The sequence below is a fragment of the Miscanthus floridulus genome, chromosome 1 (genome assembly GCF_019320115.1).
Source record: "Miscanthus floridulus cultivar M001 chromosome 1, ASM1932011v1, whole genome shotgun sequence".
NCBI lineage: Eukaryota > Viridiplantae > Streptophyta > Magnoliopsida > Poales > Poaceae > Miscanthus > Miscanthus floridulus.
This window is the reverse complement of record NC_089580.1, coordinates 192733525-192803136: the sequence shown is the minus strand read 5'-3', so window position 1 is coordinate 192803136 and position 69612 is coordinate 192733525. Positions and strand designations below refer to the sequence as shown.

General features: G+C 50.0%; 4 protein-coding genes, 1 long non-coding RNA gene and 1 pseudogene across 8 annotated transcripts; 5 read left to right on the top strand and 1 right to left on the bottom strand.

Annotated features, from left to right (window-relative positions):
* The first annotated feature begins 14915 nt into the window (after positions 1–14915).
* Positions 14916–18152, top strand: LOC136507194 (probable 3-ketoacyl-CoA synthase 20). The gene is made up of 2 exons (XM_066501997.1): positions 14916–15827; positions 17184–18152. Exons 1-2 carry the CDS (start codon positions 15051–15053, stop codon positions 18018–18020), a joined length of 1614 nt encoding a protein of 537 aa, XP_066358094.1. The 5' UTR covers positions 14916–15050; the 3' UTR covers positions 18021–18152.
* Positions 18153–38394: 20242 nt separating this feature from the next.
* LOC136469112 (uncharacterized) lies at positions 38395–41635 on the bottom strand (annotated as a pseudogene).
* A 777-nt stretch (positions 41636–42412) lies between these two features.
* LOC136507175 (pentatricopeptide repeat-containing protein At3g23020-like) lies at positions 42413–48953 on the top strand. Of its 3 annotated transcripts, none has more exons than XM_066501989.1 (4): positions 42413–42702; positions 42863–45542; positions 47905–48043; positions 48303–48953. In XM_066501989.1, exon 2 carries the CDS (start codon positions 42884–42886, stop codon positions 45260–45262), a length of 2379 nt encoding a protein of 792 aa, XP_066358086.1. In that variant the 5' UTR covers positions 42413–42702; positions 42863–42883; the 3' UTR covers positions 45263–45542; positions 47905–48043; positions 48303–48953. The 3 variants fall into 3 exon arrangements, with proteins under 3 accessions (XP_066358086.1, XP_066358081.1, XP_066358076.1); XM_066501984.1 differs by having other exon boundaries at positions 47792–48043; XM_066501979.1 differs by having other exon boundaries at positions 42863–48043.
* A 2492-nt stretch (positions 48954–51445) lies between these two features.
* LOC136469104 (uncharacterized) lies at positions 51446–52808 on the top strand. The gene is made up of 2 exons (XM_066467429.1): positions 51446–52280; positions 52357–52808. Exons 1-2 carry the CDS (start codon positions 51539–51541, stop codon positions 52806–52808), a joined length of 1194 nt encoding a protein of 397 aa, XP_066323526.1. The 5' UTR covers positions 51446–51538.
* A 1779-nt stretch (positions 52809–54587) lies between these two features.
* LOC136507170 (uncharacterized) lies at positions 54588–58210 on the top strand. Its single transcript, XR_010771735.1, has 2 exons — positions 54588–54960; positions 57672–58210. It is a non-coding gene; the product is annotated as an uncharacterized lncRNA (long non-coding RNA).
* A 994-nt stretch (positions 58211–59204) lies between these two features.
* Positions 59205–67816, top strand: LOC136552499 (putative ion channel POLLUX-like 2). 2 transcript variants are annotated; one of them, XM_066544077.1, is made up of 24 exons: positions 59205–59490; positions 59606–59706; positions 59802–59920; positions 60414–60679; positions 60826–60897; positions 61023–61098; positions 61244–61342; positions 61432–61586; positions 61716–61820; positions 62001–62087; positions 62583–62667; positions 62746–62893; positions 63939–64015; positions 64100–64180; positions 65129–65323; positions 65406–65519; positions 65652–65744; positions 65832–65955; positions 66069–66148; positions 66674–66721; positions 66810–66879; positions 66945–67018; positions 67105–67215; positions 67423–67816. In XM_066544077.1, exons 1-24 carry the CDS (start codon positions 59405–59407, stop codon positions 67540–67542), a joined length of 2586 nt encoding a protein of 861 aa, XP_066400174.1. In that variant the 5' UTR covers positions 59205–59404; the 3' UTR covers positions 67543–67816. The 2 variants fall into 2 exon arrangements, with proteins under 2 accessions (XP_066400174.1, XP_066400179.1); XM_066544082.1 differs by having other exon boundaries at positions 59206–59490; positions 66072–66148.
* Positions 67817–69612: the final 1796 nt, after the last annotated feature.

Genomic DNA, 69612 nt, shown 5'->3' with positions numbered 1-69612 from the left:
ATTTGCACCTATACTAGAGTAAACATGTGATTAAGCAGATAATGATAACCAATGATCATTAAGCAACTTCCATACTGTTATATTCATTATAACTGTCCCAGTGTTCCATAACATTTACTATGATGAAGTAACTCAAGTCAAGTGCTCACTATCCAGGAGCGATGGCGATTCGAATCGATTCCTAACCAGCTGGTGATTTATTCCTTACACAAACCTCACTCACCCGCTAAAGTGAGATATTGATCACCGAGTCAACTTTCCAGGAATCTCGAGTTTGCCAGGAACCACATGTACCCGGGGGCCGACCGACTGCACTTTGGCCTTATCATCCCGCCCCCGTGTCCTACCACACCTGCTCCTGCACAGTGCGTTGCGGGCAATCTGCTCGGCCCGAAAAATCTCCCAGCTTCGCGGTCGGAAGGTACTTTATCCGGCCAGCTAAATGTAAGGCATGCGTTCAACATGACTCGAGGCCCAACAACGGTCTATCCTTAATCGACACAGACGGAAACACTACAGTCCAAAACTCTGCAAGTCTCCGTCCGGTCTCAACTTCATTTAACACTTAGTTATACCATGACTTCATAGTCATCCAAGCAGATCCAGGTAACCACCTATAGCTCGCAGGTGACAGGAAATCACCTGACTTCTACCGGTCTAAGCCAGCTAAGCATTGACTCGACTACGGATACCAGGGTAACAAGGATATAGTATAACAAAGGTAAGCAAGGTATAATGCAGCAACGGTTGCAAACAACTCCTGAACGTAATGCATCAATTAAAGTAAAGCATTTAATTGAATCCTTGCAAACCGGGAGAAAAATGCTCCGGGGCTTGCCTCTCTCGAAGGAGCTCGGACGGTGATCGGGGCACTCCGGAAGTTCCTCAACGTCCTCCTCGTCGGCTTCTGGCACTTCCTGCTGCCGCACCTCGAACTGCTCCTCTGGCTCCTTGGTTATGACGACGGGGTTCTCGGTTTGCGATCCTGTATGATGCAATGCGCATAAGTGATTATGCAAACGGTGCATCGAAGGAGATGAATGCAATGGATATGTTGAAATGCAAGGTAGTTAACATCATCCAAGAAACTATACTATAAGCACATGTCATCTACTGCATTCTCTTCTACTACTAATATGTTAAGTTAACCTATCTTATGAAATGCTTCAAAGATACACCAAAGCTTTACTAATTTCTTAATCACACTTAAAGCAACACTTGCTTAAACCCTAATTAATAATAGGTTTGAATAGCAACCTATATTTCTGATGCTCCTAAAAATCTGAGAAAATTACAGTAGCATACTACTACCCTAAACAGACTACCATAAAAATTTCATGGCATTTGGATAAGTAAACGATCCTACACAAAAATGACAAGCTATAGCATAAAAATGAGCATGAAATTACTTTGCACTATGAAAAGTGTCAAACAACAGAATTAATATTTTTCCTAGGTTCTTCATAGCCTATAATGACTGTACAAAAATTACCACATGCATGTTTTATACAAAGTTTGCTCTCTAGCAAAAATAACAAAATTCAGCCATTAAAGGCACTTGAACTACACCTCCAAAGTTTTCCACAGCACATGCATGAAACATATTTTTCCTAGGAAGTACATGACCTAAGAAGATTAACAAACTTGAAATCATATTTTTCTGCAGACTATGGATTTTTCTACATATTTTTCAAGTTATCAGCAATATCCATGATTAAATAAAATCCTACAGAAAAGTATCCCAAACATGACATGCAATAATTTTCCCAAGTAGATCTGGTGATAAGGAACCTAGCAAATTTTGTTTCAACAAATTTGGAGCAAGTTTGACCATCCAAATATTTTTCAAACCATTTTAGATTTCAAATAATAAAGAATAATGAAAATCAATTCACTTAAGCGTTACTGGGCCGGCCCGAAGGGACCCGACGGCCCACGACACAGCGCAGCCCAAGCCTGGCTCCCCCTTCGGCTCAGCGACTGATGCGCGGGACCCCCGTGTCAATGACACAAAACAGGGGAGACGGCACACGTCGGCGCGGCGATGATCGAGCTCGCCGATGGTGATCTCCCCGGCGAAACCGACGGCACCAACGTGCCCTACGTGAAGAACCACGTCTATTGGTACTCTAACCATGCTCCCTACTGACCCCTAAGCACCCCAGCCACAGAGCTTGGTGGCTCGGCCATGGCGCACGGCGGTGCGCGGCCGCGTTCTGGCCAGATGGGGCCGGCGAGGACGGTGACACCATCACCCGAGTAACAGTGCGCGACGGAGAAGACAAAACGGGAGGTAGGGAAGGAAGAGAGGAGCTGTGCCATGCTAGCCACGGTGAGCTCCAACTCCGGCGAGTTGCGGTGGCGGCGGAAACTCAATTGGGCCACTACCTTGGGTTATCCGGCTCGACGGTGAGATGGAGTAGCTAGGGGAGGTGAAGACGGAGCTGAGCGCTAACTGGAGGTGGCGATTTCGCGGCGGTGAGCGCGCTGGGCGACGGCGCTTGCTCGGCGTCGATGGAGGAGCCAGCGCGCTGTTGCTGCGAGAGAGCGCTGCGGCGAAGGAAATGAAAATGGGCGGGCGAGTTGGTCAGGCAGGCGCGCGGGGTTCTCAAGACTCGGCCAGCAGCGTCAGGAAGCCTGTGGCACGTGGCCAGCTCGAGCAGAAGGCCGGCGATGCACGGCATCCACGCGGCGGTGATCTTCTGAACCGGTCGGGCACTATAGCAGCGATTCAGAGAACGAAAGGCTGACTGACAGCGCCAAAAGACGAGACTCGATCTCCTAATCCGTTGAGTGTTAGCGAAAGAAATCAAAACGAAAGTTGTACACCTACATGCCAGCTACAAAACTCATTTAAAGATCACTGTCTAATTCGCAAAGGATAGAGAGAAAAATCATGCCAAAGTCGTGTTTAAGAAACTGAAAACTTGGAATTTATACTTAGAAATTTTTAAGTGTTGAAATCAACCCAAACTCTGACTTGTGGGACCATTTAGAGCATGTTGTGCACATTTTCATGAATTGGTCACAAAATACTTTTTGTTCCTCATATAATTTGCTACAACTTTGTTTTAGGTTGCTCAGACATGCAAACATGCTAAGTGGCACTTTTTGAACAGTCAAACCAAAAAGTCCTAGGGTCAAAACAAGTCAAACCATGATTTGAAATCTTAATCAGGCAAAATGATCAACATAAACATTGTTCCTAATGACTTTCTAAGCATAGCTAAGATGTTTAACAATATATTTAGCTATACCACACCTTGGTCATACAATAATCAAACACTAAAGGTACTGAAACGATGAAAAACACTTGAAATGGTACTCTTGTTTCAAAGTCATGTTTCCCATGTTTCAAGTGATATATGCTCATGAATATGAAATGCAAGTGCAATTAGGCAAGAATAACACCAGGGGTGTTACAGCCTTCCCCCCTTATAAAAATCTCGTCCCGAGATTTGGGTTACGAACCATTTGTTATAAAATTCTTCATAAGCTTTTTGCAGATACTCTCCTGTTTCCCAAGTTGCATCTCCCTCATCATGATGATCCCATTGTATCTTGTATGTTTTCACCACACTATTCCGAGTAGCACGTTCCTTAGTGTCTAACACTCGGACTGGTTGTTCGCGATACACCAAATCTGATTTGAGTTGGATACCTCGAGGTTCTATTCTTTCTTCCGGAACACGCAAACATTTCTTGAGGTGTGAGACATGGAAAACTGGGAAAACTGTACTCATTGTCTCAGGTAACTCTAACTTGTAGGCTACCGGACCTCTTTGCTCCAAGATCTTGTATGGTCCTACGATTCTGGTTGAGCAAATGCGATCTAACTTAGAGACCATCAATTGTATGCTAAGTTTAGCAAATGCGAATTCTGGTTGAAGGAAGTTCCTTTCCTTGGTCACATTCTGTCAGAGAATGGAGTTTCAGTCGATCCAAGTAAGGTGCAAGAAGTTATGAATTGGAAAGCACCGACCACAGTTCCTGAGATTAGAAGTTTCTTAGGACTAGCGGGTTATTATCGTCGCTTTATACCAGATTTCTCCAAGATCGCCAAACCGATGACAAGCCTCCTTCAGAAGGATCATAAGTTTGTGTGGACAGAAGAGTGTGAAGCAGCTTTCGATGTAACACCCCGGCCCAGGGCTTAACAGGATTAATAGGATACTCATACCAATAAGTTGCAACTTCTTTTCCGGAAGCCCATCTACAAATAACTCTGAGGTTAAGCGTGCTTGGCCTAGAGCGATGGGTGACCGACCGGGAAGTTCTTCCCGGGTGCACACGAGTGAGGACAAAGTGCGCAGAAAAGACATGTGTTGGTCTGTGTGGGCAGTCTATATCCTAGAGAAGCTGTCAGATGTAAGCGGGCCCGGCCTCGGAGAGGCGGGACGTTACAGAATGGTATCAGAGCCGACTCTCGCGGTTTCACGGGCGCGTGTGTCGTAGTTGCGCAGGCATGGTGCGCATAGCTGGTGTGGATCCGTCGTGGTCACACAGCATGGCACATGCGCTGGCTCTGGACACACGGACGTGGCCAAGAGATGACGCTCCTGGCTTGGGATTGATCGACGAGGACGTCGATCTCTTAAGGGGGTGAGGATGTAACACCCCGGCCCAGGGCTTAACAGGATTAATAGGATACTCATACCAATAAGTTGCAACTTCTTTTCCGGAAGCCCATCTGCAAATAACTCTGAGGTTAAGCGTGCTTGGCCTAGAGCGATGGGTGACCGACCGGGAAGTTCTTCCCGGGTGCACACGAGTGAGGATAAAGTGCGCAGAAAAGACATGTGTTGGTCTGTGAGGGCAGTCTATATCCTAGAGAAGCTGTCAGATGTAAGCGGGCCCGGCCTCGGAGAGGCGGGACGTTACAAGTTGCTTCTTCTTCCTCCTACCATTGCCTACCTTCATTAGATCCGGATGCAGCACGTAGTCATAACCATGATAAGGTGGCCACTATGTCGGGTCAAGGTATGGCTCGAAGCTCCTCTCCCAAATACTAATGGTGTTCGAACGGAGATACAAGGGTGGCATATATGGCAGATCCTCATAGTTATACCCACGAACCCTGTAGGCCGTGATCATATGAGAGCAAGGGGCATGCATGATCTGAGGGACATTGCAACTGCACTCTACTTTTTCAAGATCAACTCGGTAGTTTCGTCCACCATAACGTTCGCCACCCAAGCTTGTGCCTCCCTTGCCCCGTAAACTAAAGATATGGCAGCGGGGTCCATATGGTTCGGCGGTGTGCTGCTTGGCCAATTCCTCGGCCTCCTTCAAATGTTCTACTCTAGCCTTTCCAAAACGCCCCTGCCCACCTATTGACAAAATATTCGTTGCACTTATTGAAACATCCTCAATTTTCCGCGAAGGGAAAATCCACAGAATGAATTATAATATGATGAAACCAATAGTTTATTCCATCATATTATCTTATATCAGTCGATATCACAGTCATACATCGTAAGATTACAAGAATGCAAGATATTACATCACTGGAGAACACACCTATTACAGAGTTAATCTAGCGGAAGACTGTCGAGTGAAGGCTCCTCCTTCACGGGTCATCATTAGAGTTGGCGTAGTGCAGCGTAGATTCCATCTCCGAACCAAACTTGAGCGTAGGCACGAGACCTCCTAATCCTTCTAAAGTCAGCATCTCTGAGAAGCAGGAAAATCTACACACCGCCAGAGGTGTGCAGGCCATGGTCAGCACCGATGAGCTTTAGTGGAAAAGATAAAACAGGGGATCTGGCGATCCTAACATTTGGCTGTGGTTTGCATCCTTAGCGCATGAGAAGTAGGTAACAGTAGTATTGTAATAATAATATCCAGTTTTTAACACATTCCCGGCCACACACATCCACATCCATCCATATCCACCCACCAACCCATCCCAACCATAACCACTCCACCATCACCACATCTCATCTCACACACTCTGGTCGACAGGCCGACTCCCTCTCGGCACTTGTCTCAACGGCCCGCAGCCCCTGGCTCACGGCCGGAAAATACCCCAAACCCTGGAGGGAGAAAGAAGGACTCATCTCCTATCTAGTTTAAGCGAAACCCAGGAAAGGTCCATAGCCGACAAGTCGGCATATGTATTGATCGATCAACCATACACTCTGCAGAGGTTTTACATACCCACAAGATAGCCATCCTCGACGGTCCCCCGTCTAGGCAGATTCTGGCCGCTTGCTAGCCTAGAACGATGCCACCCTACTTCTCAGCCCTGGTACATCCCAAGTCTAGTCTGGGTTGGCTGATACTGTGAGTCGTAGACAGAGCCGGGGCCCTTCGGATGTCAAGAGCCATGTCCACAAGGCCTCCTAAAGTCTCGGAAGGGTGTGGGGGCAACCGCGCACCCCGTACCTCCTTGCACACGTTCGCCTAGCAGTAGTGGCATTGTTCTACCAAGTAGTCCGACCGTCCCGCACCATATAGGGCGAGTGGGATGTAAAGGATTCCCGGTGAGTCTGAGTACTAGTAAGTCCTTAGGGATTGACCAAGCCAGAATGTCTTCATCAGGGTTTCCAATTACCGTGCCACCACAGCACCTCTACCCCGGGCTCCACCTCTCCGAGGTTCACACCCAAGGCCACCTCCAATTACTATTTACCCGCCACAGGTATTCCCTATCCAAGTGCCCAGGTAGCACCACATGGCAAGACTCGCCCTAGGCTCGTCATTATTCTAGCTCGGTCGACACAACCCTCACTCTCCACGCACCCAAGACACACACAGCATGCTCACACACCACCAAGTCCGGCACCCATAGCCAAACCATCCCCAGGGTTCACCACCAGCATCACATCCCAGATATAATGCGGAGTGGAGTTAATAATAAGTATAGTGGTGTAATATGCAAGCAAGCAGGTAATAAGCATATATAAGTGAGCGAATGCGCAAAGCAGGGTGACATAGTAAAGTGGGTTGCATCAGGGTAATAAGGGCTCAGGTAGTAGCATGCATCAAAGTACTAGCAAATGATCTAATATAAAGCGCTAGCAGATCTAGATATTATGCAATGTCTAATAGGATTCTCTAAAAGAGGGTGCTGCCATGACACCTGCGATGTAGAGGTAGTAGTGGTACAATTCTCCATCTGTTGGTGTTCAATCAGCGGGGTCGTCTCCTCTTGAGTCGACTCTAGTCCACAGTCCTTGTCGTCGTTCTCGTTCTCTTGATCCGATCGCTAGCTACTTCGCGAAGCGACATGCAAAGCTAGAGAACACACAACACTCGAAAAGACGACGAGACACAGGGTGACCCAATAATACCAACGGCCCACTAAAAGATTCACAGCTTAGCCCTCTCGGCGGTTGTCCGATTTCCTTGGGCTAATAAACACAAGTGATGGTTTGCTTATGCACAAGCTTATGCCATGGCCAAGCCAGTACGGCTTTACGATAAATGGTTTAAGCCAGAGCTCATTCATAGTAAACATCACGGCTCACGTTCTTTCGATCTGGTGTCATTGACTTGACGGGGATTGGAAGTCGAGCCCCAAGAAAGAAGAACGACGGGGTTCGGCTCTTATAGCCTTATCCCGCAAGTCTCAATTGGACACGAGTAGCAAACAAGAGCGATAACACTATTGTGACTTGGCTCCAATGTACTTCGGCTCGCCCGTTATGGTAGAAAGCGGTAGCGCAAAGAGATTGGACAGCAATGGGTTCTCTCGATCCTCACGAAATAATAACATCGGGAGCCGAGAAGAGAGTTGCTCAGCAAAACAAAAGAAGCGAGGGTTAGCTAGGCACATCCATGTCATGTTCTCAGACACATCTTCGGGAAAGATGGTTCTAGATGGTCGATCGGGTCGACAAGCATGGGTCCGAGGTACGACATAGACTATAGCTTCGCTAGCTAAAAGAGATAGTCCGGTCTTTGATCCAATCGCCATGGACAAGGCGGGATCGAACAGAGCGGGCTAATAGGGCAATAATAGTATAAAACGGAGGTCTACTCCTTCCGGCACACACGCCACAACAGAAGACAGGGCATCGGAACGAGCGACAAACACCAAGTGCGTAGACCACTCGTAGGGTACCCGACCTGGGTGCACTGGCACTAAGATACCTCTCGGATTCGAAACGGTGCGGTTGTCACCGCGAGAATCGGAGAAACGTGATGGTCAAACGGGGTACAAGCATACAAGGTCTTGAGCACGAAGAAGCAACTAAAAGCGAAGGAGAGGCGTAGCTCCATGGTCATGGCGAGGTGAACTCACGGCCACAAGCTATGCCAACGAGTTGGCATCCATCGTTCTACGATTGTTTACTCCCAGGTTATCTCCCACAGAACTTGGTCATGGAGGGCTCAAGGCGTGCGGGTGATATCCGCATCGATGTTAGTATCGACATCGAATCCATCACGACCATGTTCTAGGGCCGAAGGCAGGAGCTAACACTCGTGGTACTATGAAGCCAACTAAAAAGCGACGGGTCGAGTTACACTCGGCATCACGGTCATGGCGAGGCGGATCCCGTGATCATAACGTCCGAACGAGGTATGATCCCTCAGCCGGCTCGAAGGCTCGGCACACAGGCAACAACACCAACAATCAGCGATAAGAACCAAACACGACCAAAGACGCAACAACTCGACACGACTGAGGAGTAGCACATTCAATAGTTGGGGATAGGCCGACCTGCACAAGGGCATGGTGTAGATAGATCAAGATCATGTATTGTTAAGTGGACGAACAAGTATAAGAATGAGCAGGAAGGGGCTTTCGTCGGTGGTCGGAGATGTCACCGAGGTGGTCGGTGAGATCGCGGAGGTGGTCGGAAGGCTGGCCAAGGTGGTCGGAGAGCTTTGCCGATGTGGTCGGAAAGGTTGCCAATGTGGTCGGTGGATCTAATAGGGCCTAAAGGCCGAGGCAAAGGCTGCTGAAGGGGCTGCGTGAGCTTGTTCACCATCAGATGGGACTCAGGCCTGAAAGGAAAGGCCTGAAGGGCGGATTGGGCATGGTCGCAGGCTCCATCTGCGCAGCCGATCTAGGCCAAGGCCAATATAGACCGGGCTGGATTTGGGCCGGGCTCAGCCCGCCACGTGTCGCGCGGGGAGGCCAACCACGTGGTGGTTTCGTGCTCCTATCGGGCCTGGTTCCAGGCTGTAGGTGTGGGGGCGGCTCACGGTGGTCTGGGTGGTGTGGGTCCATGGACCGCACATTGGGTCCATGGTGGACTGTGTCCACCCTCCTTTTCTCCTCCTAGCTCACGGTGGAACAAGTCTAGACGGCTCTGCTCCTCCTTTCACCTCCTCTGTTCGTCCACGGCAGGGCTCCGGTAGGCTAAAGGCCGCTGTCTGGCTTCAGACGGTCGGTGCACTAGCGCGGTGGCTACGGGCAGTGAGTACTCCGGTGGGTGGCTGACGAGGTCCCTGTAGAAAATCCACGGCACGAAGGCCGGACACATGGAGGGGTCATCAGCCTGAACGGGATGGTGCTGTGGGTGGCTCCGGTCACGGCGACCGTGTGTGGGCAGGACATGGTGGCGGCTGTGTCCCCGGGTGTCCTCGGCCCGACAAGGCAAGGCCTTGGCCGTGTGCATAGGTGCGTGTGTGCGCGTGTCCAGGGGGCTCGTGGTCATGGAGATGGGCTGCCAGCGCCAGTGCAGCTCAGAGCGGAGCATGTCGTCGCAGACGGCATCGGCGTGGAGAGGCATGGAGTGGACGTCGACGAGGTCCTCTGGCTCGGCCTACGGTGGTTGTCGCGGACGCGCCCGCGAAGATGCGGCCACGGACGACGTAGAGGACAACGCAGGGCCGAGGTGGTCGTAGCTGCCGGCGTGGTGGCGCAGGCGGCTCCGGCGAGGCAGGGATGGCAAAAAGGCGAAGGCTTGGGCAAGTTCGAAGCTTATAGTAGGGCTCGTAGAAGAAGGATACCGCTGCCATGTCGAGGTGCCACAGGGATGGCTCAACACAGTGCGGGGCGTCGGGCGGAGTCGCTGCGGTGTCCCAAGCTCGTCGTGGACGGCAGTCTCCGGTTGGCTCGAACAACGCCGGGAAGACGGTCAGGTGGCTAGTGGTCGTGGCCGCGTGGAGGGTTGGCGTCATGCGCATCATGGCGGTGTCGATCCTGTGCGTCGGCTCTCTGCTCCCAGAACAAGGGTGCCCCTTGAGGTTGCTCAGACGGCTTGGATGCCTGGTCGTGACCGCGGCTCCGTGCCGTGGCGAGGCGAAGGCAGGGCGTCGGGGTAGGATGGCGTGGCGTCGGTGGGGAGGTGGCTCGCCGAGTAGGCTGGCCCGGCTTCAAGCCATGGCTGTGCATCTGCTGCGGCGAGGTGAGGAAGGTGAGGCAGAGATGGGAGGGAGCGTTTGCGGTGGCTGGGAAGGGTGATGGTGAGGGCGAGACCTTGGCCGGGGGTTCTTATAGCCCGCAGGCTAGGGTTCCGTGAGGGGTCGCCGGTGTACGCGCCGCTTGATGGGACGGTCGGCGCACGTGGCGGTCATCCAGAGGCTAGAGCAGGTAGCGGCTTGGAAGGTTCGTGAAGAGGAGCGTCGGGCCTTGGTCGCGTTGGTCCGGGGCGCGGTTGGAACACGGGTGCAGGGGCGCTGGCGAGCTCCGGACCATGGACGTGGCTCGCCTCAGGGCATGCGGGGTTGGTGGTGTGAATAGGGATGGTCGGGATGCAGCCCTGGCCTCGGATGCGCGCGGGCGGCCTCTGCTCGGTGCCGGTGCTCTGCTTTGTCCGAAAAGCAGAGGAAGGGGGCGATGAAGGGGATGACAGGTGGGTTTGGCTGGCCCACCTGCCAGCGACGTCGTGAGAGGGTGATGACGGTTGGGCTCCATTCGTCAGCGGCGGGAGGAAGGACGAGGGCGACGGCTTGCTGGGCTTTCGGCTGGGAGGCCGGCCGGGCATGCTGCTGCTGTCCGCATGGGCCAAAGGCAGGAGGCCAGGCTAGGCCTCGTGGCTTGCTGGGCTGTGTACGCGCGCATGCGGGCTGCGGGCGAGCGCGGGCGCGAGCTGGGCCGCGTTGCTAGCTGGGCCAGGCTGGGCTGCGCGCGCGAGCAGGCCGGCAGGTTGTAGAGCTGGGCTAGCTTGGCACCTTGGGCCGAAATGGCTTTCCTGTTTTCCTCCCCCCTTTTCTAATTCCTTTTCCATTCTTGCTTCATTATATTTACTTCCGAGGGCTCTAGGTTGGTATACACGTGTTGCCAACATTACAGCTCCTAGTGGGGTCCACTAGAGGTCAACTAGGGGTAGTGGGGTCCATGTCAAGGGTTCATGAGAGATGAAAAGGGATTTCATAAGATATTCTAATAGGGATCAAAAGGATTTGCTATGGACTTGTGCTCTCCAACACAAAACACTAAACCAACAAAAGAACTCTGGCAAACTCCTACAAGTAATTCTATATGCATGCAACAATTTATTTATATATTGTTCTTAGTTTGCCTAGCATCTACATGCTTCACTCAATTGCAGAAAAAATTTTAAAAAGTTCATATTTTTGGCTTCTCCAAAAACCCGGGTTGTTACACTTATGAAAGGACAACTCAACAATTCCAGATACAGGCAACAATCGAACTTTGGTGAATACACGATTGAAAGACTCCGAGGAGTTAGTGGTCATTGAAACCCCTCTCGTCATATGCTAACGTCCACTGAGCCTTCTGTTCCATCTGCACCTCTAACCAGGCATTTCTCGCTTCATTTAACATCTTGTCTAGTTCTCTCTTTGTCTCCTTGAACTGGTGCTCTATACATACACAACATAGAGCCTTTACCTTGTCACATACCTCATTCTTCCTCTGACATCACCAGAAATTAGCGGCAAAGTGTCTCATGCACCATCTATGCACTAGAGGCGGGAACCCATCTATATGCTTAGCTGTAGCATTAAGAAGCCCTGGGTGACAGTCCAAGATCAAACATATAGTGCGAGATGGACCAAGTACTTGACACGTAGAAGCCACATGAACCATGACCATGATTCATTGTTCTCTCCCTCTGCCAAAGCAAAAGCCATGGGTACTATCTGGTCCTCAGGATCAACAACATCAACCATCATCAAGGTGCCCCTATACTTTCCTGTTAGGAAAGTGCCATCAACAAGTACGACTGACCGACAAAACTGGAATGCATGTTTCGTTTGCGCGAACGACCAGAACACACGATAGAGGACATGCCTCAATGGGTCCCAAAAATACATCCCTTCGGTGTCCACAAACCATTTCAAGCCAGGGTTGTAGTAATGCATTGCACATAAGATACAGGGCACCCTATTGTACGTTTCCTTCCAACTACCCCAACAAATCGCCAGGACAATTTGCTTAGCATGCCAAGCCTTTCCATACTTCACATCATACTTAACGAATCCAGATATGGACTGTTGTAAAGAAGACACCAAAATGCCGTTATTATCATCGACGAGCCCCAATATACGTCGGGCAAGGTAACGTGCAGTGAGGTGCTGATGATTTTCCTTCCTCCTATTTGTTAGGCAAGTGTGGGGTTCTACAACTTTACTTATCCTCCACTTGCCATCTCTCAGTCTCTTTCGTGCATTTAACCTCCACATACAACCGTTTTTGCATATCACATGGTACCTCAACTCTGGGTCTGAATGAGTGACGATGTACGGCCTATGGTGATACACAGCATAGTCCTAAAGGAAGAGCTTCATCTCTGACATTGTATTGAATATCATCCCCTTTCTAAGGATTTCTTTCTCATGGTCATACAATGATTTTCTACACATCTGGAGACCGGTGTCACAAACTGCCATATCCGTCATGCTGACGTCCCTGAAAGGTATGTTCATCGACCTTAGTTGCTCAAGCTCAGTCGTTGTGTAAGGTGGTGGTGGAACATACTGCTGCGCTTCGCTAATTCTGCCCCATGAATCATAGGGGGTATCATCTGCTGACAAATATGTGACTAGTCTAATATGAGCCTGGATAGCATACAAAACCTTAGTTGGTACTGGTAATGGCATACCATGAATAGGTATTGGCATGGCATCAACCGGTGTGGGCATAGCATGTCTATGTCCCTAGTCATGATCTGAATCGTCCGAATCACTGCTAACTACATCACCGATCATGTCCTCCTCCTCCTGCTCCTCCTCTTCCAGTTTGAACTCGTTCACATCGAAGTCATTGCTTATACAACCTACTTGACTTGAATGAAACTGCTCTTGCGTCAACTGACCGTCTAAATCCATGTTACCCTGAGTTGCTTCCCCTTCAACCCCCCAATTCTTGCTCATTGCCTCCAACACCATCAATGGACGGCCCGTCCAGGACACCCTGCATCCTATACCCATTCTCCACCACCACCTCCGCCATGGGCACATTGGAACCTTAGACCACCCTAGTGTAGCGGGACCAGTGAGCAGGGTCGCGCAAGGGCATCAGGACATAGTGTGCCCTAGTCTTCCCAGTATCAAACCTCCCTTTCAGTGTGAAATCACCGTAAAACTTTGTATTCAAACGGACACAAAGGTCGTTGAAGCTAGGAGGTTCATCGAACCATTCCAATTCTTCTTCTATATCCTCAAACATACCATCTTCTCTCCTAACACTTCCTCCGTAAAAAACTCTAACACAACAATCCATCTACAAAAGCATTTTAAGAAACTTCATCAAGTCATCAAAATCGTCGTATGTACTGTCCATAAAAATATTAATACATATTCTAACTATAACTATACTAACTAATCTAATATTAACATCTATACAAGACTAACTACAATAACTAATTATCCTAAATACAATAACTAACTAGACTCACTAACTGTACTAACTAACTTTACTAACTATACTAACTTACTATACTGCCTATACTAACTAAACTAACTAACTTTACTAACTATACTTTACTAACTATACTAACTTTACTTATTGTACTAACTTGCTATACTAACAATGTTGATTCAATCAATAAATACACTAGGGGAGTACCTCGCGACAGCAGCGTGCTGTCGTCCTCGTGGCAGCAGCGTGCGCTCGTCCTCGCGGCGGCGACACGCTAGACCGTGTCGTGAGGCGGGTGGTCGCGGGGGAGGCACGGGCGCCGGCCTCGGCGGCGGTGGCGGGTGGACACGGGATAGAGAGAGGGGCATGCGATAGTTGGAAGCGGTGTACAGCGGCGACGCGATAGTGAGGGCGGCGGCGGCAATGGCGGGCGCGGCAGTGAGGGTGGTGGCGGGCGCGGCGGGCGTCCGTGGCGTGGCGGGCGGCCGTCGTGCGTGGCCGGAGGGCGCGGCGGTCGGCCGGCGGGCGTGGCGCTCCGACGTGCGTGGGCGAGAGGCGCGGTGGGCGGCCGGCGGGCGCGGCAGGCTGCCGGCGTGCGTGGGAGGCGGACAGGGCGGTGGCGTGGCGCGGCGGTGGCTGTGCTTCTAATGGGTCACGTGAGAGAGAGAGGCTCGGCCTGTACAAGGGCCTGATGCGCCGTGATGCGTGGCGCGGCAGGCCCGGCGCGCCCTGATCGGCGACGCGCAGAGCTGGCCACGTCACCGGTCAGCGACCCTAGTCGCTGCCACGTTGGCAGCCTCGCTGCACCCCCATGCATGGCACGATAGCTTTAATTCACCGCATCGTACGAATGGGCGCGATCAAAAGTGTTAGATGTGAAAAAAAAATTAAACAGTGTCAGTTTTATAATTAGTTTAAAAAATATGTAAAAACTAAAAAAATTCCCTGGCGATGGGCCTGCCAATTCGGTGAACCCTCCCGCCCGACCCCAGGTCAGGTCGTCAGCATGGAACGACATGCCATGGGGCGCCCATTAACCGCTACCTCCGCAACAGCTAGCTGTAGCACTAGCAGCAGCTTCTTCTTCGCGCCATTACTCGCACACGTCTTCTCCATCCCGCGCCTATAAATCCGCCGTGCTGCGCCGGGACTCCCCACGCCTTAACTTGCTCAGTGCTCACACTGGCTAGCAGCTTCGTTCTCTAACAGTAACAGCACGAGCACGTACGTGGTGGTCTCGATCGATCAACAAGAGCCCCCCAAGCAGCAACACGTGCACATCTGAGCTTAGAGCTACTCCTAGCTAGCTACGCTAGCATTAATCCCCATGGCGAACCAGCAGCATCGGTCCTCCATCGCCATGGACCGGGAGCTGTTCCGGACGGTGCGGCAGGCGGCGCTGAACCACGCGAGGCTGCTGTACCACCGCCTCGTCAGCCGCCTGCCGCACCTCCTCGCCGTCACGCTCGTGGTGGCCGCGGCCCAGCTCGTGCCGCCGTCGTCCGTGCCGCTGCCGCCACTCGCGGCCGCCGGGACCCTCCTGCGCGAGGCGGCGGCGCGCGCTCGCGCCGACGCGGGCCTCGTGGCCGCGGCGCTGGCGGGGGTGGCGTCGTGCGCGTGCGTGTACGTGGCGTCGCGCCCGCGGCCCGTGTACCTGGTGGACCTGGCGGCGTACAGGCCGGGCCCCGCGCACCGGGCCACCCGCGCCGAGTCCGTCCGCCACTTCGCGCTGGCGGGGCGGTTCACGGACGAGAGCGTGGCGTTCCAGACGCGGATGCTGGAGCGCGCGGGCGTCGGGGACGCCACCCACTTCCCGGCCTCCATCCTCGCCGTCCCCGTCGACATGAGCCTCCGCGCCGCCAGGGAGGAGTCCGAGGCCGTCGTCTTCGGCGTCGTCGACGACCTCCTGCGCACCACCGGCGTGCGCGCGGCGGACGTCGGCGTCGTCATCGTCAACTCCAGCCTCTTCAGCCCCACGCCGTCCTTCACGTCGCTGCTCGTCAACCGCTACGGCCTCCGGCACAACGTCGTGACCCACAACCTCAGCGGCATGGGGTGCAGCGCAGGCATCATCGCCATTGACCTCGCCAAACACCTGCTTCAGGTACCTACCTACCTAGTAGTAGTAGCTACAGTACACACTGACTGACCTGACCTGACCTCATACCTCTGGTACGTGTCAGCTTAGCATGGGTCTCCTGTTTGCTGGGCTCAAAAGATATGACTAAAGATATTATTGGTCGATTCGTTGCGGGAGAAAAATACTGTTGGCTTATAAACAAGCTAACATGACTTAAAGGAGGAATGCCATTGGTCGAGCACTTGACATGCTTGCCAGCAATTAAGATGAACAGCACCATCACCATGCATGACGGCATTATTTATCACGGTAATCTTCAAGTAGGTAGGATTACATGCATGCATGTCCCAGCCAGTACACCATCAAGGCCCCTTTCTTCTTCTTGGTCTTTTAAATTTCTTGCCAAACTATTTAGCTACACAGACCGAGCAAGATTAGTGACCGAGCTGCCACACAAAACGAATCATTAATTCGAGTGAAATATAAATAGTTCATAGCTAGTGATCATATCGGATAGCTCGACTGAAGGCCGATCCTGGCATTTACTGTAGCAGGCCAGTGACAGGTTTGGTTTTATTGTCACTGTTTGTTTTTATATATAATACTAGGACTATACTGGAGTAACAAGTAACAGGCTAGTCCTAGTGTCAAGTTATGAGCACACGAGCAAATTACTGTAAAAGCTAGCTAGCGCCGACACCATATATAGGCCATTCTTTGGGATGGCCTACAGTGTTTGCATTGGCAACCTCTGTGGCCTCAACCAGCACTTATCATTGCATCATGCTCTTAAATATGTCAATATACTTTGAGGCCGTCCATTGATTTTTCACTAGACGATTACCTGTCGTACATATCTCCATTCTAAAAGGCAGAGATGCTTTGGTCCTGGGGATATCAGTCGATCAATCTTTCTCTAACCTTAGTCAAGTTTATAGTAATTAGGAAGACGTTTCTCTAACTTTAACTAAGCCTATAGTAATTAGGAAGATGCCCCAAACGTCTCTAGCTCCTTCCTAGGGTGCATAAAAGAACCAAGATCGGTGAAACAAAAAATAATAGCCCTACAGTATTCTAGCTCATTTTAAGAGGAGAGATAAAAAAATAGCTCCTTAGTACAGTGCATGGTAGAGCTAGAGCTTCACCAAAATGGGGGCCTTAGTTTAATTAGATCCACCATAAAATTTGTCTTCATAGCACCTTTCCTTTGGGCACAGTAGATTGACGTGTTCGGCTGGCTGGTTGCTGCGGCTGGGGCTGGCCAGCCCACTCACGCGGGCACTGTTCAGTGACGTGTCTGCCTTCCCGCAGCAGCTTTGTTCTCAGTCTCAGGCTCTCAGCAGTAGTACAAGATAAAATGATGTCGTTGTTGCCTTTCAGGTGCACCCGGACACGTACGCGCTGGTGGTGAGCACGGAGAACATCACGCTGAACGCCTACCTGGGCAACCACCGCCCGATGCTGGTGACCAACACGCTGTTCCGGATGGGCGCCGCCGCCGTGCTGCTCTCCAACCGCCGCGCCGACCGGGCCCGGGCCAAGTACAGGCTGGTGCACACGGTGCGGACGCACCGGGGCGGCGCCAGCGACGAGAGCTACGCGTGCGTCACGCAGGAGGAGGACGGCGAGGGCAACGTCGGGGTCTCGCTCTCCAAGAACCTCATGTCCGTGGCCGGCGACGCGCTGCGGTCCAACATCACCACGCTGGGCCCGCTGGTCCTCCCGCTGTCGGAGCAGCTCCGGTTCCTGGCCGCCGCGCTGCTCCGCCGCGTCGCCGGCGGGAAGGTGAAGGTGAAGCCCTATGTGCCGGACTTCAAGCTGGCGCTGGAGCACTTCTGCATCCACGCGGGCGGGCGCGGCGTGCTGGACGAGCTGGAGCGCAGCCTGGGGCTCAGCCCCTGGCACATGGAGCCGTCGCGGATGACGCTCTACCGCTTCGGCAACACCTCCAGCAGCTCGCTCTGGTACGAGCTCGCCTACTGCGAGGCCAAGGGACGGATCAAGAAGGGGGACCGCGTCTGGCAGATCGCCTTCGGGTCAGGGTTCAAGTGCAACAGCGCCGTCTGGAGGGCGCTCCGGACGGTGGACGACGCCGGCCGGGAGACCAATAACCCCTGGGCCGACGACATCCACGACCTGCCGGTGCACGTGCCCAAGGTGTCGCCCTTCGCCTCTTCCGACCAGCAGGCAGCGTCCACCAACGGCCAGCATGCCTAGCCAACGTTGCTCGTGATACCTGCTACGCCAATCTTCAGCCTGTTCGGCTGGAGCTGAAACGATCGTATATGATCGTGGATTATTATTGTTGACTAGTTTGATGTGAGAGAAAAATACTGTTCTGGCTGAAAATTTACGATCGTTTACGACCCAGCGAACAGGCCGCTTGCTTCTGCATTTTTATTATGCTACATATGCCTGGGTGCGTGCGCTTGTACTAGTGCCGTCTGCCCGGGCAGCCTTATTATATATACACAGGGCATTATTTCTCATCTTGTACTCCTATACTTGAATTACAATTAATAGTGTGTAAATCGTCATGGGTAAATGGACTTGAGAGCATTGTTGACTGTTGAGTGTGTTGGCGGATGGAAATCAGGGATGTGCTATCCTACGCAGAACATATTCGAAGGAAGGATGTGCAGAGCAATCCGACTTTGTACATACGAACAGTAGGACGCAATAGAGAACAAGCTGCATATGAAACTAGCCAAATGATACGCCATGTATCTGCAGCACACCCTTCGTTCATCGGCAACCGGCATTGCCATAATGCCGCTGGAATCCTTGCACGCTGCAAAGAGAAGAGGTCGTCTATCTGGACGTGGTTCAACTAGTGGAGCAGCGTGTTATGAGGAACCGCCAAGCATATCTGACAAAGATAAAAGGGGATCTCACTGTGACATAGGCTAGGTTAGAGTAAAATACCATCAGACAATAGACAGTGTCAAGAATAAATTGTATACTCCATCTGGTCGGAAGGGGGGGGGGGGGGGGGGGGGGGGGGGGGGAGGGAGAAAGAAAGGGGGACGTTGGGAGCATCTTTCAGCACTGAACTGCGTGTATATAGATAGAGACGCCTAGCAAAAAGGTATTTGAAGGCTTCAGAAATTAGATATGATAGTGTTGATTGATTTAACATCCATAACTTAAACTCATGACCGATATTATTCTAGGGAGGGCCAATACCAAGCTGTAAAACAATTTCGACTTCCTGGAGCGCCTCAAGGGCGTGCTGTAAACAAACAATTCTCCCTTATAATACAAAAAAAACACGCAAATTTTTGTGTGATCGAAAAAAAACTAACAACCGATATTCATATATAGATTATATAAATAGCATGCGTCTAGTTATTGTACAGAATCCGATTTCTAAATAAAAATATGTACTCCCCTGTCCTAAAAAAAACTGTTGTTTTAGAATGAATCTAGATATTTTTGGGACTACTCCCTCCATCCCTAATTACCTGTCGTTTTGGGTTTACGTATGCCGTAAGTTTGACTAGATTTTATAGAAAATACGTGCAATATTTGTATTTCTAAATAAATTTATTATGAAAATAGATTTAAAGATCTATCTAATGATATTAATTGTGTATCATATATATTAATATCTTTTTATATAAAATTAATCAAAGTTATTTCTCGAAAAGCAAGAACGACAGTTATTTTGCGACGGAGGGAGTATATGGGTGTCGGTGTTTTGGACCGGGGGATCCTCAACCAACTAGTGAATCTGTGCTGTGTGTTCCCAATCCCGGATGGTGATGCAAAGAGACACAAGGCTTATACTGGTTCAGGCAATTGGTGCCCTACGTCCAGTCTGAGATATCGATCTTGTATTCCTTGCACCGAAGTGCTTGTAGTAGGGGGGTATAAGCCAGGTGAGAGAGGGAGCTAGTCCCAGGTCTCGGCGGGGAGTGATGTGGGCTGCTTGAGACGTTGCTCTCAGGCGGCAGGGAACTGTGCGTGTTACAGGGTGTTGTTCTTCGTGAGTCCCTATCCCCCCCTTAGAAATGGCCCAAGTCCTTTCCTTTTATAGTTGAAGGGAGGACAGGGGTAGTACATGTGCTAACTATACGGCGTCGTGCGAACGGAGGCGGCGTGTTCGAGCCCTGTAGCCTGTTCCTGTGGCGGCGTGGTCGTCGGAGTGGTCCGTCCTTGAAGCGCTGGGGCGACGTGCTGGTCACATCCGATCCTGTGCGTCATGGGAGCTCTAGGGCTGCCTCGAAGCGGGCACGGCGGCCAGCATGCAGGTTGCTGTGGACTGACTGCGCGCGAGGCCGAGGCCCGGTTGGTGGTGAGGCAGAACCGTGGTGGGTGTCTCGGCAGATGTGAATCTCGAGATGGCCGAGGCCCTGTCGTAGGGTGCCGAGGCTCGGAGGGAGCGGTCGTGCTGGTACGCTGGTTCAGAGGCGATGATGACCCGGGCCAGACTTCCCATGCCGCGTTGTCTTCGGGGCGGGGATTGCGGGGCATAGTGCGGGCGTTGATCGTGGGTACAGCGCCAGAATACAGTGGTCGGTAATCCTCGCCGCGCCCTGTCTCAGCCGGTATGGTGTTGATGCGACTTCTTGTCCCGTCGGACACTCCGTGGTGTCGAGCCGCCGTCCGGCTGAGATTGCGGGAGTGGTTGACACATTAATAAGACGTGACAGGCTGTCGGGAAGACCGGTCGAGGCGGGAGTGAAGGGTTATCGACAAGCCAGCCTCGAGCGATACGGAGAATAGCTGTCTTGCTCGAGGCTGGACGCACAAGGCCTCGGGCGAGACGGAGATTGGGCTCTCTGCCGAGGCCCCTCGCGAGAGGCCTCGCGCGAGGCGGAGATTCCGTCAGGGTGTCGAGACCTCCTGTGCGAGGCCTCAGGCGAGGCGGAGAGCCGGTGGGCTTGGTCGGGGCCTGTGGTGAACCCATGGCTTACCTTCTAGCTTTGTTGTTGATGGGATTTAAGTGACTCTTTTGGTGTATGCTCGGGGTACCCCTTTTTATGGTACCCGACAGTAGCCCCCGAGCCTTACGGGGAGTGCATGCACTCTCCCTAAGGGTTTGTCGAGATTTGGCTTGCAGCGGCTCCTATAGGGATTGTGTCTCGCTTCTTGAGGTTTCGGTGGGTGCGCGTGAGCGCACCCGCCGGGTGTAGCCCCCGAGGCCCTGGAGGAGTGGATTTTACTCCTCCAGGGGCTTTTTTCATGTTTGAGTGAGGAGTTTTTATCGTATTTGCCGAGCCCACAAGTGCGAGTTCGGGTCGCGGGGTTTCGGCAAGGTTGCAGGGAGAGCCCCCGAGCCCCTGCATCAAGCAAGAGGGTGATCAGGGGTGCCCCTAACTTTTTGCGCGACCCTCATGCTTCCTTTTCGCTCGGAAGGAGGGGTGGAATGTGCTAGGCTACCCTCGGTGGGCACGAGCGGTGGCACTTCCGGTGAGCTGTTATCGGGGTAAGTCCGAGTGGAGGCCCGCGCCCCGTTCGCTAGGGGATGGCTAGTGGTCCGGAGACGCACTCCAAGGGTACCAGAGGGTTTCTCTAGTGGGTGCCGAGGCCGTTCGCTGGGCCCCGGTGGCTCGGTGCCTCCCTACGGTGGGATCCCATTCGGAGACCTCCCCGCCGGTCTCGGACACGACTTAGGACGCCCCGAGCGATTGCTTGCTCGGGCCTCGGCCATTCGTGGGCTCGCCCATAGTCGTCCCTAACTCTGTTGCCCTGGGGCGGCTGTCGAAACCTCAGGGGGCCCAGCCTTCAAACTCCTAGACCGTAACGGGCTCAGTGCCCTTTATCGTATTTGTAACGAAACTTCCAGCGCGGGCTTAGGTTATTTGTCTTTGTCTTGGGTGCAGGAGGAGCCCCCGAGCCTCCGCCCGGAGCGAGAGGGCGGTCACAGGTCCCCTGGCTTTTTTGTTTGACCCTCACATATCCTTTTTGTTCGGACAGAGGGGTTGTTTGCCGAGCCCATTTGGATGCAAGCCTGGGCCGCTGGGTCTCGGCAAGGTTGCAAGAAGAGCCCTCTAGCCTCTACACGGAGCGAGAGGGCCGTCGGGAGTTCCCCTGGCTTTTTGTACGCCCCTCGCGCGTGAGGGTTTGTTTGCCGAGGCCCCTTTGGGCGCGAGCCTAGGTCGCAGGGTCTCGGCATATCTGCAGGAAGGGCTCCCTAGCCTCTGCACGGAGCGAGAGGGCCGTCGGGAGCTCCCCTGGCTTTTTGTACGACCCTCGCGCTTCCTTTTCGCTCAGAAGGAGGGGTTGTTTTGCCGAGCCCCTCGAGTGCGAGCCGGGGTCGCTAGGTCTCGGCAAGGATATAGGAAGAGCCCCCTAGCCTCTACATGGAGCAAGAGGTCCATCAGGGGTTCCCCTGGCTTTTTGTACGACCCTCACGCTTCCTTTTCGCTCGGAAGGAGGGGTGGAATGTGCCAGGCTACCCTCGGTGGGCACGAGCGTTGGCACTTCCGGTGAGCTGTTGTCGGGTAAGTCCGAGTGGAGGCCCGTGCCCCGTTCGCTAGGGGACGGCTAGCGGTCCAGAGACACACTCCAAGAGTACCAGAGGGTTTCTCTAGTGGGTGCCGAGGTCGTTCACTGGGCCTCGGTGGCTCGGCGCCTCCCTATGGTGGGATCCCATTCAGAGACCTCCCTGCCGGTCTCGGACACGACTTAGGGCGTCCCAAGCGTTTCGCTTGCTTGGGCCTCAGCCCCGTGTGGGCTCACCCATGGTCGTCCCTAACTCTGTTGTCCTAGGGTGGCTGTCGAAACCTCAGGGGCCCAGCCTTCGAACCCCTGGACCGTAATAGGCTCAGCACCCATTTCCTTCATCTAAAAGGAATAGGGTGGGGGGAATATCTTCCCCATTGGCTCGGCAACGGCTGGCGCGCCTTTTGAGGCGGTTTCCTGGGGAGACGGAACGACGCCTGCTGCCACAGCGGTCGGGCGCAACGTGGTGTCAACGGATGGGACACAACTGTTCCCGCAATTAATGAGAAAAATGTGGGCGCATGGGCGGTAAAATCGGATCAGGGTTAACCGCGCCGGATCCAGGGGAAACTTCCCCAATTTCATCGCCCATCCGTTTCGCCTTCACCCTACATAAATACTCAAAGAGCCTCGCCCCTCCTCACGTTACCTTGCCTGCGTTAGCTCTGCCTCTATCGAGCCATCGCTAGAGCAGCGGGTGCCGGGAAGAAGAAGGGAGAAGAGCGAGCCAGGGAGAGAGCGAGAAAGAGAGAGAGAGAGAAACTCACCGCCGCATTCGATCCCTCCACCGCATCCATGGCCGGCGACATCGTTGTCATCGAGGCGGACCCTTGGGATCCATCTGATGTCACTGCGGAGATGCTTCAGTCGCTCATCGACGGCGGACTTCTTCGTCCGGTGACGGACCCCAACAGGCCGGAGTGGATCGCTCCGTACGGCGAGCCGAAGCCGAGGCCTCGTGACGGTTACGTCGTGAGCTTCGTCTCCTTTCACGAGCGTGGCCTTGGCGTCCCGGCGGATCGGTTCATGCAGGCGCTCCTGCACTATTATGGCGTGGAGCTCCACAACTTCAACCCCAACTCCATCGCACAGGCGGTCATCTTTGTCGCTGTCTGCGAGGGGTACTTGGGGATTGCTCCCCATTGGGAGTTGTGGCTCCACCTCTTCCGGGCGGGGCATACCACTAAGCCAACGGGCACGTCGGGCACGAGGAAAGCGACGAGGGCCGGCGGCTGCACTCTCCAAGTGCACCAGGACCGCCAGCACCTCTACATCCCGGCCCAGGTCGCATCATCCAATCGTCGATGGTACACGAGCTAGTTCTATCTTCGCAATGACAACGGAGGACTTCCCCCCTACACTAGGCGGGTTGTGGGGAGCTGCCCGGAGAGGTGGAAGTACGGCGTCCCGAGGGAGGATCAGCCCAAGCTGCAGCCGCTTCTGGAGGGGCTGGAGAGGCTATGGGGCCGTGGCCTTACCACGGCTGTGGTCGTGGCTACCTTCCACCGCCGGAGGGTGCTGCCGCTGATGGCTCGGCGGCGGCGACTGTTCGAGATGAGGCCGGGTGAGCCCAATGAGGGCATTCGGATGTCCTCCTCTGCCCTTTTCGATGAGGAAATTCTTCGTCGGGTGGGGGAGACGGTGGAGGCGAAGCTGAGGGGTGGCAACTTGACCCCCATCACGATGCGCCCGTCGTGGGGGTTCCTCTCGCTGGTAAGTCGTGCGCCGCTGTAGCCCCCGAGCCTCCTCCGTTTCTCCTTACTTATCGTTCCCTTATGTGCGTTTGCCGTTCCTACAGGGGATGAGGGATGTGCGCGCCTCTCCGCCATCCGTTCCTGAGGACACGAGGCGGCAGGCGATCAACCGGGCGCACATCGAGGTGCAGAAAAAGCGGAAGGACGCCAAGGTGGCGAAGCGCACGAAGAAGATCCTCACACACGAGGAACTAGACAAGCGCCACCGTCAACAAAGGAAGGATGGCCTCCTGTTGGAGGAGTCCCCGTCGCCGTCGATATCGACGGATGCCTCGGATGGGGATGACGAGGACGAGATGGGGCGAGGTCCCCTGGACCATCTCCCTGACGTAGGAGAGGTGGTGCCTGGGGTGTTGGCAAGCAGCCCGGCACTCCCGGGAGGAGGAGGAAAAGCAGACCCGGGGTCGGCAATTGCCCGCTCTGGGGCCGAGACCGACACGCTCAAGGCGCGGGCGTTGGGCAAACGCGCCGTCAGCCCGGTGGGCTCGGCAACAGCGGTGGAGCAAGTGGCGGTGGAGGTGACGCAACTACCCCCACAGAGGACTGAGGGGGCGCCGGGGTCCGTTGAGGGCCAACCGGCGCCGATGGACATGGAGGCCATGCCTCTGCCGCCACCACCGCCTTTGCAGACAAGGGTCGCCGTGGTGAAGCGGTTGCCGCCCCGCTCGAGGTAGGTGTATTTTTGGTGGGGTCGCAGTGCTTTCCATTCGTTCTTTTGTCTTGTGTTGACCCTGTGAACGTCTTGCCCTTAGCCGGAAGCGACATGCAGAGGTGCCTACCTTGGCGCCCCTAAAAGCGCTCAAGGTTAACCCCGGCTCCACCACCCACTGGGTGGTGGAGGCGCAAGCTGCCCTGCAACGTGGCGCGGCATCGGCGAGGGTCGACCCAAAGGAGCCAGCCACCCAAGGAGGGGCTGCCGAGGCGGCCCTAACACAGGCGGGGGAGGGAGTGGCCCTGCCCCGTGATGGCGAGGCCCATGGGTCGGATGCGGCCGAGGTTCCCTTGGCTACCGAGACCACCGGGATCGAGGTCCCCAGGGTTTCACAGGTTGGGACGACGGAGGCCATGATGGCGGAGGCCGAAGCCCCCACGACCACCGAGGCCACGATGATGGAGGCTAGAGCCCCCGAGACCACTGAGGCCACGATGGCGGAGGCCAGAGCCCCCGGGACCACTGAGGCCACGATGGCAGAGGCCAGAGCCCTCGGGACCACCGAGGCCACGATGGCGGAGGCCAGAGTCCCCGGGACCACTGAGGCTGACGTGATCGTGGCGAGGCTGCCGGCCTAGGAAGTGGAGGTGAAGGCGGCGGAGGCCTCGGTGGCACCCTTGGTTCAAGGCCCGCCATTGTTGTGGGAAAGCGCCTGGGAGGTGGAGGTCCTTCCAATCTCCTCCGACGATACTTCTCGGGCGCAGGAGATGGCCGGCGCTGAGGTGGCCGATGTCGTGGAACAGCCGGTTCCAACCCCGAGTGAGGGAAGCTCGGCCCTCGTGTGAGTACGACCTGAGCCCCATGGGTGGGATCACCCGCGTGTCCTGTGGTAGAGCCGAGACGACCCTGGGGCGGAGCCTCTGTTTGCCCTCGAGGACGTGGCTGAGGGCGGCCGCTGGGACACGTTTGAGCAGTACCGCCAGCTGGCGGAGCGGTCATTATGGATGGCTCTGTCCGTGGTGGCCAACGATCTGCCTGGAGTCGCCCAGGTTCGTGCTTTCTTCTCTTATGTGGTGATCTTTTTCCAAGTTTTCTTTGTATAGATTGACCCCTATTCTGTTTCCCCCAGGAGCTCGAGACCCGGTCTCTTGGGAAGTCGGTCTTTCTCCGGCAGGAGAGGGACGTCTGGGACCAGCTTCAGCGGCAGAAGGGCCTTCTTACAGGCACCAACGAGCTCCTGTCGGCGCAGAGCACGGAGGTGGAGGACCTCCACCTTCGTTGTGCCGACGCGAAGGTTGAGGCAGCCATGGCTCAGGAGCAGCTCGCTCCTCTGGCGGCGCGGGTCAAGGAGTTGGAGGAGGAGCTCACCCGAGTGGCCAATGATCGGGATGCCTTTAGGTCTCGGGCCGAAGAAGCCACGGCCTCGGGCAAGGCTCTTGCTGGGCAGCTAGGAGCGGAACAGAGTGCACACCAGCTGATAAAAGGCGCTTTGGATGAGGCCCTTGCAGCGGCTGAGGCCTCACGAACTGAGGCTGTGGTTTGGAGGGGAAAGGCCGAGGGTGAGTCCTAGTCCCCTCATTTTATTTTCTTTTCCTTATGTTTGCTCCCTAATTTCCTGGTGTGACGCAGAGCTGGGGAGTGAAGCTTCCAGGGCGGCCGAGGCTTCTAGAGTCGAGGCTCAGTGCCTGAAGGAGAAAGCCGAGGCCTTTCGGGTCGAGGCCCGACACTGGGAGCTTAAGGCCAAGGGTGAGTTCCGTAGGCTTCCGTCCCTATTTAGCTTGTTTTTTCCCCTCGCTCAACCCCGTTCCGTTTTCAATGGTGCAGAGTTGGAGGCGGAGGTTACCCAGGCAGCCGAGGCTTCCAGCACGGTGTAGACGGTGCTCGAGACCGAGATCGAGGAGCACGAGGCGCTGAAGAGTGCTGCCCGTGCCGCCTACGACACCCTGGTGGTCGAGGGGGTTCAGTCAGGTAGCTCCCTTGGGAGCCGTCTGATTGCGCTGAGCGATCAAGTGTGTGAGCGGCTCCAAGGAGTGCTGCATACAGGCATCAAGCGCGCACTGGCCATCATCGCCTCGCACTACGTTGGTGTTGACCTTCAAGCCATCAGCGATGGCTACGTCTTGCCCGATGATGACGATGAGGCCGACGAGGTGGTGACGAAGCTGTTGGAGGCGGCGGAAGGCCCTGGCACTGTGCTGGCAACGTTGTTTGAAGAGGAGGTGGTCCCTCCCCCGCCGTCTGCCGATGCCGGAGGTCCTAAGCCTTGACCTGGGCCCAAGCGGCCATGTAAATAGAGTAGGAATTAAATTTGTATCGTAACGCTTGTGGCCGTCGAGGCCTTTTAAAGTACTCGTGTTTCTTTAATCGCTTGTCTTGTATTTTCGAGCCTCTGTCCTCTTGTTGTCTCTGATCTGATTTCTTTGCAATAAACCTTTTTGGAGCCTAAGCCATCCCCTAGGCGAAAGGTGGTGAGGGAGCACCGTAGCCCGGAGGTTTAGGCTATCTCACGACTCTACCAGCCTTCTGGCCCTGAGACGGGCTTTTGGTCCTCGGGTTTTCCGCAACCGATTCATCAGAGCGTGCTAGAGGGTTTGGCGTAGGAATTTTTTCAAAAAACGACTAAAAAAATGGCGCGTGGGACTTAGGGGGAATCCCCCATCTAGCCCCCGAGGGAGATTCGGTTCTACAGAGGTAGAGCCGAGTATTCCTTACAGTGTCATCGTATTGCCGAGACTATACTTGGCCATGCAGCACGAGGCACGACAGCACGACACGAAGCACGGAAAAAAGCCCAACACGAACCCGGCACGGCCCGATGAAATTTGGGCCTGGGCTGGCCCGGCCCGCTGCTCAGGCCGTGCTTGGGCTGACCCCCAAGCCCATGGGCCAGCACGGCCCAGCACGAGAAATGGAGGGAGGCCCGACAGCGGCCCGGCCAGCCGGCCTGCTAAGAGCACCAGGCCACCAGCCAACCCGCGCAGCGCAGCCCCCTCCCCAGTCCCCACGCGGATGCGGCTACGCCCGAAGGCCGAACCCTATCCTCGTGACCTCGCCCTAGTCGCCTCCCCACACGGCCGCCTCCTCCTCGGCTCCTCGCCTCCCCACCTCCTCTCTCCCTTCCTCGGTGGCCCTCCCTCTCCCTCCAACCACGCCGGCGACCCTCCTCGCTCCCACCATGGCGGCGCCCCTCCTCCCTCTCCCTCCAACCACGGTGACGCGGCTTGACCACGGCAGCGAGCGCGGCCCCGTCTCCCTCCAACCACGGCGGTGATGCAGCCAGGAGTAGGCGACGCATCCACCAAGCTCGCAGCCCCGACGAGATCCGGATCCGGCGGCTTCACGAGATCCGGCGCAAGGAGGCAGAGGACGACGAGATCCACGCGCGAGGAGGCATGTGGCGGTCCCCGGCGGCGGATCCAGGGTGGTGGCGTCCCAGGCGGCAGATCGAGGGCGGGCGCGCTCCCCGGTGGCGGATCTAGGGTTCAAGGGTTCAAGCACGCGCAACCGTCTTCCTCCCATGCGCGGCGTCCCTGTGCGGCCCCACCTCCAGGGCGAGCGCGCCGGCGGCGGCGGCCGCCTACTACGGCGCCCTGCCTCCTGCTCTCCCTTTCCCTTCTCTGTGGGCCTCGGGCCAGCCTGGCACGCTTGGCAGGCTATGCCTTCTCGTGCCGGCCCGGCCCAAAAAACGACCCAGCAGGCCGTGCCTGGGCCCTTGGTCAGGCACGACGCCCGGCTGGGCACGGCCCGGGAGGCCCACGTGCCATGCCGGCCCGACATCCTCTGGGCCGTGCCTGGCACGGGCCCGTGCCGTGCCGGGCCGGGCCGGCCCGATGGCCAAGTATAGCCGAGACCAACGATGGGCTCGAGGGGGTTTCTCGAAAAATTAGAACAACTAAAGAACGCTTTTCAATTGTAATCCGTGAAACAACATATATACAATGCTTGGAATTTTAAGGGTAAAAGCGACGTAGCTGTTCTATATTCCAAGCATTGGTGAAGATTTGGCCCTTCTCGTTGGCTAGCTTGTAGGTCCTAGGCTTCAGCACTTGGGCGATGATGTACGGTCCTTCCCATGGCGGGGTCAGCTTGTGGCGACCCTTGTTGCTCTGCGCCAGCCTCAACACCAGGTCGCCTACCTTCAAGTCTTGGCTTCGGATGCGCCGAGCCTAATAGCGTCGTAGGGTTTGCTGGTATTTAGCCGAGTGCAGCAGCGCGACGTCTCGGGCTTCCTCTAGTTGGTCGAGGGCGTCTTCTCGGGTGGTGCGGTTACTTTGTTCGTTATAGGCCTGTAGCCTTGGGGAACCATATTCCAAGTCAGTGGGGAGGATGGCCTCGGGCCCATAGACCAGGAAGAAAGGCGTGAACCCCGTGGCTCGGCTTGGAGTGTTCCTCAAGCTCCAGATGACCGATGGGAGTTCGGCGAGCCATTTCTTGCCAAACTTCTTCAACCGGTTGTAAATTCTTGGCTTGAGGCCTTGTAGGATCATGCCGTTGGCATGCTCTACTTGGTTGTTAGTCCTTGGGTGTCCTACGGCCGACCAGGCCACACGGATGTGGTGGTCGTCGTAGAACATCAAGAATTTTTTGCCGGTGAACTGTGTCCCGTTGTTGGTGATGATGGTGTTAGGAACCCCAAACCTGTGGATAATGTCAGTGAAGAACAGCACTGCTTGCTCGGATTTGATTCAATTGATCGGACGAGCCTCGATCCATTTGGAGAACTTGTCGATTGATACCAGTAGATGGGTGTAGCCCCGAGGGCCTTTTGTAGAGGCCCAACCATGTCGAGCCCCCACACGGCGAATGGCCACGTGATGGGGATGGTTTGGAGGGCCAGGGCCGGGAGATGTGTCTGCCGAGCATAGTACTGGCATCCTTCACAGGAGCGTACTAGCTTGGTGGCGTCGGCGACCGCCGTCGGCCAGTAGAACCCTTAGCGGAAAGTGTTTCCCATGAATATCCGAGGCGCCGCATGGTGCCCACAGGCCCCTGCGTGCAAATCCCAAAGCAGGGCTCGGCATGCCTCGGCGGTGATGCATCGTTGGAGGACGCCGGAGGGACTTCACCTGTACAATTCATCATTGCAGAGGACGTAAGTCTTGGCTCGGCACGCAAGCCGTCGGGCTTCGGTCCTATCACTAGGAAGCTCCCCCCGATCAAGCCAATCAAGGAACGGGATTCACCAATCCACGTCTTGGTCGGTCTAGGGAGGCTCGGTGTTGACTTCCATGACCTCAGGCTTGGTCGAGAGAGTCTCGGCAGCAGAGGGGGCGTCGAGCCCCGTCGTGGGTTCGATAGATGGGCCCTCCTCTGCTACCAAGGTGTCGTCAATGGAAGGTTTGTGGAGGTCCCTGGCAAACACGTTCGGGGGGACCGGAGCCCGTGCCGAGGCCATCTTTGTCAGTTCGTCGGCGGCCTCGTTGTACTTCCGCGCGATGTGGTTTAGTTCGAGACCATCGAACTTGTCTTTTAGGCGACGTACCAACTGGCAGTACGCCTCCATTTTGGGGTAGAGGCATTTTGATTCCTTCATGACTTGATCGACGATGAGCTGCGAGTCGCCCCAGACGTCGAGACATCGTACCCCAAGTTCGATGGCGACTTGCAAGCCATTGACAAGGGCCTCGTACTCGGCCGCGTTGTTGGAGGCGGCGAAGTGGAGCCGCACCAAGTAGCGCATGTGTACTCTAAGGGGTGAGATAAAGAGGAGACCCACGCTTGCCCTGGTCTTTGTCAGATACCCATCGAAGTACATGGTCCAGCATTCTGTCTAGACTTGAGCAGGTGGTAATTGGGTGTCGGTCCACTCAGCCACAAAATTGGCCAAGACCTAAGACTTAATTGCTTTCCGAGGCACAAAAGTCAAGGCTTCCCCCATAAGCTCAACGGCCCACTTGGCTATCCTGCCTGAGGCTTCCCGGTTATGGACTATCTCTCCCAAGGGGAAAGACGATACCACGGTCACTGGGTGGGACTCGAAGTAGTGACGTAGCTTGCGTCGGGCCAGGACTACGGCGTAGCCCAGCTTCTGGATGTGGGGGTAGCATGTTTTGGTCTTGGAGAGCACTTCGCTGATGAAGTAAATAGGTCGTTGGGTGGGTAGAGCATGCCCCTCTTCCTGCCTTTCTACTACTATGGTAGCGCTGACCACTTGGGTCATTGCGGCGACGTAGAGTAAGAGGGCCTCGTCCTTGGCCGGGGGTACCAGGATAGGAGGATTTGTGAGCAGTGCTTTGAGCCTGTCGTGGGCTTCTTCGGCCTCGGAGGTTCAAGAAAAGCGCTCGGATTTTCTCAAGAGTCGGTATAGAGGCAAGCCTTTTTCGCCGAGGCGCGAGATGAAGCGGCTCAGGGCCGCAAGGCATCCCATGACCCTCTGCACTCCTTTGAGGTCTCTGATTGGTCCCATGCTGGTTACGGCCGAGACCTTCTCTGGGTTGGCTTCGATGCCACGTTCCGAGACTATGAATCCCAAGAACATGCCTCGGGGGACCCCGAACACACACTTCTTGGGATTGAGCTTGATGCCCCTCTCTCTAAGGCATTTGAAGGCTATCTTCAAGTCGTCGATGAGATCCTCGGCCTTTCTGGTCTTGACCACGATGTCGTCCACATAGGCCTCAACGGTTCGCCCAATGTGGTCGCCAAAGACCTAGGTCATGCACCGCTGGTACGTGGCCCCTATGTTTCTGAGGCCGAAAGGCATAGTCACGTAGCAGTACATGCCGAATGGGATGATGAAGGAAGTCGCAAGCTGGTCGGACTCTTTCATCTTGATTTGATGGTAACCAGAATACGCATCAAGGAAAAATAGGGTCTCGCACCCAGCCGTGGAGTCAACGATCTGATCGATTTGAGGTAATGGGAAGGGGACTTTTGGACAGGCTTTATTCAAACCGGTGTAGTCTACACACATCCTCCATTTCCCATTTTTCTTCCTAACAAACACGGGGTTAGCCAACCACTCTAGGTGGGACACTTCCTTGATGAACCCGGCCGCCAAGAGTTTCTACACTTCCTCACCGATGGCCCTACGCTTTTCCTCATCGAATCGGCGCAGGCATTGCTTCACCGGTCTAGAGCCAGCCCGGATGTCCAAGGCATGCTCGGCGACCTCCCTCGGTATGCCCGGCATGTCCGAGGGACTCCATGCGAATATGTCGGCATTCGCACAGAGGAAGTTGACGAGCACAACTTCCTATTTGATGTCGAGGGTGGCGCTGATCCTCAGCGCCCAATCGTCAGGGCAGGCGGGGTCGACCGGGACAAGCTTGATGGCCTCCGCGGGCTCGAACGCCCCTGCACGACGCTTAGAGTCAGGCACCTCGCCACTGAGTTGGTCGAGGTTGGCGATGAGGGTCTCGGCCTCCGTGAGAGCCTCGGCGTACTCGATGCACTCGACATCGCAGTCGTATGCATGTTCGTACGTGGACTCAATCGTGATGATACCGCTGGGGCCTAGCATCTTGAGCTTGAGGTAGGTATAGTTGGGGACTGCCATGAACTTGGTGTAGCATGGCCACCCCAGGATGGCGTGGTAGGTTCCCCTGAACCTGACCACCTCGAAGGTAAGGACCTCCTTGCGGTAGTTGGAGGGGGTGCTGAAGCAAACGGGAAGGTCGATGCGCCCGAGGGGTAGCGTGCGTTTCCCCGACATGATGTCGTGGAAAGGTGCGGCATCACCTCGAAGCCTCGACTGATCGATTTCCAAGAGCTTTAGGGTGCCGGCGTAGAGGATGTTGAGGCCGCTGCCTCCATCTATCAACACCTTAGTGAGCCGGGTGTTGCCCACGATTGGGTCGACGACGAGCGGGTATTGCCTGGGATTTGGGACATGGTTGGGGTGGTCATCTCGATCAAAGGTGATTGCCTCCCGAGACCAGTCAAGGTACCGGGGAGTGGCCACCTTGACTGATAAGACCTCTCGGCGTTCCCTCTTTCGCTGCCGCGCCGTAAGGCATGTCGAGGGTCCACCAAAGATCATGAAGGCGTTGTGCACCTCGGGGAACCCGTTGTCCTTGTCAATGTCCCGGTCGCCGGCGCCTTTCTGCCTGGTGTCGTCATCGGTGAGTCCGAGCCTGGCGTAGTAACGCCGCAGCATGGAGCAATCCTCGAGGGCGTGCTTTATCGGGCCCTGGTGGTAAGGGCAGGGTTTCTTAAGCATGTCGTCGAAGGGCCTGGGGCCTCTGGGGCCTCGAGGATTCTTGCGTTCTGCGGCCGCGACCAGATCGGCCTCGAGGATAGCCTGCTTCCCCTGGCGACCCTTTTTCTTTCTTTTGGGGAGGTGGGGAATCGAGGCCTCGGGGGCCTCATCCCTCCGCTTCCCCTTGGCGTCGTTCTCGGGGAAGATGACCCCTATAGCCTCCTCGCCCGAGGCGAAGTTGGTGGCGATGTCGAGGAGCGCGGCACGTTCCGGCCTAACTCTTGGACCAAGTCTCGGCAGGTGGTGCTGGAGAGGAAAGCCTGGACGATCTTTGAATCGCCGACGCTGGGCAACTCGGTGCACTGTTTAGAGAAGCGCCGGATGAAGTCTCGGAGAGACTCGTCTAGTTTCTGGCGACAGCTCTTAAGGTCCTAGGAGTTTCTAGGGCGCACGTATGTGCCTTGGAAATTCCCGATGAAGATCCTAACCAAGTCGCGCCAGTCGTGGATCTAAGAGGGAGGAAGGTGCTCAAGCCAGGCTCACGCTGAGTCTGACAAGAGTAAGGGGAGGTTGTGGATGATGAGCAGGTCATCGTCCGCGCCGCCTAGCTGACAAGCCAAGCAGTAATCGGTGAGCCAGAGCTCGGGGTTGGTCTCCCCGCTATACTTTGTGAGGTTGGATGGCTAGCGAAATCGGGCTGGAAACTGAGCGTTGCAGATGGCTCTGCTGAAGACCCGAGGGCCAGGTGGTTTAGGAGAAGGACTGTGGCCTTCCTCACTGTCATAACGGCCGCCTCGATGCGGATGGTAGCCTCGAGCGGGCCCCTCACTATCGTGGCGCCGTCGCCGGCCGACCACCTCGTGGTCGCCCTACGCCTCGCGTCGATTATCGAGGTGGTCGTGGACCAAGGGGACCCTATTGATTGTCGACGCTCGAGCAGGCTCGGGGTGAACCGAGGCATCCCTATCCTGCCGGTGCGGTGCTGAGGGGAGGTCCGAGACGGCACCGCGCCGCCGGGAGGTAGAACTCTCGGCCTGTTGTACCACGGTGCTCTCGAGGAGATCCCGGAGCTCGCCGCGAACCCATCGCCCTTCCATGGTGGAGGGCTCAGGCATTGCACGGACTAGCATCGCCGCGGCCGCGACATTCTAGCTAGCGCGATTGAAGATTGGGGGACGATCGTCCCCTTCGTCGTCGTTGATGCGGTGGTGCACGTCGCGAGCCCGCCGCCGGGCTCCTCCACCGTCACCGCGGCCCTACTGCTCCTGCTCGAGAGTGTTTCAGAGCTGTTGTAGAAGGAGTCGATCTTGCTCAACCTTGGCCTGAAGCTCACAGAGCTGCTCCAAGTCCGGGCGTCGAAATTGTCCGAGGGCAAGGTTCTCGTTCTGTGCCGCCGGTGGGACAATGCGTGAAGGTGTGGCATCGCCTATTCCCTGATGAAGCGGAGTGCGGTTGCCTACCCCCTCGTCCTCGTCGCCCGTGCTTGGCATCCCAAGTCCGACGTGGAAGCACTCACGTGAGGGATCATAAGTACCTTCATCGTCAAAATCGGAGTAGCCAAAGCAATAGTCACTTGCGGCCAAGAAGCGACGCATGGTTTCGCTGTCATGGAGGTTGGAGAAATCCGCTCTGGCCCATGCCTCGTCCTCCTCCGAGGAGTCAGCGTGGGTGTGGGTCGACGCGGTGGTGTCGAAGTCGAAAACGAAGCGCTGGCGGTGCTCCGAGAGATCCGCGTGAGTAGAAGCGTAGGCGTAAGCATAAGAGGCGACGACATTTCTCAACCCGAAGGGGTATGGAGATGGTGCCATCGCCGGGCTCTGCTCCGCTGGAGTTGGCTCCCTAGGGAGTGGTGGAGCGGAGCTTGATATCGGGGCTTTGCCGGGTGCCACCAGCGTTTTTCCCTTGTCCAGGCTCAGGCTAGACAGGTCCCCAACCAGGGACCCTGCACCAACAGCTGGTCGTAGGATACCGGCGGAAAGCGGCGAGTCGCCCTGGGTTCACGTAGCATCGAGGTGATCCTGCTGCCGGTGCGTGATGTCGTTGTCGGCAGGCGGGGCTCGAGGTGTGAGAAGTACCATGTCGTACTCGTGCCCTAGAGACATGAACTCCAGGCTCCCAAACCAGACCACCGTGCCGAGACGCAGCGGTCGTACGGGGTCTGCCATTCGGAACTTGTTGGGATGACGAAACTGACATGCAGAGGCCCCTACCTAGCGCGCTAACTGTTGGTGTTTTGGACTAGGGGATCCTCAACCAACTAGTGAATTTGTGCTGCGTGTTCCCAATCCCGGATGGTGATGCAAAAAGACACAAGGCTTATACTGGTTTCAGGCAATTGGTGCCATACGTCCAGTCTGAGAGATCGATCTTATATTCCTTGCACCGAAGTGCTTGTAGTAGGGGGTTACAAGCCAGGTGAGAGAGGGAGCTAGTCCCAGGTCTCGGCGAGGAGTGATGTGGGCTGCTTGAGACATTGCTCTTAGGCGGTAGGGAAGTGTGCGTGTTACAGGGTGTTGTTCTTCATGAGTCCCTATCCCCCCTTAGAAATGGCCCAAGTCCTTTCCTTTTATAGTTGAAGGGAGGACAGGGGTAGTACATGTGCTAACTATACGGCGTCGTGTGAACGGAGGCGGCGTGTTCGAGCCCTGTAGCCTGTTCCTGTGGCGGCGTGGTCGTCGGAGTGGTCCGTCCTTAAAGCGCTGGGGCGACGTGCTGGTCACATCCGATCCTGTGCGTCATGGGAGCTCCAGGGCTGCCTCAAAGCGGGTGTGGCGGCCAGTGTGCGGGTTGCTATGGACTAACTGCGCGCGAGGCCGAGGCTTGGTTGGTGGCGAGGCAGAACTGTGGTGGGGGTCTCGACAGATGTGAATCTCGAGATGGCCGAGGCCCTGTCGTAGGGTGCCGAGGCTCGGAGGGAGCGGTCGTGCTGGTATGCTGGTTCGGAGGCGATGATGACCTGGGCCAGACTTCCCATGCCACGTTGTCTTCGAGGCGGGGATTGCGGGGCACAGTGCGGGCGCTGATCGTGGGTACAGCGCCAGAATACAGTGGTCGGTAATCCTCGCCGCGCACTGTCTCAGCCGGTATGGTGTTGATGCGACTTCTTGTCCCGTCGGCCACTCCGTGGTGTCGAGCCACCGTCCGGCTGAGATTGCGGGAGTGGTTGACGCATTAATAAGACATGACAGGCTGTCGGGAAGACCGGTCGAGGCGGGAGTGAAGGGTTATTGACAAGCCAGCCTTGAGCGATACGGAGAATAGCTGTCTTGCTCGAGGCTGGACGCACGAGGCCTTGGGTGAGACGGAGATTGGGCTCTCTGCCGAGGCCCCTCGCGAGAGGCCTCGCGCGAGGTGGAGATTCCGTCAGGGTGTCGAGACCTCCCGTGCGAGGCCTCAGGCGAGGCGGAGAGCCGGTGGGCTTGGTCGGGGCCTATGGTGAACCCATGGCTTACCTTCTAGCTTTGTTGTTGATGGGATTTAAGTGACTCTTTTGGTGTACGCTCGGGGTACCCCTTTTTATGGTACCCGATAATGGGGGTGTTTGGTTGCCCCTCCTAAATTTTAGTCGCTGTCCCATAGGATGTTTGGACACATGCATGGAGTATTAAATATAGATTTATTACGAAACTAATTACATAGTTTGAGACTAATTTGCGAGACGAATCTTTTGAGCCTAATTAGTCCATGATTTGACAATGTTTTGCTACAGTAAACATGTGCTAATGACGGATTAATTAGGCTTAAAAATTCATCTCGTGGAGCACTGACGAATTATGTAATTTATTTTTTTATTAGCATCCGAACACCCCATACAACATTCTTCCGACACACCTCCTATATTTTAGTAGCCGGATCAAACACCCCTGTGTATCTTTGCGACTTGCAACTAGCTAGTCCGCAACCCAGGCCAAGCGACCCCGACCTTTTCGCTAAGCCTAAAAGCGGCTGCTCCAGCAGTCCAGCTCGACTCCTCGGTTGCTTGATGCGCCGCTATGCTGGGCTCTTAGTGGGCTTCCATTATGGGCCTATTTGTCAAGAAGTGACAACGAGCCCAGCTTGTTTTTAGGAAAAAGTCCACTTTACCTCCCTTATCTTTTGCGATAGTCAGCTTTGCCTCTCTGATCTCGAAAACCAGAGAAACGACCTCCCTCATCTATCCAAACCATGCACATGACCCCCATTCCTGGTTTCAGCTGTGATTTTGGCTTTGTTGGCGCCACGGTGGATGTGGGCCAAGCTGACTCAGCCCTAGGCTAAATAGAAAGGAAGAGGTCCCCGTGAGCCAAAAAAATTCCCCCCAAATTACAACCTTAGCTCGCACACAGGCGGCAGCATAGCGCGCGGCCTTGTTCGTCCACGCCGGAGACGACGCCCACGCTGGCAAACGAAGAAGGGGAGCAGCGGCGAGGCGGTGGGATCTGGGCGCTGGTCGGGCGCTGGGCGCTGGGCGCAGCGCGCAACGCGTAGGCAAGAGCATCCTGGGTGGGCCCCTGCTCACGCACCCTAGCCACCCCACCGCTAACGCTAGTTCTTCCTTGCCTCTGGCACCTGCTCACCGCCGTCTCCCATGGACCCTAGCACATCGCGTGTTCTCCTGCCATAGCCAGTTTTCGCGGGAGAGCCACCGCTAGGAGAGAGTGGGCTGCCGCTGATCTGGTGTCCTTACTGCGGCATGGGGAGGATTTTAGAGCTGTTGTCAAAATCAGACAAGCACCCAATGGAAAGATTCTTCAAATGCCCGAGGAAGTACAAGAATGTTTGGTTTCCTTATTGAAATTGCCGATGGTAATTGAAATTTAGGGTTTGTGATTTATTCTGTTGGTTTGGCATTGCAGTTTCCTCTTTGTGATTTCTACATGTTCGAAGAAGAATATGCCAACTTTCTTGTTAATTATGGGATGCTTCCAGAATCTGAGATGTGTCATTACCATCCATTGGAGATGACAGATGATAGTGTGCAAGCTGAGATGTATGAACAGGTGATGAAGAAAGAAGCTACTGGTGTGTATGAGCACAGGAGGACTATAGCTTCGGCCAAGAAGGGAGGCAAGAAGAAGCCAGGACATTTGAATTGGATGATGTGTGTTGGTGTTGCTGTCCTAGTATTGTTAGGTTTCAATTCTGTCATTCTCCTTGTGTTGGTTGTGATGCAAATGTATAAGTAGTCAATGTTTGCCGGCATCGGCAGGATGTTACCCTTTGTAATGGCATGAATCAAATTCCCTTCTTTTTTTCCCAACAAGCTGTCTCTTGTCGTGCTAGAAAAGAAACAAAGCAATACATACTGAATCTTATATTTGCACTATGCAGGAACCAATGCATACACCATAATAATGTCAGATAACATAGGCAAATAATTACACTATACAGGAACCATACAGATAACATAGGCATGTACTCACAGATAACACAACACTGACGAATGGATAAAAGTGCAAATAATTGTCATACATGGCATAAGTAGCAAATAGATAAAAGCCAGATGTTTGGTATAACACATAGTTTGGCATACATAAAAGGTAATCAACCACAGAACTTAAGTTTCCTGCCTACATAATTATTCAAGTTTGGCATACAGCCAGCAGGCTGTACACATCACAGCCTATCAGATTGCCATGGAGGAAGCATTTGGAGTGGAGCAATTCCAGATTGCTTTGGAGTAGGCTTGGGCTTCTTCTTGGCCGGTTCTTGAGCTGACACAGTCACAGATGCAGTCCTGCCAGTTAACTGTACATGCACACTAGAATTAACATTGGAAGTGGGCACTCTAGCTTACATGTTTATTGTAGCTGACCCAGAAGGAATTGTTGAAACCCTTGCACGTGCACTTGATTTGATGATGTTCTGTGAGTTTGTTGCCTTTGCCTACATAAGTCAGATGAAACAAGATGTACATGATGTTCGAAGAATGAATTTGAAATACAAGATGCATAAGTTAAAACTTTGAGATATAGGTAAACTTACCTTTTTGTTGCTCTATGCAGTAGATACATCAGCTGTGGAACTCCTTTTTGTACCGCTTGTGCTGCTCTTTTGTGTGTTGGACAGCACAACAATAGCATTTTGGTTACTTCCTGCAGCCGAATGAGATCCTGTTGGCTGTGATCTTGCAAATGACTCATTTCCTTTTGGCTGTGAGCTACCTTCGGCTGACTGAGATCCTCCTGCCTGTGAACTTCTTGCTCCACTTATATTGGTACATGTTGTCCTATTATGCCCAGGCAAGTGGCATTTGCTGCATTTGATAACAGTTCCAGTTTTTGGCATTTTAGTGGCCTTTCTAACTTCTGTGGGCTCCCTTCTCCTCTCAGTCTTTGGCCTGCCTGGCATCTTCACATAACCAGGAGCTCTAAGGGGTACCCTATCAGATGAGGGCCAGCTATTCATACCCTCAACTGGATTCAAGCAATGGTTGTATGTTTGTTTGAAATGGTACACAAAGTAGCAGTCGGCCACATATTCATCTAGGCAGTTGGTCTTAAACAAAATACAAGAAATGGCATGGCAACATGGAAGTCAAGACAATTGCCAATACCTACATGAACATGTCTTTGATACCAAATCCACTATGAACCTATTGTCGTAATGCTTAACTTCATATTTCTCTTCCCCATTGCAGATGGCATGGCAGTGTGCAGACAAAGATATATAGACATTTAATTTTTTATTGATGTTTGGGCATATAACACTTGTCCACTTCCCTAATTTAGTTCTCTGTTCTTGGATCCTCACCATTACTTTCCTTCTAATTGTTTCTAGCATGGTGATTATTGGGAAGAACCTAGCCTCAATGATCCATTTGTTGAATGACTCACAAATATTATTATCTACTGAGTCATAGTTAGAGCCCAACCTGAACCAAGCTCTGCTCCAATATTGTGGATGAGTGTTCAGAATAGCTTGTGCCCCTTCTCTGGTTTTTTGTGCTAGCCTCGCTCTTGCCAAGTTGAAAAGCATAAGGCAAGGTGCTTTAGCACACATCCAAAACCTTTTCTGGTAGTCCTTCTTGGGAAACTCCTTCCAGTTGGCATAAATGTGCCTAGCATAGTTCCTATATTCAGCTTTTGGTGCCCATTTGCTAACTGCATTAAGAATTCCCTGCACAAGTTGGAAAAATTATAAAGCACCTACCATCACATGTTTAGAATTGTGAAAACAACAAAAAAGATTAACAGGAGGTTACCTTTTGTTGGTCTGAGATGAAAATCCATTCCTTTCCTCCATGCACACCAACATCCCTAAAGAGCAGATCACAGAACCAATTCTAATTTTCATTGTTCTCATTGTCCACAACAGCCCAAGCAATAGGATACATGTGGTTATTAGCATCCCTCCCAACAGCACAAAGAAGTTCACCATTAGTTGCTCCTTTGAAGAAACAACCATCTAACCCAACAACCTTCCTACAGCCAGCTTTGAACCCTTCTTTACAAGCATGCAGGCATATGTACATTCTTCTAAAAATAGGAGGCTCTACATTATCTTCCTTGTTAACAATAACAGTGCTTCCTGGGTTGCTTCTGAGAAGCTCCATCTGGTAGTCATACAGCCTAGAGTACTGCCCTTTAGTTGCATCCAATGCTTTCTTCATCACTAGTGCTTTTGCTCTCTTTAGCTTGGACATAGAAACTTTGACAAACATTTCTTCTTGAACTGTCTGCAACATATGCCCAAGTTTCTAGCATGGGTTGGCAAAAATGAACTTCTCATATTTTTTAGCAATTACAGTTGAGGTGACTAGTTTGTTGTCTCTTCTTGGGGGACACATGTGATTATTTACAAATGTAGATATCTGCCAACTATCAGACCTAGAAGTATTTGACAACAAACATACCCATGGACAACCTTTTCAGTCACATTTGGCCCTCACCCTCTTTGGATCATCCTTAGCAAAGACAATAACCTTTCTCTCATCCAGGCCATGTTTAATTACAGCCTTCTTGAATTGCTTCTTAGAACTAAACTTCATTCCCAACTTAAAATTGACAATAGGATTCTTCTTGTTAAATCTTGGATGCATGCTACCTTGCCCTTCATCAACAGATTCTGCATTAGTACTGTCTACATATGGAGTGCAGTTGCCATCATCCTCATCATCTTGCCCAGTTCCAGGCCTAGATGCAACACCCTCATATATCACATCATCTAAGCTTGTTGCCTCACCCCTCTTGAATTTCTTCTTGAAATCCTTAAATTTCCTATGTATTTGGTCTGCTTCTTCATCATCACCTGAACTGCATGAGTCTCCAGGCATGTACTCACTGTCAGTGTCAGACTTCTCTTCTACATTAGGCTCACTTGCTCTTGCTGTCTCTCCAGGCATGTGCTTTGCTTGTTCTTTCCCTTTACTTGGACTACTGTAAAATTCTCTAACAAGGGCAACTTGCTTCTCTACTTTTTCTTTGCTTTCATATTTTCTCCAAACAGTCAAAGGATGTAGATCTTCATCTTCTATGTCATCATCCTCTGAGCCAGCTTCCATCTCTCCCTCATACTCACTTGCTTCAGCTATTGCATCCAGCTCGTGATTTTCAACGAACACATCGGCAACACCATCTTCAGTAGTGTTGTCAGACATGTACTGGCACACTTTGTCATCAACCAGAGCTCTTAGGCCTATACTCATGTTTGTCCCTGGAAATAGCCAATGCAACATTGTGCCTTCTTTGACATTGCAATGGTCACGGAGATGACCAACAACTTCAGACAGTGACATCTTATCTCGGTCTATAAAAGATATAGCTTCAGTTCCTCTATCATAAAACAGTCTATCGCTTTTCCTCATGCACTCCCCATTAAAATGGAACCGAACAGGGAGCAAGTCACAACCATCCATTGCTAAGCACCTGAAGCCTACATGCAAAACATACATGCTATGCGGTTCAGTACTGATCAAATCGGTCCAATAAACAACATCCGTGCTTAAAATATGACTACAAGTGCTACATAAAGGCGCCTGTTGGCCTTAAAATATGACGAACACTATAAAGCAAAGGCTATAATCATAGTTAGATGTACCAATCACTAGTTAAATAACACAAATTCCAAGGGAATCAAGGAATCCGAAATAAAAACAACTCAAAACTACATAGATCCATTTGTGCCTTACCGCTCACCCTGGTCAGCACAAATCATATGCTTCACTGCTTGCGGCGATCGGTGCCCGAGCAGCGGCAATGCTCCTGCCTGCGCGCTGCGCGCTGCGCCCAGCGCCCGATCAGCGCCCAAATCCCACCGCCCCGCCGCTGCTCCCCTTCTCCGTTTGCCGGCGTGGGCGTCGTCTCCGGCGTGGATGAACAAGGCCGCGCGCTATGCTGCTGCCTGTGTGCGAGCTAAGGTTGTAATTTGGGGGAATTTTTTTTGGCTCACATGGACCTCTTTCTTTCTATTTAGATGGGCTGAGCCAGCTTAGCCCATATCCATCGTGGCGCCAAAAAAGCCAAAATCACGGCTGAAAACAGGAATGGGGTCACGTGCATGGTTTGATAGATGAGGGAGGTCGTTTCTTGCTGACTATCGCAAAAGATAAGGAGGTAAAGTGGATTTTTTCGTTGTTTTTATCAAGCCTTTACCATTGTGAGCCCATCACCCAGCACTGAAAACTTCTCTCCCCAGCAATGGCGGGCTGGCCGCTGCCGCAGCCCTTGGCGTACTAGCCTACTAGGGGGAAGGGCTCCTTTGTTGCCTTCGGCCGACGCGCGGTGTTTGCTCCACGCCTGCTCCTGCTCCCCTCCTACCCCGTCCCGCGGGCGGCGGGGCTGCACTTGCCTTCACCACCGAAGCCGCAGCTGCGCCTCGTAGGTTTCGCCACCAGCTAGCGGTGAAAGAGACCACCTACTCCGCAGTCCGGGCTCCTCGCCGCCGCCAGCCCGTCGCGTGGGTCGTGAACCCGCGCCGACCACGGTGAGTTCAAAGTTTAGAATAAGAATCGAATATTTTGAGCCAAAACTTTAGGTTTGATGTAGGAGATTTCACGCCGGTAGATTTCCATTTCGAATGGAATTTATTGTATCTGTTCCCAGATGCTTAACGACACGACACTGTGACTGCACTCTTTTTTCAGGGTGAATAACAGCAGGGAGAGATGCTGACCCCGTGCGTTTGTTTTCTCCATGTCCCCGCTCAGCCACGGACTCCGTTGCCGGATCTTACAGCTCCGGCGCCCTGGAGAGAGAATGTTCTCAACTTCCAGATTAAAGCAGTCTCTGCGCCAGCTAGGACTGTTGAAATTTGCCCAGAGTTGGTAGTTCCATGCACGGTTACCAAACAGACTGTCAGAGGGAAGAAGAAGAAGAAAGGCAACTGGGTCCATTATGGTGGGTCGCTGCCGGCAATGCTGGAGGCACTAGAGCATGTCCGGGACGTTGGGGAAGCGCTCTGGGCGTGGAAGGACACCCTGAGCAACAGGGAGAGGACGATCATCCTCAAGGAGCAGAAAGATTGGCGACGGGCAGTCGAGATCTTTGACTGGTTTCGCAGGGAGCGGGGCCATGAGCTCAATGTGATTCACTACAATGTCATGCTCTATACTGTTGGGAAGGCAAGGAGGTGGGACCTCGTTCTTAGGTTGTGGCATGAGATGCATTCCTTTGGTGTGGCGCCGGACAACTCAACGTATGGTACGCTGATCAATGTCTGTTGTCAAGGGGGGAGAGAATGGGTGGCTTTGCTATGGCTTGGGGACATGTGCAAGCGGGGTTTGATGCCTGATGAGGTCACTATGAATATTGTGATGCAGGCGCATAAGAAGGCTGGAGAGTATGAAACAGCTGAGCTTTTCTTCGAAAGGTGGTCCTCGGATTCAATCACAAGGAAGGAGGGATGTCCTCACTGCAGCTTGTATACTTACAACACCTTGATTGATACTTATGGAAAGGCTGGTCATCTTGAGAAAGTATCAGATACGTTCAACCAAATGTTGAGAGAAGGTGTTGTGCCAAGTGTTGTTACATTTAACTCAATGATCCATGTTTGGGGTAAGCACCACAAAATGGAACAAGTTGCTTCTTTGGTTCGAGTGATGGAGGAATTCCAGTGCTTTCCTGACACCAGGACTTACAATATACTGATCGCACTGTACAGAGAAAGCAATGATATTGATATTGCAGAGTACTACTACTGGAAGATGAAAGCTGAAAACTTGGTACCAGATGTTGTGAGCTGCCGCACACTCTTATATGGATACTCTATCAGGGGCATGGTCACTAAAGCGGAAGCCCTTCTAAAGGAAATGGAAGAGAGGGGCTTCGTGGTAGATGAATACACACAATCAGCTTTGACAAGGATGTATGTAAATGTTGGGATGCTTGAGCAAGCTTGGCGTTGGTTTGACAGGTTCCATCACCATATGAAGTCTGAATGCTTTTCTGCAAATATTGATGCATTTGGAGAGAAAGGATACATAGTTCTTGCAGAGAAGGCTTTTATATGTTGTCTAAAGAAGAAGATGCTCAGTGTTTCTGCATGCAATGTTATGATCAAAGCATATGGGTTGGTAGAGAAGCTTGATGAGGCATGTGAGATAGCTGATGGTATGGAGAGGTATGGCATTTTGCCTGATTACGTGACATATGCTTCTCTCATTCAACTTCTGTCAACTGCTAAACTGCCAAAGAAGGCTATTTACTACTTGGAAAAAATGGAAGTTGTGAAATTGCTGCCAGACTGTATCCCATACTCTGTGGTAATTAGTAGCTTTGCTAAGAATGGTGATCTACGAATGGCTGAATACCTATTTAGAGAAATGATCATGTCAGGGGTCCGTCCTGATGTTTTTGTCTACTCTATCTTAATTGATGCATATGCTGAAGTTGGAAATGTCCAACAAGCTTCAGCATATTTTGGTTTAATGAAAAAGGATGGTTTATATGCGAACGTTACGATCTACAATTCTTTGATAAAGCTCTACACAAAAGTAGGGTATGTGGCAGAGGCCCGAGAAACATATAAGTTACTCAAATCATTGGATACCAATGCCATCCTTTATGCATCTAATTGCATGATTGATCTCTATAGTGATCATTGTATGGTGAAGGAAGCAAGCGAGGTTTTTGAAGGTTTGAAGGTTAGGGGAATTGCCAATGAATTCTCACATGCAATGATGGTGTGTATATACAAGAAAGTTGGTCGCTATGATGTGGCTCACATGATTTGCAAGGAAATGCAAGCTTTAGGACTTCTAACTCAGTTACTAAGCTACAATTCTGTAATCCAAATGTATGTATCTGGTGGAAGAACAGAGGAGGCTCTTAAAATATTTAAGAAGATGTTGGCATCGAACACACCACCAAATGATGCAACATTCCAGGCACTAAAGGTTATTCTAGTAAGAAGTGGAGTCACAAAGAATGAGACAAGAAAGTTGGAATTGTTAAGAAGAAATAACACTCATGATTGCTTGTGTCAGTGGTACAGGGCACTATCTTCAGCTGTAAGATCAAGTGCAAATTCTTTTCGAACATAGTATTATTGGTCAATCTGCTACAAGGACACATCCTTTTGACATTAACAATTGTAGGAGTAGAAAAGGGAGTACAAGAAAGCAAGTAACTTCCGAACTGATTTCAGATGGTTGAAATCTTAGATGTAGATACACTTTAGTGATGATCCATCTACTGAACTGTACACAGAATGGGGTGAACCATCTTTGAGAAAAAGAATGTTGATAGTTGATTGGCTGATGCACGGTGAATTCATAGGAATCATTTTCACATGGGTGTGGATCCCGCTGAAATCTTCTGCAGGTGAGCTTTGTTACTTTTTTGCTTCTCTGGGTCTACATACCAGAATATAAGGTATATGCTTTCGCAACCCATGCTTTTACTAAAAATTGAACTGCCTTATCTGACCTCAACAAAAGGGATTCAGTACTGATGATAATGTCCAACTTTGCAGTGTCTTTATAAGTTCTGCCTGTTGTGACTTCATTTCATTTTTGCATTACATCTTACTTGGCAACATAAATTTTCTATGATGGCACCCCACCTTTCTGCAGTGTCCTATTCTGTTATTGACAATTTTGTCCTGAAAAATATGCAGTATGGAATTGCTAAACATTAGTTGGCTTATTAACTTTGTCATTTCAGTCGATTTTGTGTCCTAACGATCTATTCCATGATTTTCACTGTTGTTCTCCCCATGCACTCATTTCTCCCTCAGTCTTCATTTTTTGTTGTGGGCTGATTCTTCCATTGTTTGTGGGCCTTTTGTTCTTTTTCTTACAAGTTCAGGCCGTTGTCTTTTTTCTTCCTTTTTCAGCAGTTTTCTGGCTTTTCTGCCATGGCCCGTGGGTGATCTGGTTTGGGAAGGCCAGCAAGCACCCAAACTTTCTTTTGAGCACTGCCCTTTCAGTGTCTTTTTTCCTCTTGCGATATTTGTTTGTCTTTTCAGGAAATATGTTCTGTATATTTGCTTTTCAAGCACAGTGGTAATGTGGTATTCTTAGAGATACCATGGTTATTTGGTTTCAGATGTGGTATTTTCATTTCATGGGTGTTGAGTTTGTATTGGAGTACTTTGTTAAGTTCCATGCCTTTGTAAATAGTGCTCTAATGTCATGGCTAACCAGTAGGAGAATCATGCTGGTTGTAAGTGTGTTTCTATTCTTCAGGATTCTATATAGTTATTAGTTACCTTGTAGGAGTTATAATCTTTTCACTATTGCTTCCTCTTTGAGACATTTTAGGCGACATGCTTTTGATATTGATGTCTTATTTAGTCCGGTTCTTGCAAATAGTTACCAAAACAAATAACCACAGATTTTGATAGTACTCCCTCTGTTTTTAATATATGATCTAAATGTCATATATTTGAAAACGGAGGTAGTATGTTGAAGACAGGACTTGTGTCTTTTCTCTAATTGGTAAAAGTAATTGATGGACATAGAAAAAGAAATCTATTTTTTTTGTTACAATTTTGCCTGCTATGTAAGATTTACTGTGCTCGTACCAATTTTTTTTTCTCCAATACGCAGGAGAACTGTGAGTTATTATATTAATAGGTATAATTGTCAGATTGCATGTTGATTCACGGCCTGGGTTAGTTTTTTTAGTAACATTTGTGCCCTAGGACCGAATTGCAGTCACATTTGAGATTGTTGGTGGGATCTGAAAGCCTGACTGAAATGCTTTTAGGAAGTAGTCAATTTTTTATGTACATAATGACATGTTAGTTATCTATTGGCCCAAAATCTGAGTGAAATCCAAAACAAAATTAGCTGACTATGATGTTGTAATCAGTCCCTTTTTATGGCTTACTTATATTCAATAAATTGTAAAGTCAGAAGTGAATGAAGTAACATGAAAATGACAATTCATGGCTAAAGTGCATCTGCATTCTATCTTTCAGAAAAACACACTTTCACTCGTCATATTAGGAGTTAGTGTCATAAATCTGATCAATCAGAGCTTGAGAGTTGTTTTCAAGTCTTCAAATCACCAACGATTTTAGCATGTCCTACTCTAAGTGGCAAGGCGCCATGGCCACATACTTATTTTTTCTGGTTGGCCAATGTGGCAAAAGCTGACATCTGATGTAGGTGTGCAATCTGGAGAGTCGGTGGGCTTTGATGCTTGTCTGTTTTTGGTTGCTACCAGCAATTCATAGGCCCTGCCTTATTTATATATTTCTTGCTTTACACTGTAAATCTTTGTACCTGTGGAATTATCTTATTTGTTTCAGAGTTCTACTGCTAAATATCTTATTGTCAGTTGCTAAACATAACCGCATCCATTGTGCATGTAACTCTTGGCAGTTCAACGCAGAGGTTGTAATTTATTGTTTGATTGAAGTGGAAACCTGTGTGTACTGGTGTTGACTGCTGAGCCTGGTGCGAAGATTCACTTTTGTGTATTTTTTCCTCGAAACGTATCATTATTAATAAGTAACACTTTTGTGTTCCTTTTGTATTCCATTACCACCTGCTTTTTATGTAAATTAAAACTCTTGTAATCATAATCAGGGCATTTTTTCTGACATTTTGTTCTGAATTTAGGGCATTTACCATATGGTGATGTTTCCCTATATATGAGCATGAATTCATAGTTCAAATTCTGCAACACCTGTGGCTTCCAGTGATCAAGATTACCTCAAGTTTACTCTCTGCAGCTCACAATCTGGCGTACCCAGTGCAGAGAGCTCCCGCTCTGTGCGGTGTTTGGGGAAGGGTGTCAGTGGCAAGCCTTACCCTCGCATGTGCAATGCGAGGAGACCGCGACTCGAACCCAGGACCTTCCGGTCATAGGCGGTAAGACTCTACTGCTTGCACCAGGCCCGGTGATGTTTCCCTATATATAAGCATGAATTCATAGTTCAAATTCTGCAACACCTGTGGCTTCCAGTGATCAGACCAGTCAAGATTACCTCAAGTTTACTCTCTGCAGCTCACAATCTGGCGTACCCAGTGCAGCTCACAATCTGATGGATACAAAATCTTTATAGGCTAAATTTCACAAGGGTAGCACCAACAGATTTCTAACTAGTGACATGTTTCTTGTTTTCTGCAGTTTTGGCGCACATTGGCCGTCATTCGGATTCAGAACAACCTGATGGATGGTGCAACGGAATGAAAGTGGGCGCAACCATGCCTTGGGGAATGTAAATACGAATACTGGATGAGCTTGGTGCCAAGCAATTCTGAACCACTTGGGGACTGACAAAGTGGAAGTTGTTTGCACGAGTGGCAACTTAGAGAGATCAGCAGCATATATTATGGCCAAGAGATGCATGTAGGCGGCGGATACATCTGATCAGCTGCCGATGAACTGGTGAGAGAGATTTCCATCAGGTATCAAGTTCTGTCCGTGCTTGGGCCATAAGATATCAAAATCCTTGCCGTAAAGGAACCTCATTTTTGTGAGGGCTGGTAATGTGGGTTTTTCTCTTGTGAGAAGAGATGACACCGCATGCCATTGCAATGGATGGGAATTGAAGGACTAAAGGAGCGGGTCCAGACTAGCTGCAGATCATTTGGTTGCACCTTTTACAGAGACCTCGGATTGTGATAGGGCGCCAAACTGCCAATGCAGCATGGGCCCTGCTGAACGCTGAGATCCTGAAATTGTAATCATGGCCGCCTGCGCTGCACCTTACCGTGTTGCCGCCTTTTCTTGCAATCTTGCAGACAGAGTATGTATACAAATCTCTGTACACGTTCCTCTCTTATCCAAGAAAAAGACGGACGCATGTCCTGTGCTGTATCCTTGCTTGGCCAATGGCCAGTTGGCCTGTTCTTGTTTCCTCTAAGGCCCAGTTTAGTTCACAAAATATTTTGGCCAAAACCGAAATTTTTGGCGTTTTGGCATTTGGGAACTAAACAGGCCCGAAAAATTTCGGCCCAAAAACATATGCGAAATCGGCCTGCTATGGCCTGCGTGCCCAACCCTATCCCTCTGTCCCGCAGCCGACGCCGAACCCTATCCATTCACTTGCTCGCCCAACCCTATCCGCGCCTCTCTCGCCGTCTCCATCGCAACGCCGCCGCTCTCTTCCTCGCCATCCCAGCGCCGCCGCACTCGCTCCATTCCACCGCCAGCATTCAGATCCAGCACCTCCACCTGTAGATCTACCCCGGCGTGGTCCGGATCGACAAGTTCCTTGCGCGGATTCGATGGCAGGACATGACGACGACTTCAATGGCGAGCCTGCCGCATACGGGGCCGCCGACGCCGGCTTTACCCCGGATTTCTTGGGTAATGTCGGAGCCAGCCTCGTCTACAACGACGCTCCGGGTTCCGGCACTTCACACGCCGCCGTCGGGTCCAGCAGCCACCACAACCCCAACGAGCAGATGGGTCGGCTTGACCTAAACGGCGGCCTCTTCGGTGTTTACCAGCAGTACGCGGAGCACATTCAAGGAGGCCAGGACGTCTTGCCTCCCGTTCGCGTTCCGAGGGGCGGCGTGTCTCGGAGCCTCAGTTTCCGGGCGCCTAGCCACGTCAGAGTAGGTGGAGCTGCAGAAGGTGCTGCCTTGGACGGTCCGTCCGCATCCGTCGGGGGTGCCTTCGTCTCTCCTCTGCCGCGTCCAGGAAGCGGTTCATTCCGTCGGCGGGCCGGCCGCCCGCGTGCACGGGGGCTGGGGCCAGCCATCCACGCCGACAATTTCGACGGCTCCTACGCTGTCCCTAACCAGGCAAGTACCTTCTCTGATGCGTGTCTATTGTTCAAGGATGATGATGTATGTTGATGTGTTACAAGCTCAGTTAGATTCATGTTTGCTGATGTGTTAGAATCTCAGTTTATGAGTTGTTCATGTATGCTGATGTGTTAGAAGCTCATTTTTTGAATTGTTCTTCTATGCTCATTAGTGTTACCTACATGTGTATTGTTCATGTATGTTGATCTGTTACAATTTCAGTTTAGCAATTGTTCTTGTATGCTTGTTAGTGTTAGCTGCAGGTCTATTGTTATAGCTTGTCAGTGTTTATTGTTCAATATTGCTGTCCCTCTTCACCGTTTAGGTTCAGAAGCATAAAGCAAATTGGTTACCAGACAACATAGAGAAGTTCTGTGACTCCTACCTTGCCGAGATACATGCTGGGAACTGTCCAGGAGGACAGATGAACAAATTTGGGTGGAAGAACGTCGCTCGGAGGTACTATTTAGCATCAGGCTTGATGCATGATAGAGAACAGCTTCAAGGCAAGCTGAGGACACTGAGGAAAATATGGACATTGTGCGACAAAGCACAAAACCACACTGGCTTAGGTATAGATGCAGATGGAAACATTCATGCTTCTGACCAATGGTGGAATGACAATGCTCAGGTAATTTGTTATATAGGTTGCTCTGTTTTTAACAAATGTTAATTCCCTAATTGCTTGACAACTACATCGGTCCATATTGTACAGGGTGACACTGATTTGCTGAAGATTAGAAGGGATGGTGTGCCTGCATACTTGGACCAGCTGCATGGCATGTTCAAAGGAAACACAGTTGATGGGACAACCTCCTTTGTTCCTGCTGCAAGAGAGTCCATTGACTTGAATGATGATGATTCTGATGAAGAAGCAGGACAAGAGCAGGAAGATGAACTGACCCCTATGAGTGTTGGGAACAAGAGGACCAGCAGTACAAGCACAACTGCATCCAGCCCCAGCAAGAGGTCAAAGAGCCCAGCAGTGAGGGCAATGACCATCCAAATGACCACACACAATGACTTAAGCAGGGAGAGGCTACAGTTCTTCAAGGATAGAGAGAGCAGAAGGGAGGAAGTGCTGCAGAGATTAGTTAAGGACAAGTCCTGGAAGATAACAGAGTGCACCAGGATAGCTCTGCAGGAGCTGGGCATCAGTAGTACAACGAAGACCTTGTTTTCTGGGTTGCACAAGCTAGTACAATCAGAAACTGAAATGGACTTCTTCCTTGCCCAAGACACAAAGGAAGGGAAGATGCACGTCATCGAGCTGAATATCCCGCAGCCTGGCCCGGTGGACAACTAGAAAACTTAGCCTTATTTGCATGTAGGGCATTTGGTGGAGGGCGTAGGAACTGGTTGTGTCCTGTTGTGATGTGTCAGTTAAAATTGAACTTGTTATGTAGTACGATGGGTTTATTTGCTGTTTTCGTATATTAACTTGTGGAATGGATATATGTGCTGTTTTGAAACTTGATCATGTGGGATGGCAGGGAGTGATGCATGGGATTCATGGACTGTTTGATGAAATGACTGATTTGCTCTTGTCTCTGTCCATGACAGGTTGGTGATGATGATCAAGATACAAGAAGACAACAGTTGCTGCAGATGATATTGGATGATGATGATGATGAGTTGATGGAAGAGCTAATGAATGATGACGAGGATGATGAGTTTGTCCATGGTATGTACCAGTTTGTTGTGCACATTGACAAGTATATGAATAGAGCTCAGTATAGGACTCCAAGAGTGAGTGGTTTGCAGTGGGTGCATGATAAGCTTGACAACATTAATTCTTGTTATAACATGTTTAGAATGACCCCAACAATGTTCCATATCCTTCATAACTTGTTAGTTGACAAATATGGGCTCAAGTCTACCACTAAGTCCACATCTGTTGAGGCTTTAGGGATGTTTCTTTGGATGGTAGGAGCACCACAGTCTGTTAGGCAAGCAGAGGACAGGTTTGAGAGGTCGTTGGGCACTGTTTCAACATTGTTTACCAAAGTTTTGAGGTGTCTGGTCAGGCTTGCTGCAGACAATATTAAGCCAGTAGATCCACAGTTTAGAACAATGCATCCTACACTAGGAAGTAGTAGATTCTATCCCTACTTCAAGAACTGCATAGGGGCTATAGATGGGACTCATATCCCTTGTGTCGTGCCAAACCATTTGTTTATTCAGCACTTGTGCCGCAAGAGCATCACTACACAAAATGTAATGGTCTGTTGTGACTTCGACATGAGGTTTACATTTGTTAATGCTGGCTGGCCTGGATCTGTTCATGACATGAGAGTGTTCAATGATTCTACAACAACATACTCCGCAGTCTTTCCACATCCACGAAATGGTACGTAGGTACACATGAGTGCAATTCTTCCTTGTTGGTTATGTACCTGTTGCTCATAATTCATTTGCTGTTGTAGGCAAATACTATCTAGTGGACTCCGGGTATCCTAACCGGCTCGGTTATCTTGCTCCATACAAGGGAAGTAAGTACCATCTCCAGGACTTCCGCGACGGCCCCGAGCCACAGGGTAAAGAAGAGCTCTTCAATTACACACACTCTTCTCTTAGGAATGTTATTGAGAGGTCATTCGGGGTACTTAAAATGAAGTGGCGGATCTTGCAAAAGATCCCGCCTTATTCACCTGAGAAGCAAGCGCAAATCATTTGTGCATGTATGGCTCTTCATAATTTTGTGAGGACTAGTGGCTTACCAGATAAGCATTTCGGTAGATGTGACCGAAATGAGAACTTTGTGCCGAGACAAGCTTATCAAAATCAACCTGAACCCGAGGTAGTGGAGGATGAGGAGTGGTCGTGCATGAATGTCATCCGTGATTCGCTTGCTAATGCTTTGATGGATCGTAATTGACAGTTTTGTGTGGTTCATTACATGTATGTACAGTACAGTATGTTACGGCTTATGTGAATGTTTGAGCAGTATGTCATGTAATAGGGATGAATAATTGTTGTGAATGTTGCATGAGAAAATTCTGTTCATTATGTGTTTGAAAATTCTTTTGAAAAATCTGCATGCAAAATCTGCATGAAAAAGTCTGCACCAGCAGTTTGCATGGAACACATTCAATGCAACCGAAATCTACTATTCATAGCTGATTTCGATGCAAATTTCTTGGCAAAGTAAACAGCAAAATGCAAAACTTTTGGTGTCAGCATTTTGGTGTGCTGCTACCCCTTTTTGGATTTCATGTATTTGGCAAAATATTTGGGGAACTAAACTGGACCTAATTATAGTGCCAGACACACCATGGATCATGGAACGGCCAGCATACAACTGCGATTGCTGGATCGATGGATCATCTCCTGGTGCCTTCATGATTTTCTGATGACTCAGTGAACTGGCCACACGTTTCTGGAGGGGGGCCCAGAAGGCAGAAGCTGCTGCCTCTGATAGCCTGATGACTGATGTACCACGCAGTATGCGCCCAGCCAGTAGTACTGTACAGCGTACAGGCCAGCGAGGCGCCACTTGCTGCTGCTTCAGAACTCAGGACTTGTTTAGTTGACGAAATTTTTTAAGAAAATGATACTGTAGCACTTTTGTTGTTATTTGGTAATTAGTGTCCAATCATAGTTTAATTAGGCTTAAAAGATTTGTCTCGTGAATTTCGTCTAAACTGTGTAATTAGTTTTATGCGTCTAAAGATTCGATGTGACGGAGAATCTTAAAAAATTTTGCAAAATTTTGGAAACTAAACACGCACTCAGAAAAAGCAGCCGGGATGCTGAGAGATCGAAAGCGCATCATGGCTAGTCTGGCCTCGCGATCCCGTAGGGCGCATGCACTGGCTCCAGGCTTTAGGCCCAGTGGCTGACCCTCCACCCCCCACATCCGGTTGCCGCATGCTCTGCTCGCTACGCCTCCTCTGCTGCTCCGCCTGCCGGCTGTCGCTGGCATGGCAGCGCCAGCTTGCTCTTCTAGCCCACGTCAACCTGAGCTGAGCTCCTTCGGCCTTCGCTCCTCCTCCACGCAAACAAACCATCATCTCACAGCTCACCCCGACGCCCCGTCTCCAGTCGCTGACAAGACACCCCGCCGCCTCGATCCCAGCGCCTCCTCCGCATCCGAGTCGGTGTCACCCGCGCGGCGCTCCTCACCGGCGGGCAGGCTCGCTAGCCGCCCTCTCGCCTCTCGCCTCTCGCCGTCTCCGCACCGCGGCCCCGCCCCGCCCCGTTCGCGTGTTCTGCTCTGCCCAACTGCCCCCCTGGCCCCTGGGCCAGCAGCTCAGCAGAGCAGACCCCCTCGGGCTCGGGGCCCCATCGGTTTCTGGGCGGGGGGGGGGGGCACACGTACCCGTTTTGTTCCACCCAAAAGCCAAAAATTTTTGCACAGTAACCGTCACATCGAAACTTGCGACACATGCATGGAGTACTAAATGTAGACGAAAAAAAAAACTAATTACACAGTTAGTCGAGAAATCGTGAGACGAATTTTTTAAGCCTAAATAGTCTATAATTGAACAATTTTTGCCAAATACAAACGAAAATGCTACAATAACCCAAAAACAAAAATTTTCGGAACTAAACACGCCAACCAAGCCAAGCAAGGTCGCCGGCTGCCGAGGCGGCGCCTGGAAGTTACCCTCCTGCCCTCCCCCGCCCGTGTTGCCCTTGTCGCCTTGCGCCGGGGCAGGAGAGTAAAACCATCGCGCCGCGCTCGCGCTCGCGCGGGAAATCCGGAGGGGAGGGTGGTACTTGTGGAGGGGTAGTAGTATCACCCAGCTCTCTGTTTCGTCTCACACTGCTCTGCCTCTGCCCTTGCCTTGCCCCCTTTTCCCCCCTTCTCCCCCGCGGGCGCGGGGCGGGCCTGTGGCCGCCTGCGGGGCTAGGGTTTCGTGCTCGCCTCGCCTAGCTTCGGGGACGCCATCGCTTAGCGCGGCGTCGTCCGGGATCGATCCGAGCACGCCCCTGCCGCGCTCCACCTCGGTTCAGTTCCGCCGAACCTCGTCGTCGCCGGCCCGCTCGGCTCGATCGTGCTGTCACCGGACGCGATCGATTTGAAGGTGCGCGCATCCGTCGCTCCTCATTCGCCCTAGCACGTGTCGTGGTCGCCTCATGATCGAATGCTTCTGTATTATGCTTGCATTTTTGGGGGTCCTGTCTACTGTCTAGTGCTGCTGCAGCCAGGTTGCTCTGAGTTTGGTGGTTTGGGTTGCATAGATCGGAATGTGCTGCGGGCTGTCATTGTAGGGGTATTGGCTACTTGGCTTGGTGGCCAGCGTTTCTGTGTCTTTGTTTCCCCTCCCTGTCACCTTGTTCTGGGGGATTTTATTTTTTCTGTGTTGTTTGATGCGAAAATGGCGTGGCAGGTTGGGGTATTGGATTATTGATACATTATTTTTAGGGCGTGGAGCGAGGCCACCAAACTTGATAGAATGCTGCCGCCCTCAGATTTTGCTGCTCAAGTTGAGTTTTCTGGTTTGTGGGTGTTATTTTTCGGATACTGGCTAATGAATGTGGGAAAAAATGTGATCAAGTTTCGAGTGGCCTGTGACTGATACTATAGTTCAATATTCTGTTATTACCACAATATATATATTCTTCTATGAAAAGCCACCTGGTGATTCTGCTTCCATGTCCTTAAAGTGGCTGTTGGATTCTATACTTCTTTGGGAGCACATTGTGGTCATTAACAGTTTTGTTTTTTCGAAAGGATGTCTGAATAAACAGCTCTCACTAGGGTGTGGTGGATGCTCTGTAGTCAATTTGGTGATGGTTATAAGAGAGTTGTAGCATCTAGTAAGAAGTCCACATCTTTGAATTGTAGGAGTTACAGTAATTGCCTATCAAAGTTAGATCAGGGTGCATTGTGGGTACAAGCATAGTATATAGTGATTATTTAGCTGACTGGGTAAGTTGAGTGGCTGTTTTACCAACAGATGAGTTGTTGTAGTCTTGTAGTAGATGCCAATTTACACTAGGAAGCTCTGGAGAATTGATGTTCAAATGTCACCTTTTGTGGGCCTGCTTTTGAGCTAGCTTCATTAGTTGACATCAGAATAGACGCGAAGTTAGTGTTATTGCATGGAAGTTTATAATAGAGTCCAGCTTGAAACTTAGATGACTCTAGGCTATTTCTATGTATGGTGATTTTAGGTGCTCGCTATTGTCTCATAAATTAAATGAAACATTATCTGAGGGGTTTATATTGGATATGCCAATCTTGTTTAGTCATGTAGTTGAACATATGACATTTTATAACTGCTGCTTTTCTATTACACTGATTTATACTAGTGTCTAGTTGAACTTTTGAACTTTTATCAAGTTCCTGAATCTTGGACTCTTGAAAATTGACTGTATCTAACTTATGCATTCGGAGCAGGTAATATTTGATTCCTTAGGGTGTTTGTGGTGTTTGTTTTATTCCCACTCTTGGTGTATTGTGTTACATTTAATTACCGATTTAATATATTATGAATTTCATCTCTTGTACGTTCTTAGAATTAGGGCCATACATTTTTTATTGCCGCATCCTGGACCTTTTACAGTGTCCCTCTTGGACTGCTGAAGGTATCTCAAAACATATTATCACCTGCTGTCCATTTAGGCAACTAATTTTGCTTTTAAAAATTTGTTCTCATGAACTGATATTTTTGGCATTTTATTTGTTTATGTCATTCTGTGGTGCTCATAAATCATAATTATCCTGGTAGAGATTGTTTTGCATCAATACACCTATGAAAAGGTAGTGTTTGAGCAAACGATGGTGCTGTAGAGGCTTCTGGGCGGGGGGCACAAGTGTAAAACAGATGCAAGGTTGCTGACTGTCGAGACAGCGGCTGGAAGTTACCCTCCTGCCCTCCACCCGGGTGGTACTTGTGTAGGAGTAGTATCACCAGCTCTCTGTTTCGTCTCGACACTGCTCTGTCTCTGCCCTTGCTCCCCTTGCCCCCTCTCCCCCTTTACTGAACATTTGCCAAATTAAATAAACAATCCTCACAAATAATGAATTCAAGGGTGGGTAAGTAATGGTGCTCGAATTGCCTGGGACTTGTTTCTTTCCTTATGGGACTGCCAGATTAGTCAGCCGATGCCCTATATTGAGGTGTTACTGTTCTTTTGTCTGCCAAAATGTTTGGATCAATTCCCTTTCATTATGTTTGTCATAGGAGTATCTCACATCTGTATTTTTATGTGATTTCGAGAGTAAAGTCAGCTAGTGACACATCAACATTTTAAATTTATAGGTACGAATTTTGATGAGTATTCTACCCATTTAAACTGTGTGATGAGTATTCTACCAATTTTAAATTTGAGTGAGGAAAGGGTTAAAATGTTATAAGTTATGAAGAATTGCATTGGTGGTCTACCTTCCAAAATGAGTTGTAGATGAGATGTTTATGTGTCCTAGGACAATGATTGCTAAGTTCCCGGTTGAAAGGACCAGCATGAAGTTATGTGTAGTGACCCAGTAAGTGCAGGCTATCATTTTATCATTGGTACTCATCTACTGTAGGAAATTTATTTTTGGCGGTGACCCAGTACTCATCTACTGGTGCTTTTGTGTGTATAATAAATTAGTTGGGCCCCACTGTCTGCAGAAGTGGCCTATCCAGAATTGAGCTCTGAGCAAAGTCATATTTCTTGTGAATCATTTGTGATTTGCTGAAGGTTTCTTGTTTGCCCGCATTGATCCTGTATGCTGACTGCATAACATGTAATGGCTGCAAATATTACCATTGCTTGTGTTTCTCAACTACAAGGATTGCTGCAGTTCTCGTTTGCAGGGTGAGGCCATGGAGAGTGGAGCGAGTGCTGGTGATGGTAGGGAATGGCAACTTCAGATCCCGGAGGGATTCGTTGTACATACTGCTCTCTACTTGGTCTTGGAGAAGATAACCTGAGGACCCCCTCAGGTCAAGCCCCAACGCAGCGACCCCGCGCAAGAGGAGTCATTCGTCTGCACGTGCCCATCAACTACTCCTGCAACTATTCTCCACACTAACACTGATGAGCTCATCCGGGTGGTTCTCCATCAAGTTGAGGTCAAGTGATAGCTAACTATTTATATATAGTACGCCACTACCACCCTTAGTTTCTCCTCATTTCTGCAAAGCTTGACAACGCTTTTTATTTTGTTCTGCTCGGCCCCTAAGGTGAGCTACTGTCCCATGTTTGTGCTGCGTGCTCAAGATAGACTGGAGATGGGTGGTTGTGCCTGGCCACTGCCCCCTGTGAACCAATTTAGTAGAATGGAGATTGGACTGAATGCTTATATAAAATTCGTAATGTAATGTAATCTTGATTCCAGAATCATCGTGTCACTCAGTGCTATACAATTCTGATGTGGTTATCTTAAAAGGGGACTCAATTTCCTCCACAGGATCTCCTTTTGTTACAGGACAATGTAGGCATTTCAACAGCACAGTGTCGATGACGACATTGCAGATAAAACAATCAGAGACTACGATGCCTTGGCTTGACCTCAGGCCTTGTTTAAAGTTCTGGGCATCACATCGGGTATTATATGGGGTATTGTACGAGGTATTTGGATACTAATAATAAAATAAATGAGGGTATCGTACGAGGTTTTTGGATACTAATAATAAAATAAATTATATAATTTGTCAGTAAATCGTGAGATGAATTTATTAAGTCTAATTAATCTAGCATCATATTGTCAAATCATGGTCTAATTAGCCTTAAAAGATTCGTCTCGTAAAGTAGTCGTAATTTATACCATTAGTTATTTTTTAGTCTATATTTAATATTTTATACATGTGTATAAATATTTGATGGGATACCGTGTAAATTTTTGCAAAAGAAACTAAAAAGGGCTCAATTTCTCTTTTCGTTTCTGGTCGGAATATCCGAAAAGACCAGCGTGAGTGTTTGCGTGACTGGTCATGTCCCACCGGATCGAGTCCAGCGTGACGAGATCGAGAATACGGGGGTGATTGGTTGCACGTAGCTCATTCTGAGCACCATTCCAGCCTCGGTGCAATTGGTCGTGTTTGATGCCTGCCTCGTATTCTTTCTCTCCGTCTCATTTATCTTCACCTTTTCGTCCCGTATGATCCGTTTTTTCGATTCTCACTTTCCTCGTGATGCAGGACGATATGATACACCCATAATACAGAGGCTCATATATCATACACTCAAAACTCCCATCTATACATGTAACCAAATAAGATATCATCTCATACCAAATAAGATCTCATCTAACCAATAATAAAGACAACTTGCATCCATCCTAATCGGCTCTCCGTCCTGACTGTCACCAAAGCAACCCATCACCCTGGATGGTTCAGAGAGCCCACAGCCACCCCATGTCCCGCGCCCTCATCCTGTTTTCCGTCAGTCCAACTGAAAAGCAACTCTCCACCTCCTCCTGCTCTTGCCTCTCGTAGTGTAGTCTCGATAGTTGTCACTCCACTGCGGGCACTGGCCTCGTAACAACTGCAGATACGCCCGAGAGCGCGGGCGGAGCCAGCGAGAGGGAAGGCGATGAGGTCGCAGCTCAACGCGTCCGTCTCGCCGCCGCCGTCCTCGCTCCGGCGAGCTCTCCCCTCCGCCACGCCCCGCGCCCTCAGGTACGCCGCGCGCACCACCGTCCACCGCCCACCGCACGTCGCCTGCTTCGGTACGCTCTAAGTTTCTGTTCCGCAGAGCGACGGAGCCTGAACACATAGCTCTCCCTGATTCCAGGTTCCACGCGTTCCCGTGGCGGTTCCGCGCTCCTCCTCGTCACCACGGCCGCGGTGCTGGAGCTCGCTGCGCTACCAATCTGCCCGCCCCCGGCAGCCAAGGTGCGGTGAATCGGTTGCTCTGTCACGGTCTGCTTTTGTCAGTTTACCTCGTCCGCACCTTGTTATTTATAAGCTTTGTCTTACATATTAATCAGGAGTTGGAGTGCTCGCCTCGGAGAGGGGGCCCGATGATGGCGACACTACTACTGTGAAAAATGCAGAGGCGCCTAGCACTTCAACGGCCACTGCGAGTTCCTTGCGCTTTCCCATACAGGTGATCTTTCTTCGCTCCTGTTGTGAGCCAACTACAGTGTATTGAAATAGGTGCCACTGGCTGGCTGCCATGTGATCTGAAGGAATCGTATATATAAACTGCAAGTACAAGGCACATGGCAGCATGATTCGAGATGCATGCCATGTTTTCTATGGCAATGTTTGCCAGCTAGAGTCTTTTGTCAGAGTATGCAAGTGGTGCTTCATGTGCGGTGAGGATACCCTACTTCTGATTTCCGAGCTGCATAGATGGGAAAGCGAATCAGTGCATTTTAAATTATGTGGTTTGATTGTGGTCAACCCTCAGTGCGTTTCCATTGGACATGTATGATACTATGGTTCAGATTAGAATGTTATGCTTAGTGTCGTCGTGTGAGAGGATGCTGAAGGATACTCATACGCAAGGCCCTCTGTCTAGTCAGAGCACTCTACATTGAATTGTCCATTTAATCTACATTATGTTTGCTTCATGCCTTTTTGTTCCATTTTCCCAGGGAAACTGCAACATGGCTGCCATTGTTAGTATAGCATTCTGCTTTCTACACAGAATCGTTTCTGGTCAGATGCAGTTGATGATGAATTTGTTCCCGTGGATGTCAAATGGCATTACAAGTTTGCCATTTGCTTGCATATCTGATCCTACCAGAAAACCCATGCCTCTTAAGTTAGATTTGACTCTTCCACCACTGCCTAATTTCGGAGGGAGTTTTTCACGATTGTACTATCTGTTCAACTCTCAGCTTGATCGGAACATTGCCTTGTAAGTGTGATTCTGTGATGTATATAATTTTGTACTATCTGTATGCTATCATTTCATGCTTCTTTTGTCAACTCCTTAGTTACACCTAATAACTGAAGTTTATGAAAAATTATTAAATTCACATTTTATCCTGATTATATTTACAGGTCTATCGTTACCTTGCTCATCACATGCTTTTCATTTGTCATTATTGGAGGATTACTGTTTCATAAGTTCAGGTTTGTTAGTTATTCTTTAAATATGCATGCATTTTCTTCTTCCCTGTTTTATCAGAGGACATACTATAGCCTTGGCAGTTAATTTTGATGTGAAAATGATGAAGTACCTTTGGTTTAAAATTCAGGAAGCAACAACAATCCCTTGAGGACTGCTTTTGGGAAGCTTGGGCATGTCTATGTTCATCATCTACCCATCTAAGGGTAAGTAGGGACTAGGGAGAGTACTGCCAGTTTCTGTAAGGCTTAAGAACTGATACGTTTTTCCCAGCTGTTTTCCTATCCATTTCTTTAAATTCTTTTGCATTAATGATCCTTTTCTAATCTGTTGTTTTGCTTGCTTGAACAGCAAAAGACACGTGTTGAGCGTGTCATTGGGTTCTTTCTTGCTATCTGGGGTATATTATTCTATTCTCGTTTATTAAGTGCAATGACAGAGCAATTTAGAGTGAGTTATTTCAAAATTATCTGAAACTGAGATGAAAATTTTCTATGTCGATGTGCTTTTTTGACATATACTCACCTGGTTGTCCACAGAACCAGATGCATAAAGTAAGGGAAGGGGCGCAGGTGCAGGTTATTGAGGATGATCATATCATTATTTGTGGAGTCAATAGTCATCTGACGTCCATATTGATCCAATTGGATAAGTACCATGAGTCATCAATTCGCTTAGGTTTAGCTACAGCAAGGTAATGAAGGATGGCATGTCATTGTGGTTGGGTTAATTCACCTTTTTACTTTTAAGGATTGGTATAAGATCTATGTATACTATCTAGTCATCTAGTGCAGCTGATTGTTTTCTTATGAACAATGTCAAGGAAGCAGAAAATCCTTCTTCTCTCGGATCTTCCAAGGAAGCAGATTGACAAGCTTGCAGATAGTGTGGCCAAAGATTTAAACCATATTGATGTATTCACCAAGAGGTAAAGGGATTTACTACTCATAGTGTTTCTTGTCTCAACAAGTGGCAAGTTTATTTAATCTGTCTACCTTTATCCCAACTTCACTTTTGTGGAGAACACAAGCACATCTCATGAACACAAATACTTGCTTTGATATGTGAATACTTAAAGCTGGTTGTGGCTTCTCATTTTAACTTGCAGTGCTAGTCTTAGCATGTCAAAATCATTTGAGAGAGCAGCAGCACACAAAGCAAAGTCTATAATTATCTTGCCAGCAAAGCACGAAAGGTAAGTATGTATCATGAACCTTCGACTTTGCTCATGTTAGAATGTTTTTTTGATGAATAACTGCCGAGTCCCTCACAGGCTCAGGCTAGCATGTATTACATGATTTTTCCTGTACCATGTCATTTGAGAGAGGGGCAGCTTGTCCAATTTCTCATGAAGTTCCTTAATATTGATGAATCAAGATTTTGCTGTCAACTAGCAAGAATTGTAACAGCAGGTCATCTGGTTCTTGTGAAATATGGTTTATATTCATTTGATTAAACATTGGATGACAGCAACTGTTAACTTGAATTTTTGAATGAATGGCTTGAAACAATCAGCTCGTTTCTAATTGCCAAAAAAATATAGTGAGACAAGTTCTTTACATTTTGCAAACTTTAGCACCACCTATCCATGTTTGCATTATGTTCTGTATTGTTGGCTACTTTACAAACCTGGTTTGATAGTTGATTGTTGATATTTATTTTTCTATCTAACTCCCATGAACCTGATCAGATATGAAGTGGATACAGATGCATTTGTCTCTCTATTGGCTCTGCAACCCTGTACACAAATCGCGCCTATCCCTATCATTGTTGAGGTATATGCACGTAGACAATCTATACTATGGATTTTATCAACATTTAAGCCTTTCTGCTTACATTTTATATCAATGTAGGCTTCTAACTCAACCACATGCGAACTTCTGAAATCAATCACTGGCTTAAATGTGCAACCTGTGGAGATGGTTGCTTCTAAGTTGTTTGTGCAGTGCTCTAGGCAAAAGGGCCTTCTGAAAATCTACAAGCACTTGCTTAATCAGCGCAGTAATGTTCTTATCTTACTGTCATATGTCTGTGACTGACAACTTTTATATTGGTGCATTTCCAAGTCAAACTGTGTTACCCAGGTCTTTCATGCTTCACTTTTTTTTGCTATCCTTCTTTCAACCAGTGGCTTAGCACATAATTTCTGCTGCAATCACCTAAAGACCACCATACTCATACATAGAAGTTGAATGTACTGCCATGCATTATATCACACTGTCTTGTTCTTGCCATGTTTTTTTTTTCAGAACTCTTTGCATTGACAGTTTTGTTAAATCTATATGCCAAACATGACCTAGTTTATCATTCTTCAGAACTTCTGAATCAACATTCACTTAGGGAATATCGTACCAATATACCTGTCACAGCCTTGCTAGGGAAGGGGTGGTGGCTGGTGTTGGTGCAGGGGGAGAGGGAGGTGGCGGTGGCTAGGGCAGGGGAGGAGGGGGATGGCTGGTGCAGGGAGAGGGATAGAGGGGAGAGCAACTGCTCAATTCTTGCTTAAGACCCAAATGGTTACATGACCCCTATATTTATAGTCCCTAGGGGACTTGACTCCCAAGCAAACTAGAGGAGTCCTTATACATTTGGACTCTCCTTTCCTAACAAACCAATCTTATTTCGTAAACAAACTCTATTTCTATTTATTCCAAACTTATCCGAATCTATCTCTAATTTCCATCTACTCCGGATTCTCCTGGATGGGAGGGGCTCGGTGGGGCCGCGGCGGCGGCCCCCTAGCCCGCGCTCCCCCCTGGCTGCGCCCAGGGTGAGGCCGTGGCTGACCAGGGCCCGGTGTTGGGCCTCGTTAGGCCCGTTTGGCCCGACGCTGCGGCCCATATTTAGGCCCGTGACAATACCATAAAATGTATTTCCTACGTGTGCAAATTGTTCTGATATTGCCATGTTTCTGTAATTTTGTCTTTCTACATTTCTGCTTTGCTGGCGCTGTTAAATTTATTCAGCAGCGTTGTGATTACTTTGGTTCTAGATATATAGGTAGTTATGCTACATGGTTTGTTACATTTGTTGTTTTGTCCTGCAGAAAATGTTTTCAACCTTTTTAGCCGGCCTGAACTAGGGGGCATGAAGTATATGGATGTCAGACGTAAAATCCATGATGTATGTTGTTTCCAAACCGTCAATTCAACCCTGCTGTATTCTCTGCCTTTTGCTATTACATTTCCCCTTTATGTTCATGGTCAGGCAGTCGTTTGCGGTATCTTTCGGTCTGGAAAAATTTATTTTCACCCAAGCGAGGAAGAACTGCTGAAAGAAACAGACAAAGTAAGTATCTTTCTCGATGCTGGTTATTGTTTGACGTCAGCTAGTAGAAAATTATTTCCCTTGACATAGGAATTCATGATAACAGTGTAATTGTTGAAAGCTTCAATCCCTTGTCTAGTTTTCCTGAATGGATGAATCATCCATCAAAGTGAGCTAATGAAATACTGTCATGGGCCTAAAGCAGCAGCTGTCCCAGCTGTTAATATCCAACCAAGGGTATATTATATCCAGATGTTAATAACTTAATATCCAGCTGGGTCATCAAAGTGAGCTAAGGGTGTGTCTGGGAGTAGGCTTTGCTTCTCCTTTTGTACTTTTTCTTTCTTATTGAAATAATACACAGCTCTCCTGCGCCATTTGAAAAAAATAGCATCAGTCATGTGTAGATGCCTGTCATGGGCCTAAATACGGGCCACCGTAACGGGCCAAGCAGGCCGAGCGAGGCCCAACGCCGCTCCCTGGCCAGCCGTGGCCTCACCCTGGGAGCAGCCAGGGGCGCACGCAGCTTGAGGGGGGCGGGCGCCACAGCCCCCCGGGCCCCTCCCACCCGGAAGAGTCCGGTTTAGATGAGAATTAGAATAGATTTGGATAAGTTTGGAATAAATAGAAATAGAGTTTGTTACTTTGTTTAGGAAATAAGATTGGTTTTGTTAGGAAATGAGAATCCTCTTCTAGTTTGCTTGGGAGTCAAGTCCCTTAGGGACTATAAGAATAGGGATCATGTAACCGTTTGAATCTTAAGCAAGAATTGAGCAGTTGCTCTCCCTTTTATCCGTCTCCCTCTCCCTGCGCCTCCTCTCTCCCTGCGCCCGCCCTCTGTCCTAGCAGCCGCCTCCCTTCCTCCCTGCGCCATCTACAGTAGCTGCACCATCACAATGCCTGACATTTTATATTCAGAATGTTGACTTAATGCACGCTTGATTTTCTTTTTCTTTTTTTGCTTCACAGTTGCTTCTTATTGCTCCTGTTCATGGGATGAGAAGACCAAAATATAGAGTGTTAAGTGTACCGAAAGAAACACAAACATCGAGTCATTACTCAGAATCAAGAGAGGATCAAGGATCATTTAATACGGCTACTACCATGGATAATGAAACACGGCTAAAGAACATTGTAAAGCGCCCCTCAAAATCTCTTTCTAAGGTAAAGTTTGATATAATGATGTATCTATGGTAATTCATTGCTTTCCAAATTATGGGGTTCATCTGTGGTTAATTTTATGCAGAGCAGTGATTATATGCTGGGACCAAAGGAACGTGTGCTTATTGTTGGCTGGCGACCAAAAGTTACCGAAATGATACGGGAGTATGATAGTTACCTTGGACCTGGTAGTACAGTGGTATGTATAGGCAGTGACAAAAATAAACAAATCGTGCTACTCACATTTTAATCATGGTTCATACAGTTATACCTGTACTCCTATACAAAAGTTAGGGTATAATTTTACTAACAAATTTAGTTAAATGTGCAGGAAATTTTGTCAGAAACCCCTATTAAAGAGAGGAGCAGTATCATCAACCCCCTTTTGCAGAACCAGCTTAAAAATGTTGAAGTTACTCATCGGGTATCTCTCAGTCTCTAAGTTTGTTAGTGTGCATGGACAGACAAAAAAGTTACTCTCTCAATTTTATCTCAAAACATACTGATACAGGTGGGGTGTCCTTTGAACTATGATACTCTGAAGGAAACGATAATTAACATGCAGAAATCTGCCCCTGATAAAGAGGTTCCACTTTCAATAGTTGTGATATCTGACAAAGACTGGTTTGTTGGAGGTACCAGTAAAAGAACTATGATGTTTATCTATCATCATCATTGCTGTTGTTGTTTTTTGTTATCATTATGATAATTATTATAAGTGAATTTTTATTTGTGACTCTGGTTCCAGCAGATGCTGCACAGGCTGATAAACAGTTGGCATATACCCTTCTTCTTGCTGAAAACATTTGCCAGAAACATGGCGTTACGGTCAGCTCTGCTCACCAATACTTAACTAATAATGTTTATAATGCAATAAGTGAACCTGCATGTTTGCATCAAAGTATCTATTAGTCTCAAATGTGACCCAGAATGTACAAATCATTGTTTAGTGAGATACATTTAGTTTCATGATGCTACTTTATTCTTTGTTCTCCGTTGATAACGGTTGTGTTCTTGAGTTATACATTTAAACACTTGAGTCGCTTTCAGCGAGGTGCACATGGCCGCAGGCATGTGTCATAGCGCTTGGTGGCACGTCCAGGGCAGCCAGCCTTTGGGGTGTTTCTCGGCTTGCGTCCGAGAAGTTTCTTCTTAATGCAATGCTGCAGGGGCGGTCTTTCCCCTGCAGGTTGAGTTTTTTTTTTATAACGGGACTTAAATTGGATCCTGATGTGGTTCGATTAACCATTATCCAGTGTTTTTTTCTTATAAATATAAATATTCCTACTCTAAAATCCAAAAAGACACCAATTTGTTTGTGTTATCTGATTTTTCACTTGAAATGCCTTTTAGGTTGAAAATCTTGTATCAGAAATCGTTGACATGGGACTGGGAAAACAAGTAAGAATTTTCTAATATATTAAATTTCTCAAATCATGAAAACTATTAAATTTGGACAAAAAATTCTTGACTTCTGCATTTTATATAGATATCTAAAATAAGACCATCCCTTTCATTTATTGGAGCAGAGGAAATAATGAGCCGTGTGACAGCACAAGGTTGGTTGTCTGTTTTGTTTCGTTTTCTTTGAAGTTCTTTTTCTAATGCTAACAATGAAATGTAGTTGCGGAAAGTAGTGAGCTGAATGAAGTCTGGAAGGATATCCTGAACGCTGAAGGCGATGAGATCTACATTAAGGTACTATTGCCATAGTTGGTGTTCCCAGCACATAGGCTGCCTGTGGTCTTTAAAGCATTTACCCTGCTGCGTTTATTTCATTTTAGGAAATTGGGCTGTACATGAAGGAAGGAGAGAAGATATCGTTCTTGGAGCTTTCTGAAAGAGCAGTTTTACGTCGTGAAGTTGCGATTGGTTACGTCAAGGACGGCAAGCAGGTAATTTGTTTTCTTTGTTATTTGTCAGTTTATGTGTAAATGATGTTCTAAGTACATAAGGTCTTGTTAAGATCATCTTTTTGTTCAGCTGCCATTAAAATTCTATTGACCTGATTTGCTTAGACATGAGGTTCTTTGTCATTTTGAACATCAGCAGCCATAATCTGTTAGGTGCTAATAATAAATATTTACTTTATCCTATGGCAGCATATTAATCCTATCAACAAATCGGAGCCACTGTTTCTTGAAATGAATGATTCACTCATTGTGATATCGGAGTTTGAAGGTGAACAGCCAATTATGATGGACGAAGGAACTTCAAGATAGAATTTTCATCTTATATCTCTTCACATAAACTTTAACAGCTGTTGCTACTATGAAGAGATAACATATAACCTGTTTATAATCCTTTTCTTTTTGTACAAAGGGAAAGCAAAACATAGTTTAAAGGCCACAAATTAAGTTTTGTTCCTTCCATAGCTATAGAACTTCTTTGGTGCAAATATTTTACTGCACAGTTCAACTACACACTGTAAACATAGTGAATAACACGGACAACTTGTATGGTCCAGATGTCTGAATAAAGAAAGGATAAAGGAAACTTGATTGAGTATGTGCCTTATGTGCCTTGTTGTTTCCTTCTGACTAATGAATACAATGTTTTCTTTTTTTTAATACTGGAGCTAGACAAAATCAGCTAGGTATGGCCTTGCTGTTTTCTTTGTGAGATAAATTCGTCCCCTCTAGCATTTCACATTTGACATAAGAAAAGGCTGTTTTACCCTTAGCTTCATTCACGAAACCATCCAAACCTTTCAACGGCTTCAGCTTTTGGGGGATCTATCTTTGGCAGAGCAACTAAGAGGTCTGTTAAACATTCTTGTTCTCTTGCTTGTCCATTTGTTTTTCCTACAGGCTGTATCTGACTTGATCTCCACATATATACATGCCCTAATTCAGGCATAACACAAGGATGGGAGTGATGAAAGTTCAGGTCCGACAACTCAGAACCTTATCACTGGGGGCATATGAAAACTTATTTGTATGCCAAAGGAAATCCGGTTCTTGTTACCATTCATGAGGTGCTCCCCAAACTTATACTGACGCAGGCGATCGACAGACAGACATTCAGGCTGCTCTTTCTGAACCAGTTACTGACACACGAGGACATCATCATTTTGATGCTTCGTTATCAACAGTTTAGTGTGGCATGATCGGAAGAATGGCACAGAGTATGTATACTGCACAAAGTTAGATGCTAGATGTCTGGATGAGGAAAATGGAACTCCCCAGTGGGAAATGCCCTTGGAGTGAAGCTTGATAGCCATTGACATTCTCCTAATGGAGAGCCAGATTTGTTTCACTCCTGTTAGGATCTCGTTCGACGTTCTCTTTATATAAAACACGACTTACCTCACAGCATGCGCAGAGCGCATGTTCAAGAAGTATCTCCCAGCTGGAATGCACACCTTTTTCTTAATTTAATTAGTACAAAAGAAGGGGTAAGTAAAAAGCCTGGAATGCGCACAAGCCTCCACTGCAGCAATGCAAGCTGTCTGAATTCCGGACCTAGACTGATGGATGGAGCCACTGCCAAATCCACCAGCATCTGGCATGGATCCTACAAAGAAGCTCGAGACTGACGGTATCAGTGTTCAGTATCAGAACAAAGAAGGAGCCGGCAGTGGTGGCCGTCGAGTCGTTTTGAGGAGCTGTTCTGATTCCTGGACATCATTTTCAGCCGTCCCGTGGTAAAAATCCCTCGGCTGGAGGTCAGTGAAAGCATTCAGCCCGAATGCTGACTACCAGGACACGGAGCGACTATCACTATCCTATCCACTATCCAGGTGCTTCTGCCCAACCAGAATCCAGAATCCACCTCGCAAATTCGTTTACGTAAACTCCCTTAGACGATCATAGTTACGCCTTCACAGTTGATTAGCGGGGTTTATTTTTTCCAAACTATACGCCTTGAGACCGGAGGAAGACGCATTCTCATTCTCTTCTCTCCCCACACACCAGACAAATCATATCTATCTGGCCAGGCTTCGCCTCGCCTCTCCGCTTCCTCCCCTCCCCCACACTCTCGGAAGCGGCGACTCCGCCGCCGCCGCCGCAGCGGCGAGGAACCAGCCATGGCAGCGCACGCGACGCTCCCCTTCTCCTGCTCCTCCACGCTGCAAACCCTGACCCGCACCCTCTCCCCGCGCGGGGCCCACCGGCTCCGCCGCGGCTTCCTCCGCCTCCCCTCCCTCGCCGCGCTCCCGAGGCTCGCCCGCCCCTGCCGCCGCCATGTCTCGGCGTCCTCCGCCAACGGCGCCTCCGCCGAGGGGGAGTACGACTACGACCTCTTCACCATCGGCGCCGGGAGCGGCGGCGTCCGCGCGTCGCGCTTCG

Excerpts from the sequence above, each read along its gene's own strand:
- LOC136507194 (XM_066501997.1), top strand. The coding sequence starts at position 15,051 with ATGGCGAACCAGCAGCATCGGTCCTCCATCGCCATGGACCGGGAGCTG. Across the intron at positions 15,828-17,183 it reads TCGCCAAACACCTGCTTCAG|GTGCACCCGGACACGTACGC; the intron begins GTACCTACCTAC and ends GTTGCCTTTCAG.
- LOC136507175 (XM_066501989.1), top strand. The coding sequence starts at position 42,884 with ATGCTGACCCCGTGCGTTTGTTTTCTCCATGTCCCCGCTCAGCCACGG.
- LOC136469104 (XM_066467429.1), top strand. The coding sequence starts at position 51,539 with ATGATATTGGATGATGATGATGATGAGTTGATGGAAGAGCTAATGAAT. Across the intron at positions 52,281-52,356 it reads CTTTCCACATCCACGAAATG|GCAAATACTATCTAGTGGAC; the intron begins GTACGTAGGTAC and ends TTGCTGTTGTAG.
- LOC136552499 (XM_066544077.1), top strand. The coding sequence starts at position 59,405 with ATGAGGTCGCAGCTCAACGCGTCCGTCTCGCCGCCGCCGTCCTCGCTC. Across the intron at positions 59,491-59,605 it reads GCCACGCCCCGCGCCCTCAG|GTTCCACGCGTTCCCGTGGC; the intron begins GTACGCCGCGCG and ends CCCTGATTCCAG. Across the intron at positions 66,722-66,809 it reads ACATGGGACTGGGAAAACAA|ATATCTAAAATAAGACCATC; the intron begins GTAAGAATTTTC and ends CATTTTATATAG.